The sequence below is a fragment of the Phodopus roborovskii genome, unplaced genomic scaffold (assembly GCF_943737965.1).
Source record: "Phodopus roborovskii unplaced genomic scaffold, PHOROB, whole genome shotgun sequence".
NCBI classification, from domain to species: Eukaryota; Metazoa; Chordata; class Mammalia; order Rodentia; family Cricetidae; genus Phodopus; species Phodopus roborovskii.
Genome location: NW_026126599.1, coordinates 13,348,731 through 13,420,819, shown reverse-complemented (window position 1 = coordinate 13,420,819; position 72,089 = coordinate 13,348,731). Strand labels below are relative to the sequence as shown.

General features: G+C 42.2%; 1 protein-coding gene across 1 annotated transcript; it reads left to right on the top strand.

The window, feature by feature from the left end:
- Positions 1-45,090: 45,090 nt before the first annotated feature.
- Positions 45,091-53,289, top strand: LOC127237209 (CD209 antigen-like protein C). The gene is made up of 5 exons (XM_051205320.1): positions 45,091-45,147; positions 50,210-50,299; positions 51,432-51,503; positions 51,910-52,061; positions 53,151-53,289. Exons 3-5 carry the CDS (start codon positions 51,482-51,484, stop codon positions 53,262-53,264), a joined length of 288 nt encoding a protein of 95 aa, XP_051061277.1. The 5' UTR covers positions 45,091-45,147; positions 50,210-50,299; positions 51,432-51,481; the 3' UTR covers positions 53,265-53,289.
- Positions 53,290-72,089: the final 18,800 nt, after the last annotated feature.

Sequence of the window (72,089 nt, the reverse complement as noted above, 5' to 3'; positions counted from 1 at the left end):
GCTTCAAAACACCCAAACTAAGAGCACCGCATGATTTAGCAATATGACTGGAGATACAACTCTGAAGGGATAGAACTGAGTGCATGCTGGAGACCTGCACATACTTTATGAGGCACTCATAACTAGGGTCTGATTATATCTATTAATAGATTAAAAGAGGCCAGGCATTGGTGGCGCATACCTTTAACCCCAGCACTTGGAAGGCAGAGGCAGAGGCAGGCAGAACTCTGTGAGTTCAAGGCCAGGCTGGTCTACAGAGCTAGTTCCAGGACAGGCTCCAAAGCAATACAGAGAAACCCTGTCTTGAAAAACAAAACACAAAACAAACAAATAAAAATATATTCAAAGACTTTAAAATAGATTGTCATGTGTGTGCACATGTATGTTTATGTATGTATGTGTGTGAGCATCACTTCATCATCAAGAAGAATGAAATCGTGTCCTTTTCAGAAAAATAAGTTGGAGGTTGCTATCATCATGTTAAAGAGATCATTGCATAATAGTGGAGAAATAGAAAAAAACAGAAATGACACAGCCCATGCAGGGTGAAGCTATCCATAGCCCCACACAGCTCCATAGGCCATTATATGGTGGAGAAATGGAGAGGAAGAGAGGATGAAAGTCGGTTCTGCATAAGTGAGGGAAGTGAGGAATGGACTGAGGTGGGCCCTCTGCTTGCCATCTGGGACCAGGGTGATGTCAGGGCCTGTGCTGCCGCCTAGGGCCATGTCTGAGTTCATGATCTGACTGCATCCAGGATCTGTGTTAATATTCATAACCCATGTTGCCACCAAGAGCACAAGTATACCTGGAGTATCAATACATACATGCAGAAAGAAACACATTTTTTCCCCTCTACTATAGAACACATAATATAAAGTTGTCTCAATAAAGTAAGCATAAACCAGCAAGATTGGCTATATTAAATGGCATAAATTAAGTCGATACATTTAAGACCATAAAATATCTTCTACTTAAATGGACCAACCAGAAATCAATAATGGAGGCATGATGGTGAGTCTCTACCACTTGCAAATTAAACACTGTACTTCTTTTAAAATTTTCCTTAGTTTTTCTTTAGCGCGCGCGCTCACGCATGTGTGTGTATTCTGTCCTTCCCCTGTGTAGATCCTGAAAATGGAAATCAGATTGTGAGGCCTGAGGGAAGATATCTTTACCTGCTATACTGCTTTTTGTTGTCAACTTAACACAAACTAGACTCACCTGGGAAGAAGAAAACTCAGTTAAGGAACTGCCTGCATCAGATTGACCAGCGAGGAACTGTTTTGACTGGTGATGGATGAGGCAGAGCCCAGCCCACTGTGAGTGATGCCATTCCTAGGCAGGTGGGTCTGGGATGTGAAGAAAGCAAGCTAAGCATGAGCCTTGAAGCAAGCCCATAAGCAGAGATCCTCAATGCTTCAAGCTCCTGCCTTGAGTTCCTGCCTTGGCTTCACTGGATGATGGGAACCTGTGAGAGGAAAGAAACCTCTCTTCCCAAGCAGTTTTGATCAAGCTGTCTATCTCAGCAACATGAATGCTAATTAGAACACCTGCTGAGCCATTCTGCTACCCTAAACAACACTTCTGATTACTAAGTAATCAGAAGTAAGCCTTCAGGAAATACTTGCAAATAGTACATCAAAGAAAAGGCCTCCCATCCAGTGTTGATAGAACTCCACAAGCAGGAAATGAGGATTCTAATTTTATGAGTTTTCAGAGTCTCAAGTTGATCCAACCTCAACTCAAAAAGGTCATTGTATGCAATGAAAACAGATTATCTACTTCCACATAACAGGTCCATCTGCAGCCACTCAAACACTATCCTCAAGAGATAAAGTTGGAAGGAAGGAAGGACTTGTTTAATCCAAGAGAATATCATTCCGAAGAGATGGGAAGGAATTATTGTCCTGGGTGTCACTCAGCTTCCTGTTGTTGTGACAGAACACCTGCAAAATCAACTTAAAGGAGATAAATATGTCTGGGATTGGGCTTTTCAGATGTTCAGTCTTCGGTGACTCGGGCCTATTGCTTCTGGGTTCTGGTAAAGCAGACAGACCATCATGGCAGAGAGCTTGCTGATGCTCTCACAGGAGCCAGAATGGAGAATGTATTACTCAGGCCTCTCTAGAGGACCAGAAGCAACAGGTTTCTGGATTTCGAATGATTGGATTCTAAAATCCAATGACTTCTTGGGTTTGGCTTACATGGTAGGCATGGGCCCTGACCACCTCACACCAGAGTGACCAGCAACCAGGTAGTTACTCAGTTTATGAGGCTGGGTATCTCACCTGTCCCTGCCTGGCACCAAAGGCCTGGAAGATCCTTGGAAAGTTGCTAGTTCTTATTTCACTTTGGAAAACTGAAAAAAAAAAAGGGCTCAGTAAGAAGTTAACAGAAGCAGCAACAGGGTTGTATGATGGGAGATGTCATTCTGTAAACATGTTTCTCTTATTGGTTAATGGATAAAACACTGTTGGCCAATAGGAAAGCAAGATAGGTGGGACTAGGAGACTAGGAGGAAAGATGAAGTAGTTGGGAGGAGATTGAAGATGGAGGACGGAGAGAGAAGAACACCAGACCCTCTCTCCAGTGAGGTAAGACTACGTGGAAGTACTTACATTAATAGAAATGGGTTAATATTTAAGACAGAGCTAGCCGATAAGAAACTAGTCACTGGCCAACAGCTTTATATCTAATATAGAGTCTCTGTGTGTTATTTGGGGCTGGTGTGGTGATGGGACCAGACTGGCAGGAAAAACCAACTCATAACAGTTGTATATGCCAATTGAGAAAAAGGGGGGGGAAGGAAAGAATTTCCTTCTTCCATGTCCTTTTACCTACTGTGGTTTGGAGGGAAGGAGATAGAGATATCCAAAACCTATGTATGTCCCCAGGGACCTACTTCCTCCAAATGGATCTAACTTCCAAATAATACATTCAAGTATCATCATGACCTAATGAAGTTAAAACTCTCATGATCCCATCACTTCTCAAGGCCCCACCTGAGCACTGTGCTGCTCTGAGGATTGTGAAGGATAGTTTCAATAGTCAACTTGACTCAGTCTGGAATTCAAGATCAGATTATTGTGTAAGTCTGGGGGGGTATTTTCTTAATTACCTCTGAAGGGGGTAGACCCAGTCCATAGTGGTGGCACCATTCCTTAGGCAGGGGGTCCTGGAGAGTGTAAGACTGCAGAAGGAGAGCTGAACACAGACATGCATGCACAAATCCATTCCTCTCTGCTCCTGGTATGGGTGCAATGTGGCCAGCTGTCTCTATCTGTCACTGTGGCTTTCCTGACCAGATGGACTGTAGCATTTTCTCATCTAAGTTGCTTTTGTCAGAGTATTTACAGCAGCAACAGAAAAAGAAGCTCAACAAAGACCAAGCCCTCCATGTATGAGAAACCTATGTCTGTCTGACCTCCTTTCTGCTGCCAAGACTCCTGACACACCCAGAAGAGGGGAGGGGTGAGTGTAAGAGCTGAAGGAGGAGAGGAGAGCTGTGAAGTGTGGTCCTCTGGACATGACAAGGCTGCTGCACTCCTGAATTCATGGTGACTGTGGTTACATGTCTAAGACATGTGTGAGATGAAACCAGTTAATAACTCTACCAGGAGAGGAAAAGCTCTCCCTGTGACCTACCACCAGCTGAGGAGCTACTGACAGGTGATGGCTGTGGGAGGAAGAGGAGTCATTTTTCCTTGGGTGAGGCCACAGTAGGTTGTCCTTGCCCTGGTGGATGACCAGACACTTGTGTGCATATAGAAAGCATTAATTGGATTCAGTGCCTTACAAATAAGCAAACAAATGAGTAAGATTCACAAAGTGTTTGTAAAGGAAGGAAAAGAAGCGGGGGGGGGGGGACACGGGGGAGAGGCTTTAGCCAGGAAGGTTAATGATTAAAGGAGTATTTGTCATTAATTCTGGGATTATCCTTTCTCCTGCTGGAACATCCTTGAAAACACAGTCATCTTCATCTACTAGGTCAGACCCTGCAGCCCCTCAGACGAACTCACTATTTCTCTAGAGTCAAATCCTAGTCCATGTGCTGGTTAGTTGTGTCAAGTTGACACAAACTAGAGTCACCCACTGTCTCCCCTGTGGTGTCTGCTGCTGTGGTAAAATACAGTGGCCAAAAGCATCTTGGGAGGAAGGGGTTTACTTCATCTTAAAGCTTATTACCCATCATCCAGGGAATTCAGGGCAGGAACTGATACTCAATCCTTGAGATGCCCCAACTCCTGGCCAAACAGAATTGGATGAGGTTTCCCTTTCAGCTCTGGACAACAAATTGGTAAATCCCAGCAGCACTCATGTGGAAATGACCCTGCCAGTGCACAGGATTCCAGAGCTGTGGAGTCACAGACCTCCACTGAAGTTTCACTTCACACTGCAGATAACACAGGAGCCCAGAAGGAAACATCCACTTGGAAAAGCTGGGACAGAGCCTGGGCCCCAACAACAGGATCAGCCACCATCCTCAACAGTGCAATTAAAGACTATTAATAGTGGAAAGTAGAAATGGAGATGCATCCAATATAGCCACATTGGGAAGAGGAACAGAGAGGCAGTGAGTGCATCCTCACTCCTAAGTCCATCTCCTAAGCTGGATCGGGTTTAAGCAGAGGGCCAGAGGTGTGTAGAGCTGAGCAGTCTCAGTCAAGATGTGGCCTGAGCCCTTCATCATCGTCTAAACCCCAGCCTCTCATGAGATGGTCTGACAAGATATAAGAATAGTGTGAAATGTCTTCCTGGGGACATCACCTCCAACTGGCAACAGGATTTCAGTCTTAGTCTCTTCCCAGGATAGCACTTCTTCAGAAAATTGAAATGTCTTGGGGTCCATTCTTTCGAAAGTTTGATAGCCAGGGAGGGCATAAGTGTCTCTTTTCATATTTCCATTCCTCTGAAGATTCATTGCACACATTAGCTTTGCTTCAGGTGACTGACACATTTCACCAAAATGTCCAACATTTATTTTACTCAGGCAGTTTGTGCACCTGGAAACGGGTGGCTTTAACACGGACTCAGGGCTTCCACTGTTGGAGGGTTTCCATGAAACTCGGGTAATGAAAAGCTCTGCAAGACCCTGGACTTCTGGTTTATGACACTGAGGTTGTTCTCACTTCCCAATCTACAGAATTCTCCAGGTTTGCTCTGCTAGAGTTCAGAGAGGAGGTCTGAGATGGGCCTGGATAAAGATTTTATTTTTTAAAACATGCACTTGTACATACCTATAATCACACACATATAAGGCAGTATGCACAAACACACTCATATGTCTCCATGTGTACACATGCATTTGTCTGTAAGTACACACACACACACACACCCCTGCATTTAGGCACACACATGCACCTGTCAGCACACACACTGTATGTATGCATGTACCTCCATACAACACATACGCACCAGCATCTATACACACACCTGCATCTACACACACACTTGCATTCATGCATATGTGCATGCACACACACACTGACACACACACATCTGCATGTGCCCACACTCATGCAAAGTGATAAATAATGGCAGGTACTAAATAAGCATAAGCACAGATGATTCAACCCTGTCGTTCATTGGAAATTACTGAGTGAGGAGACCAACAAACCTGAAGCAGAAAACCATGGGAACAGTGTTTGGTGGAGACTGTGGTTCCCTAGAGCTAGGTGACCCCCTTTAGTTCATGGTGTATTATGAAGCAGCTTCATAACAAGTTATTGTTTTTGCTCACAGCACCCCTACAGTATAATCACATCATATTGGGGTGACCAAACTCTCTTGACTGCTCATCCCATACCTTCTGAGATGATGCAGCAGCTTTCTTCTCCTTTGCTTCCTATGGTTGCAACATGAGCCATGTCCTCAAGTTCTGGTCACTCTCACTTCCACACCTAGATGGATTGTAAGCTCAACTGGATGCCAGCCAATACTAAAGCCCAAATCCCTCATGTTTCTTTGAGTAACTTTTCGTTAAGTATTTTGTCGCAGCCCTGAAGGAAGCACCTACCACACTCCACAGCCCTCCCCTACATTCATGGAAAGTCCTGCTGGGTCAGATGCTCACCACCTCCCTCCAGCCTCTTCTGGTGCTGATACCCACTTCCCTTTTTCTCTTTCTGAGTTTAGATTCAGAGAGCAAGGAACAGATGTGTGGGAAATAAAAGCTGATGTCGCTGACAGTCAAGAGCACTGAAGGACAGTAGCAATGATGAGTGATTCCATGGAAGCAAATAAGAAACAGCAGCCAGGCCTCCTAGGTGAGGTGGATAAGGGGAGGGTGGCAGCTTGGGTCTCAGAGAGTCTACCTCTGGCCTTTACACACAGTTACATAAGTGTGTACACACACACATACATATATACACATACACTGGAGTGTGTGTGTGTGTGTGTGTGTGTGTGTATTAGCTGTAAAGACAAGCCTGGGTCAGGAGCCAAGAAGAGGTACAAGTCTTTTGGAAGAGTCTTGGATTCTGGAGAATTAGAAGTTTCTCTAGGTTCCTGAAATCTAAAGGCCTAGAGACTTGACCCTGGGCTCCAGAGCTCCAGAAAGGTGAAGTCTGGAACCAGAATTGCTGTTTGCTGGGGCAGAGGTGAGTGGCAGCCTTGTTGTGAGATCTCCCCTCCCCCACAGGGTGGCTGAGCCATAGCCATGGCCTCCTGGTGCTGCATCTCTTCTCCATCGTTCTCCTGACTGGGCTGCTGGTAGCTGTTCTTGTTCAAGGTCAGGCAGGAATGGGGATCTGGGAGTGAAGTGGTGGTGGTGGGGTTGGGAGGTTGGGGGGTTGTTGAGAGAGTGGCTCATACTGCTGCCTCTAGGGGCTTGCCCACACAGCAGCAGAAGAGGGGGTGGGTAAGAGACAGGGTCAGCGAGGTCCTGGGTTCATTTCTTGTGATTCTGTCATCTCTATGTGTTAATTTGTTTCTCTTTAAATGTGATAAAAGATATTCTAGATGTACGTCCAGTAACGGATGGAAGCAGACACAGTAACTCACAGCCAGGCACTGGGCTGAGCTCCTGGAGTTCAGTTGAAGAGAGGGAGGAGGGATCATATGAACAAGGGGGTTCAAGACCATGATGGGGAAAACCACAGACAGCTGACCCAAGATAGTAGGAGCTCAAAGACTATGTATGGACTGATATCTGGGACTGAACTTGGCCCTTTGATTGGGGGTGACAGTCATGTGGCTTGATAGTTGGGAGACCCCTGGCAGTGGGACCAGGACCTGTCCTGGTTGCATGAACTGGCTTTTTGGAGCACATTCCCTATGGTGGGATACCTTGCTCAGTCTCGGAGGGTGGGTGGGGCTTGGTCTTGCCTGAACTTGGCATGCCAGACTTTGTTGACACCCAAAAGAAAGCCTTGCTCCTTCTGAGGAGCAGAGGGGAGTGGGAAGGCAGACAGGTTGGGGAGAGGGTAGGGAGGAGGAACTGAAGTTAGTATGTAAAATGAAAACAAATTAAATAAGAAAAGAAAAGAAAAGATATTCTGTTGCAGGAATCCAGTGCAGGTCATAGCATGCAATAAGTATTTTCACAATTTTAGTTTCTGATTCTTCTTGTGTAGGTTTCAAGGGCCCCAGTTCCCTAAGGAATGAGAAAATCTACAAACAACTGATACAGTTGAAGAGTGGAGTGGGTAAGTGACCAGAAATAAGACCTCCAAGAATATGATAAGGTCTCCTTGTGAACACACTATGTTTGAGGCCTCACTTTCCATTTCTGTGGGGACTTGATGGCTCAGGGGATAAAGTGCTTGCCATTCAGAATCTGAGTTTGAGCCACGTAGCCTATGTTTTTAAATAAGAAGGCATGGGGATGCTTGATTCTACTTCTAGCCCTGGGGAAATGGAGACTGGTGGATCCCTCAGACTTGCTGCCAGCCCGCTTAGTGCACTTACACACCTTTGCACACACAAATGCATATGTGCACAAATAAGCAAATGAATTAATTAAATGGAACACAGGGCAACAGCCAGGGAATGATTTTGTGGTCTCAGTGGGTGACACACACAACAGGCACTCAGTAGTCACAGAGGTGGCCCACATCAGCAACCCTCAATGTTCCCAGGGCTGTGCACATAGTAGGTACTTACTGTTCACATTGGCCATGGTCATAGTAGTCGAGATAGTCTCCTGGCCTCGGTTTTGAACTCTTAAGTTCCTACTTCCCCCAGGATGCAGTGTTGGTGAGGGAGGGCCCTGTCTCTGGAAGGCTGCAGCAGATGCAGAATCATGCACATCCAAGTGTGGGTCCCTCCTGATCCATCTCCCCCCAATAGACAGCCTTTGCCGTCCTTGCCCCTGGGAATGGACACTCTTCCATGGAAAGTGTTACTTCTTCTCCAAGTCCCAGCGTAACTGGAACGATTCCTACACTGCCTGCCAGGAAGTGGAGGCCCAACTAGTCATCATCGACAGTGACGAAGAACAGGTAAACCCTATGGGCTTCCTTATCCCAGGACAGGGCACTGTCTGCGTGTGCAGGCCATGGTTGGCCACAAAGTGCTTCTGTTAGGGTCTGTTTACTGCACTTGGAAAGGGAGGGAAGAGGTGGAAATGAGGGTTCCCAGCACCAGCTGAGTGGATACACCAAGTCTGAACATACTCTAATGCTTCAGAAAACCTAAACTCTAAGTCATGGGTCACGGTTTCTCCTACTACAGCTGTGCTAATGGAGCTAGAGGGGTTGCCCAATGCTTAAGAGTACTTGATACTCTTATGGGGTGTCAGTTTCTAACACCCATGTGGTTCACCCACAACCACCTGAAATGGGTCTTCCCACTTCAGTTTATCCACATAACACCTGACAGTGTGCTAGGAGGCCTTTCTCCTAGGAGAATCTCTGCTCTATCAAGCTGACAATTAAAACTAATCACATTGTTCCAGCTGGCATGCTAGCCAGGAGATAGCAAATTGTTCCCTGGGTGGAAAAAATATCCAAGTGTATACTTTCCGTCAGTTTCTCTGGTGTCAATTATGCAAGTGTGTACTCATGGGACACCATTGACAGTGATGAAAGTGGCTGCACACGGCTAAACCCTCATGGGTGAGTTTCTTTGGGCATACTCATCACTGATAATGGCAATGCGTTCAGAAACATGTGTGCAGACTCCAGCTGTGCACAAACTGTGCGTCAGTCTTCATTTGGCCGTAAGATGCAGGTGTGGGAGGGACTCAGACTCTAGAGCATATGTCAGGGGATGCTCTCAGGTGTGAGTCAATGCTGGTGAACCTCGAGGAACACATGGGGGAATAAAGTAGATACCCTCTCGACCTCTCTCCTTCCCTTTCAGTCATTCCTGAGTGTGATTTCTAAGAATAAAGGATCCGCCTGGCTGGGCCCCTCCAACCTGAAAGGCACGTGGCAGTGGGTAGACGGCTCACATATGAAAGACAGGTAGCCCTGGGAACATGGAGCATCACAGAGAGTGGGATGAGACTGTGAACCTGACCCCAGCTCTCCTCTGAGTGCCTTGCCACTCCCTCTCTCCCTTAGCTTTAAGTGTCCATGACATTCATTGAGTAGAGAGAGGGGGGGGCTTCTTCATATCCACGTTGGTGTGTCCCTTAAAATCCCCAGAGTGGTAGGAGTAGTTTGCAATTTGTTATTAAATATAGTGGGTCAAATAATTGGGGAGGGAGAAACCTCAGCCAATAAAGTGATGACTTTGCAAGAATGAGAACCTGAGTTTTATCCCCCAGAACCTTAAAAAACAAAAGCCGGTGTCATGTAACACCAGCAGGGTTACTTGAGAATGAGGATGGTTGGTCATGATGCAAAAAGTGAAGGAGATGTTATCAAGAGACTCTGGGAAAACTGCTCACCACACAATTATGAATATCTGAGTTCAGATCTCCAACACCACATTAAAATAATTGGTATGGTGACATGTACCCTGGTATTAGTACTAGGGAGGTCAAGACAGAGCAGTTTCTAGGGCTTATTGGCCAGTGAGTTTAGCTTCATTGGTGACCTTCAGGTTCAGTGAGAGACCCTTTCTTTAAAAATATAAGGTGGAGACTGATGAGGTGCTTGATCAATAAAGTGCCTGACAAGCAAGCATGAGGGCCTGAGTGTGATTCCCTTCACCCACAAACAAAACAAAACAAAAATCCCTGAGGTGATAGCAAGCATCTGTTACCCTAGCACTGAAGAACAGTGACAGCCAGATCCCTGGAGCTCACTGACTAGCTCACCAGCAATCAGTGACCTCAAGAGACCATGTGCATCTAGATGTGGTGGCTCACGCCTTTAATTCCTGCACTCACGACACAGACGCAGGAAGATCTGTGAGTTTGGGGTCAGCCTGATCTACACAGAGAGTTCCAGGACAGCCAGGGCTACACAGAGAAACCCTATTTCAAAATAAAGATAGACAAGAAGTAAAGTGAGGAATAACCAAGGACCACAGCCTGTGTAACTTCTGGCCTCCACATGTACACTTACATGTGTGTGTTCACACAATCACACACACACAAACTCACACACTCACACACACACATATACACATGCACCAATCACTTTAAAATTAAATACAATTGATGAAGACACCATGCATTGACCTGCGCGCACGCACACACACACACACACACACACACACATGCACACACGCACATGCACAGATAAAGCTATACACAAACATGTACTCATGTGTCATACACAGCAAACACATACTTATTCTCTCACACAGAGAAAGGAAGGAGGGAGGGAAAGAGAGAGAGATCTTGCTGAGGTCTTACCTCAGGAAGAAATAAGTAATGCAGAGATAAAAAGATAAGAAGAATTATCTCTTTTAAGCTAGTTTGATAGGGGACCAGGCAGGACAGAAACTTCCATCCACACCATTTAGTGGGGTCTGTGTAAGGGATGTCTATAATGAATGTCACAGAATGTAGCTGAAGGACAGGTTCACATTATCATGGGTGTGAGTTTGTGAAATATGTGGACATATTCATGTGTGTGTGCATGGGTATGTGAAGATGCATGTGCATGTGTGTGTACATACAGGGGTCCAGAGATTGATGTTTGGTATCTTCCTCTATCACTGTTCACGTTATGTCTCATTACACTTTAAAATGTGTGTGTGTGTGTGTGCACATACACACACACATACAAGTGCTATGTGCCTAGATGCCAAAAGATGGAATTGGGACCCCTAGAGCTGAAGTTATATGTTGATTGAGCCACTCTACATGAGTTCTGGAAACCTAGCTTAAGTCCCCTAGAAGACCAGCAAGTGATCTTAAACTCTTAGTTATCTCTCCAGACATATCTCATCCTTTCTCTCTCTCTCCCCCTCCCTCTCTCTCTCTCTCTGTGTGAGAGAGTGTATGTTTGTGTGATGTGTGTGGTGTGTGGTATATGTGCGTGTATGTTTGTGTGTACATCTTCATGTGTGTGAGTGGGGGCATGTGTGTGCTATGCTGGTCAGAGAACAGCAGGGTCACTTGCTGTTCACTTCTGTGTACTCTAGGTTAGCTGGCTCACTGGCTTTCATAGGTTCTCCTCCTCTGCCTCCCATCTCACTTGGATTACAGATGAGCACTCTTATGCCATGCTTTACTTGGGTAGTAGAGATTTGAACTCAGGTCCTCACACTTGCACAGTGAGCACTTAACCCCCTGAGCCATCTCCCCAGCTCCTCTCATGGGTTTTACAGCTTCATGAAGTATCAGAAGGAAACGCAAGGTGACAAAGTGGAAGCAGAAGTCTGTGCAGAAGTTACAGATGGACTCTGGACCATTGACAGATGTGAACTTAAGAAATTTTGGATCTGTGAGAAGCCTGAAGCCCCCTGTCCAGCAAGTAAAGTCTGATCTTCCCACAGTCCCTGAAGCTGGATATCCCTGGTAGATGGCAGCAATTTACCTACATAGTGAGATTTGAACAGTAGCTCTGGGACTCCTGTGTGTCAGAGACCTTATACCCTATGGCAGTGATTCTCAACCTTTCTAATGCTGTAACCTTTTAATACAGTTCCTCATGCGGTGATCTGCAAAACAAAGCTATTTCATTGCAATTTCATAACTGTAATTTCTGAATCATAATGTAAATCTCTAATATGCAGGACATATGGTATGCAGTCCCCTACAGGGGTCATGACACACACACAGGCTGAGAACCATGGCCCCATAGAATTAAATAATTCATATTCTCCCTCCAATGTTTCTGTATGTTGTGCCACAATTTTCTCCACTTGAAACATTCTACCCTAGAAGGTAGCTCATTGAGACACAGGGGGTCTTTGGGTAGATAAATTACTCAGCAGTTAGGTGCACTTGCTGCTCTGGCAGAAGACAGGGGCTTATGGAGAAATGGATCAATAGTGCAGAGTTCTTGTGGCTCTTGCAGAGGACAGGAGTTTGGTTTTCTACACCCAAATTAAATGCTTCACAACCACCTGTAACTCTAGCTCCAGGGCATCTGGCATCCTCTTTTGGGCTCGATAGGTACCTGCACTCAGGTGCACTTGTTTTACACAGACACATATATACACATAATTAAAAATAAACATAAAGTATTTTTTTTTTAAAAAAAGAGACACAAGAAGTTCTATAGGGAGTCTCATTTAGACTCAGGAAGAAAATGCACAAGACTCAAGAAGTTCCTGAAACTTACCAGATTCACAAGGGGCCTTCCTCCCTAAAGTTACATATAAAGAACAGTAAGGAGAGCCTAGAAGAGGAGACTCTCTGATCTGTGCAGCTGTCTACATGTCACAGATTTCATGAGTCATCATTTACGTGATAGCACAGCAGTCTCTGAGTTATCCCTGTTCATGTATGTAACTCTTCATACCACTTACTGTGAGTAACCCCAATAAAGTCTTTGGTTCTCAAACTGGACTTTGGTCTGTTGTCTGTTTTGTTTTCTTGGGTGAGGACACATCTTTTTATGTCTCCCCAGGGGTAATGACACATAGCATAAAGTTCTCCTTGGCTCTGAGGTTATGGTTGTGAGACACATGTGCTGATGTATGTATGTATGTATGTATGTATGTATGTATGTATGTATGTATGTGTATGTATAGATATCCTTAACAAAAAAAAAAGCTAGCCACTAATTAGCCACAGAGACCAGGCCAGGCAGTGGTGGCACATACCTTTAACCCCAGCATTTGTGAAGCTGAGGCTGGCGGATCTCTGTGAGTTCAAGGTCACCCTAGTTCTACACGAGACTGATCCAGTCTAAAAGAGAAACAGATCCCGATGGTGGCTCACACCTTTAATCTCAGTACTTGGAGGTCACATGCCTTTAATCCCAGCACTAGGGAGGTGGAGACAGGAGTGATATGGCTGGGCAGAGAGAGGAATATAAGGTGGGAGGAGGCAGGAGCTCATGGCATTCAGTCTGAGGATTCATAGGGACAGAATAACCCCTTTGGTCTGAGGATTCAATAGGTGTAAGAACTAGTGGCTGGGCTGTTCTGTTTCTTTGATCTTTCAGAATTGACCCTATATCTGGCTCCAGGTTTTTATTATTAAGGCCAATTAGGATCCATGTTAAACCAACACTCATGATAAACATTTGGTTCACATAGTTGAACTTTGGTGGTATCTTTATTTTGGTCTGTCATCAGTTCCTCGTCTGAGATGAATAGACATTGGTTCATGTCTCCCCAGAAATAGTGTCACACAACAGATATATTCTGATTTGCACAAGAGATTGTGCATAACACCCACTTGGTAACACTACATGTTTATTAGTTTTATGAGTTCTGGGTATGATCTCACTAACTCACTTCTGACTGTGTTTATTGCATCCAGCATGTGGTTGCAAATCACACATCACTTCTTCTCAGCTCTGTATTGGATGCCATCCTCTTGGTGGCTTGCCCTCAACCACAGCAGCAGCAGTACATGCATGAGGGAAGTCAACAAATGCTACACCGCAACTATGATTTCCACCACAATGCAACTTTTTTATACATTGGCCAGAACCCCAGTGGGGATTCACTTTGGCAGTGCTAAAAGCAAGTTGCTTACTTGTGATTTTTCTCCATGTAAGGTGTTTGAGACCCACTCGTTTATATTTTATACTCTCCTGTTCCATTTTAGTCCTGAAAATTCTATCAAACCATTCTGCTACCAAACACTATCCAGATACATTCTCCAGAGCAGCAGTGGGTTCCCACTAAACGTACCAGCTCTTTATCACTTTTAGTGACCAGGAGTTGGGCCTCAGCCCCCTGGCAAGTCATGAAAGAGTCACTGGGTGGTATCTTGAGCATATTTGAGATCTCAAAGCCCACTTCCACAGTGACACACTTCCTCCAACAAGGCCATACCTACTCCAACAAAGCCACGCCTCTTAATAGTGCCACTCCCTCTGGGCTTATGGGGGTCAATTACATTCAAACGACCACAGTGCCTATTGTGTGCATGGCTTCTGTGAACGCCTAGTGCATAGTATGTGCACCCCATGTGAACACTGAGTTCTGAATGTGTACATGATTCCTGTTGACACTGAATGCCCATTGTATGTGTATGGCTCCTGTGAGCATGGAATCTCTGCTGTGTCACAGTCCCTCTGAACTCTAAGTACTTGTGCTCACAACCCTATGAACACTGAATGTCTGCTGTGTCACAGTCCCTATGAATAATGAATGTCTGCCGTATGCATGGCCCTCATAGACATTGACTGTCCACTGTGTGCATCGCTCCTGTGAACAGTAAATGCCTACTGTGTACAAAACCACTGTGAACATTAATGCCTACTGTATGCACAGGGCCCTATAAGCCCTGAGTGCCCACTCTATGCACTCCCCTGTGAACACTGAGTGTTCTGTGGCTGATGCCTGTGAGCACCAAGTACCTACTGTGCACTCCTTAGGATCAGCTAACAGTTTGTTGGCTGTTATCTTGTATGCCCGTCTTGTAAATGAGGAAACAGTGTATCAGACAGGGATGATGGTTTATGATCAGTGAACCACCAGAGACCTTCAGGCCCTTGGAGACCTGTGTTCTGGTTACTCACCTACTGCAGACTTGAGCTGGGTCTGGTCCTGATAGATCTTTTCTAGCTTTGATTCTTCCTTCCACTGGCACTGAGGAACCCTGGAGATCAATAATTAACCACATGGTATGTGCTGTGCCTGAACAGGCTTTCAGAGACACCATGTCAGAGTTCTAATGTCAAATGTAGTCCTATAAGAAGTGGACTAGCCCCCAAACCCACAAGAGTCTGCATTGCAAATACAAATAGAGAAGGGACCCTCCCCTACCCCTCATTCCTCTTCTTCCTACATCACAGGTGAGGGGGACCCTAAGGAGTAAACAGATGTCACAGAAGGACCCAATCCCAGCTTTATCCCACCTTCCACAACAATTGTACTATCCCAGACGAAGGGACATCCCTTGTGCAACCCAAACCTCAATCCTGCCCTGACCTTGAAGAGGGCGAGGGAGAGAAGCTTTAACAGCAGAGAATGAAGCCATGACCCAAATGCTCTATGGGAGAGAGGATGATGAGAATTCTTGCCTCAGATTGACCCAAGGATAGGTTCCTTTCCAGAACACGGTTCTTCTTAGACCCTGATCTATCTCCAATGCTATTGAATCCACTGGAGCACAGTTGGGATCCAGAGCCATTAATGCAGTGTCTGGTACTATGAGTCATTAGCTTCTCTCTGAGTGGATAAAACATTATCAATCAGAGCCCCAATGGCCACCTCCTCCAGAGCTCACAGAGTTCCAGCCCAGCCTCACCCAGAGCATCCACATGCCCCAAGTACCTACATGCCCAGGGCATCCACATGCTACATCCTCCATCTCTTGGAGCCCTTCATGATCACCATTGTCAACCAGTGTCAGTGATTAGTGATTGTGACTGCTGGAGATCATAATGTCTACTTACCATGCCTTATTCTCATTCCCCCAAAATGACTATGAAGGAAGAGAAACAAGGAAGTTGGTACCACATCAGAAGAAGGGGGACTAAACCTTCCACACAGCTATCACTGCCATACATTCCATAAATTTGAGTGAGGGGGAGGAAGGCTTGAGGTTAATAACAAAGAACTGGTCATAATGTAGCCAAGATGTATTGTCACTAATGGTATTGGGAATTAGTCTTCATTGTTCACATTGATTTAGTGTCTAATAGACATTTTTAGTTATTATTCATTTTGTGGGGTTGTATTATGCACATAATGGACAATTTTGAAGTCAGCGCCCTTCGTTTTTTTAATTTTTTTATTAATTTACTTTTTACATTCCAATCCCAGTTCCTCCTCCCTCCTTCCCTTCCACTCCCTCCACGTTCTCCTCCTCTCATCTGCTTCATGGAGAGGGTAAGACCTCCCCTAGGAAGTCTACTAAGTCTGTCCCATCATCACGTTGAGGCAGGACCAATGCACCTCTCCACTCCCCATACCCTAGGATGGGCAAGGTGTCTCGCCATATAGAATGGACTCCATTAAGTCAGTTGTGCATTAGTGTTAGATCTTGAACCCACTGTCAGTGGCCTCATATATTGTCCCAGTCACATCATTGTCACCTATATTAAGGGAGTCTAGTTAGGTCTTATGCGGGTTCCTCATTTGTCAGACTTCATTTGTCAGATCTCTCACTAGCTTGGGTCAGCTGATTCTGTGGGTTTCCCCAAAATAGTCTTGACTCATTTGTTCATATTTTCATATTTTCACTCCTCCCTCACTTCAATTGTACTCCAGGAGCTTGGCCCATTGATTAGTTGTGGATTTCTGCATCTTCTTCCATCTGTTTCTGGAGGAGGGTTCAAGCTTCTCTGGGGTTATGGATTGTAGGCTGAGCATCTTTTCTTTTATATCTGGTATCCATTTATAAGTGAGTAAATACTATATTTGTCTTTCTGGTTTTGTGTTACCTCACATAGGATTTTTTTCTAGTTCTGTCTGTTTGCCTGAGAATTTTAGGATGTCATTGTTTCTTACCACTGAGTAGTACTCCATTATGTAAATATATCACATTTTCTCTACCCATTCTTTAGTTGAGAGGCATCTAGGCTATTTCCAAGATCTGGCTATTACAAATAATGTTGCTACGAACATAATTGAGCAAATGTCCTTATGGTGTGAATGTGCCTCCTTTGGGTATATGCCCAACAGTGGTATTGCAGAGTCTTGAAGTAGATTGATCCCCAATTTTCTGAGAAATCACCATACTGATTTCCACAGCAGCTGTACCAGTTTGCATTCCCACAAGAAATGAAGGAGTGTTCTCCTTTCTCCACATCCTCTCCAGCATAAGCTGTCATTGGTGTTTTTGGTTTTAGCCATTCTGACTGGTGTAAAACAGAATCTCAGAGTGGTTTTGATTTGAATTTCTCTGATGTCTAAGGATACTGAGCATTTCCTTAAGTGTCTTTCTGACATTTTCGATTGTTCTGTTCAGAATTTTCTGTTTAGATCTGTACTCCATTTTTTAAATTTATTTTATTATTTTACATGTCGATCCAAGTTCCCTCTCCCTCTCTCCCTCCCTCCCTCTTATCCTCTCTGACCCCTTTCAAGCACCCTGACCACCCTCCCCTCTCATACCCCCACCCCAATTCCACATGTAGGGCAATGGTATCCAGGTGGGGTCATGTAAATCTGTCAAGTCATTTGAAGTAGGGACTGTCTCTAGGTTAAGGCAGTATCCCTCCATGGGGGATGTGTCCCCAAGGTCCTTTTGTGCACCAGGAATACATCCTGGTTCAACTGTCTGAGGTCCCTTAGACTGCTCATTCCTTCTGGCTGAGACCTATATTCAGGGGGGCCTGAGTCAGTCCCATGCTGGATTCCCAGCTATCAGTCTGGGGGCCTGTAAGCTCGTCCATGTTCAGGTCAGCTGTCTCTATGTGTTTCTGCAACCTGGTCTTGTCCTCTCCCTCTGCATCTGGATTCTAGTTTGACTCAGTGTTTAGGTACGGGTGTTTGCTTATGTTTCCAACAAGTACTAGATGAGGGCTCCATGATGGTGGATAAGTTAGTTGTTGATCTCACTATCCGGGAAGGGCATTTATGGTAGCCTTTCCATGGATGCTCAAATTGTTAGTTGGTGACAGCCTTGTAGGTCTTTCTTTAGGTTCAGTTTTCTCTTCAAACTAATAATGGTTCCCTCTTTCATGTTCTCTCTCTCTCTGTCTCTCTCTCACTCTCTCTCTCTTTCCCTCTTCTGTCTTCTATTCCTACCCTGACTCAATCTTCCTAGTGGCACATGCTTTCCTCTCTTCCCCCTCTCTTTCTCCTACTTCTTTCTCCATTCACTGCCCCCCCCCCCACTTCCCATGTGCTCTGGGGGACTTGTCCCTTCCCCCTTCTGTGAGGGACTTTATATGAATATTTTAGAATACACCTTGCATCCTAGTTCTCTGGTGGTGTAAATTATAGGCTGGTGATCCATTGCTCTAGCTCTAAAATCCATATATGAGAGAGTACATACCATGTTCCTCTTTTTTTTTGTTCTAAGGGTTTCAGGTGTGCTGTTAATTCTCTAATGTAACTATCCTCTGTTTTCTTCACATGGACACTTAGTGCAATGAACCTTCCTTGTAACACTACTTTCAAGGTGTTCCATAAGTTCTAGTATGTTGTGTCATCATTCTCAGTGAATTTTAGGAAGTCCTTAATTTCTTTCTTTGTTTCTTCTTTGACCCAGGAATGGTGCAATTGCTCATTGTTCAGTTTCTATGAGTTTGTAGGGTTTCTGAGATTTGTGTTGTTGTTGAATTCCAATTTTAAAGCATGGTGGTCTGATAAGATACAGGGGACTCTTCCACATTTTTTGTATCTGTTGAGGTTTGTTATGTTGCCCAGTATGTGGTCAATTTTAGAGAAAGTTACCTATAGAACTGAGAAGACGTTATACTCTTTTGTGTTTGGATGGAATGTTCTATAGATGTATGTTAAACCCAATTAGGACATAATTTCTGTTTTTTCTTTTGTTTCTTTGTTAAGTTTCTGTCTGGTGGTCCTGTCTAGTGGTGAGAGTGGCATGTTGAAGTCTTCCACTATGAATGTGTGAGGTTTTATGTGAGGTTTGAGTTTTAGTAGCGTTTCTTTTCTGAATGTGGGTGCCTTTGTATTTGGAGCATACATGTTCAGAATTCAGACTTTGTGTTGATGGATTTCTCCTGAGATGAAAACAAAATGACTGTCTTTATCTCTTTTTATTAATTTTGGTTTGAAGTCTAACTTGTTAGATATTAGGATAACCACACCTGCTTGCTTCTTGGGCCCATTTGATTAGAAGATCTTTTCTCAGCCTTTTACCCTGAGGTGATGTCTATCTTTGAAGCTTAGATGTGTTTCTTGTATGTAGCAGGAGGATGGATTCTGTCTTCGTATCCATTCTGTTAGCCTGTGTCTTTTTACCAGAATGTTAAGACCATTAATGTTTAGGGAAAGTAAGGATCATTGATTGTTAATGCTTGTTTGTTTTAGATTTGTTGTTGGCAGTGGTATTGTGAGTATATTTGTCCTGCTTTACCCTTGCATCCTGGTGAAGTGGGATTATCTGTTGCCTATGTCTTTGTGTGTGTAATAAACTTCCTTGGGTTGGAGTTTTCCTTCAAAAACTTTCTGTAGGGCTGGATTTGTAGATATGTATTGTGAAAATCTGGCTCTGTCATTAAATATCTTGTTTTCTCCAATTACAGTGATTGAGAGTTTTGCTGGGTATAGTAGCCTGGGCTGGCATCTGTGAACTCTTAGTACTTGTAGAACATCTATCCAGGACCTTCTGGCCTTGAGAGCTTCCATGGAAAATCAGGTGTAATTTTGATAGGTTTGCCTTTATATGTTACCTGGCCTTTTCCCTTTGCTGCTCTTAATATTCTTTCTTTATTCTGTATGCTAGGTGTTTTCATTGTCATGTGTCAAGGTGTCTATTTTCTTTGGTCAGTCTATTTGGTGTTCGGTATGCTTCTTGTAGTTTCATGGGCATGTCCTTCTTCAGATTGGGAAAGTTTTCCTCAATGATTTTGTTGATATGTTTTCTGCACCTTTGAGCTGGGCTTTCTTACATTCCTCTATGCCTATTATTCTTAGGTTTGGCCTTTTCATGGTGTTCCATATTTCCTGGATGTTTTGTGTTAAGGATTTGTTGTATTTACGATTTTCTTTCGTCGATGAATCTATTTCCTCTAGTTTATCTTCCACGCCTGAGATTCTCTCTTCCATGTCTTATATTCTGTTGGTTATTCTTGCATTTGTAGTTCCCGATCATTTGCCTGGTTTTTCTATTTTTAGCATTCCTTTGGTTTGTGTTTTCTTTATTGTCTCTATTTCAGTTTTCAAGTCTTTAACCATTTCCTTTACCTGTTTAATTTTTTTTTCTTGGCTTTCTGTACTTTCTTTAAGAAATTTGTTCATTTCTTCCAATTTTTTGTTTTTTTCTTCCATTTATTTAAGGGATTTTCTCTTCTGCTTCATCTGCTTTGGGGTGTACAGGTCTAGTTGGTGTAGATTCCCTAGATTCTGGTGGTGTTATGCTTCTCTTTCTATTGTTAGGTATTTTCTTGTATTGCCATCTTCCCATAGCTTCTTCCAGTAGGTGTTGGTGGGATCTCTCCTTCTCTCTATGGTACTCCACAGGTGGGCTTAGGTATGTCAGAGGTTCGATGTCTGTAGCTCTGGGTGGTTCAAGCTCTCTAGTAGGTCTTTCCACAGGCAGGGGCCCAGCGATGGGGGTTAAAGATCAGGCTCCAGCAGAAGACTGGCGATAGGAGTCAAAGATCCTGAAAGCTGGGACTCAGGATATTCCCTAAGCTGATAGGCAGATCTAGCCTGGGCCTGGCACTCTTCAGGTGAGGCCTCTTTGGCAGAGGCCCCACGATTGGGGGTCAAGGATCTAGTCTGCAGGAACTCAGAGTGGCCCCGTGGGGATTGGTGGATCTCTGGGAGGGGCCGGGAACTCCAGTAGAGGACTGGCAGTGGGGGTCAGAGACTGGGCAGGTGGAAATTATGGGTGGTCCCGTGTGGATAGGCAGGTATAGTGTGCTCAGAGCAGCTCCAGGAAGTTCCCAGAATGTAGCAGGCACTGGTTCTGTTTCTATCATTTAGGCCTCGTAGATTAAATTCAGATCTCTGGGCTTGGTAAGCAGCAGTTTTGCCCACTGAGTCATCTCACAGGCCCCAGATCAGGACTTTGAACACCAATAGAAGTAATTGTTAAACTGTCCAGCCCTCAACAAGTGTCTCCTTCATATTAAGTATTCCCTAATTCATGCATCCAGGGTACCATTTTGTATTTATCTGAGTGCATTCTTGGACCAGCCCCTCTCTATCCACAGCTGTGTTATCTCCCCTTTTCATGTGCAGTAAAGAATACTTGTCTGGAAAATTCTGTCTAGCCAGGACCATATCCACACAAATTCAAAGCTCCAACTCAACATACCTGTTCCTCATCACTCTTCAAAATGAGTTGGGCCCTTACTTCCTTGCAGGCAGTGACAAGTTCTTCCAGGCCTGTTGGAATGTGGACAAGAAGTAATAGTTTCCTTGGAAGAGGGTCCAGTCCCAGGGGCAGGGGCAATACAGGTGGTCTGTTGGGGGAGTGGTTCAATTTAGGCACATAAATGTATCCATGTATCAGCCTTCAGGTTCTGGAGAGCTGGCAACCTTCCTTGAAATAGCATATAGGGATCCATGTTCCTCTATCTTTTGTTATGTGTGTTGTATTTAAGTGTGTGGCATTGTACAGTATGTGTGCAAGTGGAGGCCAGAAGTGGATGTTGGAAATCTTCCATTACTCTATTTTTTTAAAAAGAATATATATATATATATATATATATATATATATATATATATCAATAAAAATGAAAGAAAAAGACCATCAGTTTCAGAGAGAAGCATTGGAGGTGTTACAAACAAGGGATGGAAATTATGTAACTGTAGCTTGGCTAAAATTTTTAATTAAAATATTATTATTTATTTATTTTTGCACATGAAATATATATAGACATTATCTTTTTGTATTGCTTCTGTTTCATCTCTCCAAACCCTCTGATGAGTCACTCTCCTCTCTTCTTGGAATTTATGACCTTTTAAAACTGTTATTGCATGCATATCTGTTTGCAGTCAAAATCCTTTTTTAATCAAACCCACACATTCCCTCCTTTCAAGATCCTATCAGAACCACCCAACCACATACCCCTGCTGACTTCAAGAACTGTTGTTTTAGTGTACTGAGTTCAGCTGATGCTGCCAGCCAATGGGTCTCTCCTCCCTCTTTCTTTCTTTCTTTCTTTCTTTCTTTCTTTCTTTCTTTCCTTCCTTCTTGCTTTCTTGCATTCATCTCTCTGTCTTTTTCTCTCTCTTTCTCTTTTTCTTTCTTTCTTTCTTTTCTTTTCTTTTTCTTTTTTTCTTTTTGTCTTACTTTTAGGACTGGTTCTCTCACTGAACATGGAGAATATGGAGCTCCCTGTTTTGGCCAGACTATCAAGTGAGCCTGGGAATCTTCCTGTCTCCCCCAAACCCCCGAGTCATAGGCATGTGTGGCTATGCTCAGTTTCTATGTGGGTATGTGGGATCTGAACTTGAGTCCTCATGCTTGTTAGGTAAGCACTTATACAGCCATTCCCCTCTTAACTCCCCGAGTCTGTTCCCTCCAGGGTAACCCACAAGGCTGTCACCACATCACATAACAACAGAGAATAGCAGGGACCTGAAATGTCAGAGCAGAGATAGGAGTCTGGTTTAACTGAATGTCTTCACTGTGCATGGCCTCTGTGTCTCGTGAGTGCCAACTTTAAGGTTACTCTGTGTTCCCATTCAATAGGTAGAGAAACTGAGAGACTGGAGACCCAGTCTCTGAAGTCACCCCCATCACTTCTGTGTGCTGTGAATACATGTTTCCCTTATTGGTTGATACATAAAGCTGTTTTAGCCCATGAACAGGCAGGATTTAATCAGGTGGAATATCAAAACAGGGATAGAGAAAGGTGTAGAGAGCCACTGGTGCCATTCCCAAAGATGGTGCCGGTTTCCTGACCATAAGCCAACAAGGCGCGGATGTGCGATCCACGTCATGGGGTGACCGTTACGACCGTTGCGGGCTGCACCTGTCAGTAATGGACACGACTCCTCTGAGCATATATAAGCAGAGCCCTTTTTCCTCCTTGGGGTCTTTCCTCAACTTGCTGTAATGAGCTGTGCAATAAACATAGCTGCAGAAGAATCCTGTTGTTGAGCGTCGTTCTTGCAGGCAAGGCGATAGCGCTTGACAAGTGGTGCCGAAACCCGGGAACCTGACATCAGCGGCACACGGGGGACCCTTCAGGAGACTGGAGAGGATTCAGAACTGTGGCAGACAGGTAACAAAATAAGGTAAGTTCTGATAGACATGCTATCAGGAAAGCATGTCAGAAGCAGAACGTGACTAAAAGTTGGGTACGCGCAAAAAGAAAAAGGCTAGCAAAGAGAAAGTGAAAGAGCCCCGAGAGACTGATCAAAAAAATAAAAATAAAAAAATAAAAAAAAAAAAATAGAAAAGAAACAGAATAATAAAAAAGCCACAGATGGAGAGAATCTGGATACTGTACGGTATTATATTGTCTTTGTATTGTTTGACTGCTGAGGAAACAACTGTTAAAGGAAATGTTGCTGGATTAATTCAATTTATATATTTTAAAAATGTTTTGACTCCAAAATTTAAGTTCAAGGACAAGTTACTGGGGGAAAGGATTTCTATTTTTGTTTCCACAGAAAATAAAAAGCTGTGGATTCCTTCCAAACTAATGTGGTTTGAGCAAGACAGACCCCCTGAAATAACTACTGCTTTTGCAATAGCACAGGTGAAAGCTCTTAATCACCACATGGTGAAACCATTTTGAAGAGTAATGACACCTGGATTAGAGATTGATGTCCTAGAGCCTGGGAGAGAGGTAACTCCACTATTCCCCAGAAACCCAGGTGGGCTCCTTATTGTAATCAAAACCCAGCTCAACGCGGAGCCTCTAATCCTTTTGTGTTTGTGATTAAGGAATAGGACCTTTGCAAACTCTAGTGAGAGAATGCTATATTGTACACCTCAAGTATGCTTCTATTCTTTATGTTGGGATGGAGGAAAATTTCCTTTGGCCCTTGTGACCAGAATGCCCAGGTACGTTCCCGTTCCGGTAGAGAGCCAAGCACCATGACCCTCTTTAGACAGAGGAGAGATTTTGGAATCACTGCTGCTATCATGGTTGCCATTACAGCTGGAGAAGTGGGAGCCACCAAGGATGCCATTGCCATGCATTCCACTGTTGACTGCAGCTGCCTTAAATAACCTGTCAGCAAAAGTAGCCACTGCTTAATTAAAAGGTGGTATTATGGTCTTAAATCAATGAATTGATCTAGTTCAGGAACAGATTGACACTTTGTGGCAGCACAAATAGGATGGGAATGGAAGATGACAGGGCTATGTGTGACCTCTGTACCATATCAAAAGTCAAAAGTATGCCTCAATATGGGGCAATATTTGGAATGGAAAGCCATATGGCATGATCTTAGCCAATCACAGGCCTCCATTGATTCACGATTAAAAGGAGGATTGATGGTAGTCAGAGAATTGATTTGGTGCAGGACCAAATTGACACACTCTGGTAGCTAGCCCAACTGGGCTGTCAATGGAAATATTCCAGTTTAATGTGTCACCAGTGTACAATATGAAAATTATACAAGAGCTGCAAACCTTTCTAAACAACTTTTTCAGTATCTTTTAGGTGAATGGACAGGAGAATTTGATAGCCTGATGGACCAACTCCGAATGGCCATCGTCCATGTGAATTCCACCCGTGTGGACGCCTCTCTATCAGAAGGATCGTTCTCCTGGATCTCCACGGCTTTTTCCCACTTTAAGGAGTGGGTGGGTGTAATGGGGTTTGGCCTGCTGTTATGTGGTGGGGTGGTGCTCCTGCTCTGGTTGGTGTGTAAGCTACGTGCTCAACAGACACATGACAAAGTGGTTATCGCTCAAGCCCTAGCTGCTATGGAGATAGGCTCCTCTCCCACTGTGTGGCTAAGCATGTTTAAAAATGAACATTAATTGTCCAATAGGACAGCCCTTGCACCCTGAGTCTTCTATGACATTGCACCAGGTTAGGGTGTCCATTTTTTACCAGAAACAGTCCATTTTTAACAGAAACAGAAATAGCTGCAGAAGAATCCTGTCGTTCTTGCAGGCAAGGCGATAGCGCTTGACAGAAAGGTTGTAGGCAGAGTCAGGGAGATAGCATGTAGCTGTCAAGGAAGAAAGAAGTCTGGGCATCACTGGTAAGCTAAGACCATGTGGAGATAACAGAGATTAAAAGGAATTGGTTAATAAGAGAGAGCTAGCCATTAAGAAGCCTGAGCAATAGGTCAAGCAGTTTATAATCAATATAAGCTTCTGCGTGTTTATTTGAGTCTGAACAGCTGCAGGACTGGATGAGACAGAAGCTTCCATCAACAGTCAAGAATTGAAAGAGAATGAGCACATGTGTGATTACTCAGCCATATAAGGAATGGTGACACAGTGGACTGGGTATTCCCTTGTTGGTTAATACTTCTAATCAAGACAATTCACGTGGTTATACACTGGCTAATCTGGTCAAGATATCCTTAAGACTGTCTCCTCAGGTGATTGTAGATTGGCTCAAGTTGACAATTAAAAGTGGTCATTCCTGTGTCATTGCTTACTGGGAGATATAGAGAGCATGTATAAGCTTCTTTGATTGTTTGATGGCAACAAGAATCACATGTTAGTTAACAAACTGTGTGTGATAACTCACATTCTTTCTAATAAATTGATGTTATATTCAATAATTAATTTGAGGCAAGCATCAGTTTGGATAGCTTTACTTCCAATTTCCAAAATTATGTTATTTTTAAAATACCCTTTTACTATAGTTCCCAGAGATCTTATCTAGAGGAAAGCAAAGTGCTGTTTTGCCACAGATAATCCTGGCTATTGAATTCAGAAAGCGATTCATTATCCTATATCTTGTGAAAATAAATGCCCTTTCCAACTGGGGGAAAAAACATAGCCATTTCAGAGTCTCTCTGAATTTTACCAGATAATCAAAGATATAAGGAAGGATGTTTATGTATTTGGGAAGAATATATATGGGCAACCCCTACAGTAGGACAATTTAGTCAATTAGCTGTTCTTTGTTGGAAACAAAGAAATCATTCCTTTATCAATTGTAGAAATTTCATTTAAGCTAGGAATATAGCTCAATATGTAAGAGTGCTTGATGTCCAAGAATAGGAACCTGAGTAAGGATCCCTAGCGTCCACATACAAAGCCAGGAACGACTATATGCACCTGTGACCACAACAAGATAGAGGGAGGCAGAGACAGAAGAATCATGAAAGCCTGATGGCTAGGCAGACCAGCTCAAATGGTGTGCTTTCAGTTCAGTGAGAGACCCTGCCTCAGGTCAGTAAGGCAGAAAGCAATACCAGAGAAGACATGAGGTTTTCCTCTGACGCCTGGGTGTGCATGTAGTGCATACACCTGAACATTCATGTGCATGCATCACTCAGTCAAACATAAATACCTTAATTAATGATTTTATCCAATCCATCTGCCACTCTTCTCTCAAAATCCTGACAGTTTTCTCTACCCTTTCACCATGCTACAATTCTCTATCCTCTTTTATTTATTGTGTTTGAGACAAGGTCTTACTATGTAGCTCTTGATGGCCTGGAACTTGGTATGTTGTCCAGGCTAGCCTCTAACTGACAAATCAGACTGCCCCTCCCTCCCAAGTTCTGGGATTAAAGTTGTATCCTACCATACCCTTACTCTTGCTATTAAAATGTTTTTTTTTTTTAAAATACAATATATCCTGATTACAAGTTTCTGCTCCCTTCTCATATGGATCCACACCCTCTTTCTCTCATTGGAAAACAAACAGGATTCTAAGGGATAATAATAAAGTAAAACATAAATTATAACAAGGCAAAAAACAAAACCTAACACACCAGAGTTGGACAACTAACTTGTGTCTGTCACCTGTATAGCTCGGACGACAGCAATGCCATCATGCATTACACTATTCTACTTTAGATCTTTTTGCAATTTTTGCAAATTGACCTTTGAAAACAATTCCTTGTCTCTCCCTTTCACCAAGATTGTATATTCTAAAGAAAGTTGCCTATGAGGGGCAGACATTCTAACCTCTGGTGTGCAGCATTACAGGAAAGGGAAATAGATAAGCTATGGTCACAAGATTGCTTAGTCAGATCTCAGAACCAGTAATGGACTTCAGATCACATCAGAGAGCAGGCCAGGGGCCTTCTGATCTTGATCTTTTCAAGTCCTGTAATAGGGGTCAGGGAGTTACCTCAGGAGGTAAGAGCGGATCTGAGTTTCCATGAAGGGTGGAGCCATATCTGTAATCCATCACTGTGTGTGTGTGTGTGTGTGTGTGTGTGTGTGTGTGTGTGTGTGTGGTGAAAGGAGGATGACTGGGTCTTGTTTGATGCCAACACATCTTAAAGTTTAGTTGGAGACCAAATCTCAAGAGAAAAAGGTGGAAAATGTGGGACATCCTCTGTGTGTCTCCCTGAGCAAGCACTGGTACATGTGTGCATACATTGAACTGCACACACATAGAGTAGAATAATATTTAACTTACAGAGAAATAACAAATGTGTCTGGAGAATTGTAGAGGAAGATCAATTGTGTTAGTCTTAACTATCAACTTGACATAATCTAGAATCACCAGAGAATAGACTCAACAAAGGAGAGTTTAGATCAGGTTGGCTTGTGTCTTGGTTCTTGACTGTCTTGATTGCCTTACTTGATGTGTGAAGACCCACCCACTATGAGTGACACCATTCCCTAAGCAGAGGGTTCTGATCTGTGAAAGAGTAGAAAAATAAGCTGACTATTACCATTTATGTGCTCATGATTCAGTTCCTGATTATGGAACAGATGTAATGAAGCCAATCTCTGAAAGCTCATGCCACTGTGACTTCCTTGCTCTGATGGACTGTGACATGGAACTGTGATCCAAAAGGACCCCTTTCCCCAGCAAGTTGCTTTTGGGTGACATTTTACCATAGCAACAGGAAGCCAAACTAGGACAAGTTGTCCCAAAAATATTGAAATAGAAAGGGAAACTAATACAGAAAAATGATGACAAAGACATTGAGCAGCAGGTGGCCATCATACACACTGTCCTCTGAAGCTCTATTTCTTCCTTTATGACTCATCTGTCAACCTTAGCTCCCTTAGAAAACTTTTGCTTGAGGTTTTATTTTTCAGATATACAACATCCTCCAAAGAAGCCTGTATTGAAGGCTGGTATTGATTTGCCATGTGTGATAAGAGGTGCTTCTTATATCAGTGATTAGATAATAGGGACTTTAATTTGATAAATATGTTACTGCATTGATTCATTTTTTTTGATGAATGGGTTGCTATGAGGTGGGACCTCCTTGGAGGAAGTGTGTCATTGGGCACATACACAGAAATAATTTGTCACTCCCTTTTCTCTTAATTTGTCTCTTCCTCTTTCTTCTTTTCATCTTCCTCTGTTTTTACTCTTTATTCTTCTTCTCCCTTTAATGAAACAATGCATATACTGTGTTTTAATCAAGTCCACCATTCCTTCCCTTACAATTCCCCTCTTTCTCCTCCCACCACTCTTCACTTCCTGCTTCATTTGCTATCTTTGCTTTTCAAAAGCCATTGACTCCATTTAGTGCTTAGCCGTATATGCATGGGTTTAGGACTGTCTACCAGAACCTGGGTAGCTTCTCAGGGACCACATCCCTGAAGAAAAAAAAACTCTCCTGTTGAGAGAATTCTTTCAGACAACAGTCTTTGAGGGACCTGTCCCTTTGGGGCAGGGCTTGGAAGTTGCATGTGGGCTTGGAACAGATACTGGGTCTCTTTGGTTATGGTCGGAAGGACTCCCTAAATACATCTTCACTCTCCTTCCCTTGGCAGCCATCAATTGCACATACATTCTCAGACAGCTTTGGGACTTCATGATACACTCCTCTGTCTAAGATGGGATTTTAGCAGACTCAGTCCTTGCATGCAGTCATAGTTGTTCAAGTTCATATGTGCGACAGTTCTCTCGTGTTGAGCAAAGGATGTTTGCTGCAGACATTCACTACCTGTGACTGCTACAATCTTTCTGCCCCTTCCTTGCTGATGATCCCTGAGCCTTCAGTGGGGGTATGATATAGATCTGAGAACAACAGACTCTTATTCTTTGCATGTTTACCTGTTGTATTTCTCTGTGTTAACACTATCTATAAAAGAAGCTTCTCCAATAAGTATTGAAAGATGCACTAATCTATAAATATAATACTATGTCCATTTAGCAGAATCAGACTATTAGGTTCTCCTCTAGGTCTATGATGTATCTAGTCATAGGTGATTGTTCCCAATAATGGTGCCACTTTGGTCCAGATGCCTACTTGTGGAGTAGGCATGAAATCTACTCAGGAAATCATTGGTGACTCCTATGATATTTGTGCTATTATGCCAGTGGACATGTCTTTTTAGGACATCCATAACTGAAGCGCTCAGAATTCACAGCTGGGTGAGGTAGATGACTACTTTTCTCCCCTGCTAGCATTCATTTATAGCACCTTCTTATGCAATCAAACCTGATCCCTAGAAGGTGAATCTTCCAGGGAGTATAAGTTTGATTTCTCCAAGTTGTATGTCTCACAAATAGGGTCTTATCATCAAGTTCTTGGCAGGTGGTGGTGATAACTCTAGGCATTACAGCTTAGGTGGAAAGGGATCCTGGCATCTTAGAGCCGAGGAATACCACAAAGTCACACTTTGCAGCTAACCTCACACAGAGATTTATTGGGAAAGAAAAAACCAGAAGGGTGGCTGCCTCTACTTGGGCAAGAAACAGCAGAGAGGGCTTATATAGAGTACAGGAGAGATGGCTTATGTAGATTTTCTAGGGAAGAGGGTGGAACTTTTCAGGGTGTATATTGGTGGGATTTCACATCCTGAGATTGGGCTTTCTATTCTGTAGAGTTGGGGCCAGGGCCTAGCAGTTAGGGCAGTTACAGTATTCTGTGGGGGAAAACCTGGCAGTTAGAGGTTCTCAGGGGAGGGGTCTGGTCATCAGTGTGGCTCAAGGGGGGTCACAGTAATCAAGAACATTGCAAATAGCCTGTGATATTTAGGGGCTCTATGAGATTGCACTGACCAACAGCTCCAGGAAAGTTAGCCCATTACTGGTACTTAGCTTTTTATTTGTTAACATGTAGGGCTAGTAGGGCTCCATTAACCCATTATAGAGTAGCTCCATTTAAACTTGTTTTGGATGTTCATATGAATATATTTTAGAATGTTTCTACAGCAGTAGTTTTCCATTCTAAGAAGAATTGCAACAGAATTTTGATGGGGATTACACTGAATTTATCATACCAATCCAGGAGCATTAGAGGTCTTTCCCTCTCCTGGCATCTTCTCCAATTCCTTTTTACAGCATTAAAGTTTTCATTGTACATGTATTTTGCTTCTTTGGTTAGATGTATTCTAAGATTTTTTTGAGGTGATTGTGAATTAGGTTGATGTCTTGATTTGTTTTTCTGTACACCTGTATAAAAGAAGGTACTGACTTTTGTGTTAAGTCTGTATATTGTGGCATCCTTAACATGTTATCTGATTTTAGTGGAGATGTTTTAAATTTTTTATCCATTAGGGTTCTATTTACTCTGGGTTTGTTGTATACTGCCTAATTATGTTTAGGTATATTGCCTCCATCCCTAGTGTCTCCAGGGTTTTTTTTTTTATCATGGAAGGATGTTGAATTTTGTCAAAGGTGTTTTCTGCATCTAATGAGGTGATTTGTGGTGCCTATCCTTGATAATATCTATGTGGTAGATTATGTTTAATGATTTTTCATTCAGCTGCCATTTATTAGTCTTCAAATATTAAAAATTTTTATTAAATTTCATTACTTTAAAAGTTATTATGTAACATATTCCGATTGTATTCTTTCTCCTTCTCCACGTACCCAACTTCATCTTTCTATTTCTTCTATTCAGTTAATAACTTCTTTATTCTGGAAGAGCAAATCAAGTTCATACTCATATGAACACTGAGATTACAAAGCACAGCGACAAAGGGAAGGGGAAGGAAGAAATGCTATGTAAACCTGCTATCACCACAACATGCCCTGCATTCAATTACTTATACAACAAACTACAAATAAAATACCCTCTGGATAATACACTGCTATTTTTGATGGCAGAGAAAAGACCAGCATTTGGTATAGGAGGCTTTATTCTTTTGGGAGATCCTCTCAGTCATTATAGATATTTCTTCACTATTAATATAAGCAGTTAAGTTCCTCTGTAAAGCATTTTTAAAGAAGAAGAAGAACAAGAAGAAGAAGAAGAAGAAGAAGAAGAAGAAGAAGAAGAAGAAGAAGAAGACCAAGAACAAGAACAAGAACAAGAACAAGAACAAGAAGAACAACAAGAAGAAGAAGAATCTAGGACGGGATAGTTGAGAATTCAGATCAAGTATCTCATCCACCCCCTAATCATTCCCTGTATTATTTCTTGATGTTTTTTGGATTGATGCTATTCACTGTGGACAAAACAAAACACGACTTTAACAAAACAAAATCAAAGAAGACAAAAGTCACAAAATAATCAAAAACAGCAACAAAACCACACACAGAGTCTGTTCTATGTTGCCATCTACTCCTGATGCAGGAGCATGTCTTGGAATGTGGTTGGTATACCCAGTGTCACTCCATTGGAGAAAACTGGTTTTTCCTTCTCCCAGTGACTATCTACTAGAAATAGATTCTTAGTGAGGGTGGGATTTTGTGTCCACTTCCCATCCTCAGCACATGCTATGATAATCCCTGTGAGTTCATATGGACATCTCTCCTGTTGTATCTGGAAGATGCCTCTTCCTGGAGATATCCATCAGCTTTGACTCTTATAACCTTTCCACCTCCTCTTCCATGTGGATCCCATGTTTTGAATGTGATAAAGACCTTCCATTTAAGACTGGGTGTCCCAGGACTCTCAGTGTCTATACACTGTGCATCTGTGGGTCTGTGTTAATTATCATATACTGAATGAGGGTTGCCTGATGCAGCTGTCTATGACTACATAGTAGCACAAATATTATGAGTAACCACCCCACTTTTATTGGATTTAAGGTATGATCCATGTTATGGATCATGCATTTGACAGTGTTAGTGAGGTCAAGAACCTGAGACTAGATAGCTTATGGGCCCTTTGGGAAAAGCTACTACAATTCTTCTAAATAGATGCAGCAATGACTGTAAGGAGTATGATTTTTCCGCCCGCCGCCAAGTCTTTCCCGCCGCTGTGCCAGCCCCAAATAACACACAGAGATATGATATATATGATATAATTCTGTTGGCCAGTTACTAGTTTCTAATCAGCTAGCTCTGTGTTAATTATTAACCCATTTCTATGTATTTCCACGTGGCCTTACCAGCGAGAGGCGGTTCTAGTCTCTCCAGACTCTCCATGTTGACCCCTCTTTCCTCCTTCCTATTTCCTCCTTGTCTCCTAGTCCCTCCTATCTTCCTTTCCTATTGGCCAACAGTGCTTTATTCATTAACCAGTATGAGAAACATATACAGAATGACATCTCCTATCAAATGACATTATTCCTATGTTTTTGGTTGTGAGACTAGCCTTTAACAGCTGAGCCATCTCTCCAGCCCAATGACATTATTCCTAATGACATATTTTTGTCTCTCTGGAATAAAACTGACTTGATCATGGTGGATGATCATTTTGATACATTGTTGAGTTAGGTTTGCAAACATTTTTTTTTTGAGAAATTCTGCATCTATGTTCATCACAGAGATCAGCTGATAATTCTCTCTCTCCCCTCTGTGTGTGTGTGTGTGTGTGTGTCCATCTTTGTCTAGTTTTGTATCAAATTAATACCAGCTTTGTAAAAATAATTTGGAGTTGTTCCTTCCTTTCTTATTTTAAGGAGTAATTTGAGGAGTTTTCATGTTAGTCCTTCATGTGTGAGACTTTTTAATTGCTGTTTCTAATTAGAATTATGGGTTTGTTTAGATTATTTTCTTCATCTTGATTTAAATTTAGTGAGTTGTATGCATCAAGACATCCATTTGTTTCATTTAGAGTTTCCAATTTAGTGGAACAGAATTTTCACACTATGTCCTAAAGATTCTTGTCATTTACTCAGTGTCTTCTGTAACAGTTCCTATTTAATTTTATTAATCTGGATCCTTTTCTTCTTTCTTTTGGTTAATTTGACTAAAGGTTTGTCAGTCTTGTTAATCTCCAAAGAACCTATTCATCATTTCATTGATTATCTGTAATTGTTCATTTCTTTTATATTTTTTCTTATTTAACATATTAATCCCAGTTCCCTTTCCCTCCTATCCTCCCATGCCCCCTCTCTGCCCCATTCTGCATCCACTCTCCAGGGAGGGTGAGGCCTTCCAGGAGGGATCATCAAAATCAGTGAAGTCATTTGGGGTAGGGCCTAGGACCTCCCTAGTGTCTCTAGGGAGTATCCCTCCATGGGGAATGTGATCCCAAAGTCCTTTTGTGCACAAGGGATACATCCTAGTTTCACTGTCAGAGGTTCCATAGACTGTCCAGGCCTTCTAACTAAGACCCATGTTCAGGGAGTCTGGGTCAGTCCTATGCTGGTTTCCCAGCTATCAGTCTGGGGTCATGAACTCCCCCTTGTTCAGGTCATCTGTCTCTGTGGGTTTCTGCAGCCTGGTCTTGACCCCTTTGTCCATCACTTCTCCCTCTCTGCAACTGGATTTTAGGAGTTCAGCTCAGTGTTTAGCTGTGGGTATCTGTTTCTATTTCCATCAGCTAGTAAATGAGGGTTCTAGGATGGCATATAAGGTAGTCATCAATCTCATTATCAGGGAAGGGCATTTTAGGTAGACTCTCCATTATTGCTCAGATTGTTAGTTGGGATCATCCTCGTAGGTCCCTGGACATTTCCCTAGTGCCAGATTTCTCTTCAAACCTATAATGGTTCCCTCTATTATGGTCTTTCTTTTCTTGCTCGCCTCTATTTCTCCCCTGACTCAATATTTCTGCTCCTTCATGTTCTCCTCTCCATTCTTCTCCCCTTCTCTTTCTCCTACCTCCCTCTCTTCTCACTGCCCCACCCATCTCCCAATATGCTCAGGAGATCTTGTCCTTCTGTGGGGGACCATGTATGTCTCTTTTAGGGTCCTCCTTTTTTCCTAGTTTCTCTTGTGGTGTGAATTGTATGCTGGTGTTCCTTTGCTCTATGTCTAAAACCCATATATGAGTGAATACCTACCTACCATGTTCATTTGTGTGTGGTGGTGGTGGTGGTGGTGGTGTGTGTGTGTGTGTGTGTGTGTGTGTGTGTGTGTGTGTGTGAGACTGGGTTACCTCATTCAGTATGGTTTCTTCTAATTCCATCCATTTGCCTTTGAATTTCAAGATTCCATTGTTTTTTGTTTTTTTGTTAGTTTGTTTTTTCCACTGAGTTGTATTCCATTGTGTAAATGTATCACATCTTCTTTATCCATTCTTCCATTGAGGGACATCTAGGTTGCTTACAGGTTCTAGCTATTATAAATAATGCTGCTAGAAACAGTTGAACAGATGTCTTTGTTGCATGGATGTGCATCTTTTGGGTATATGCCCAAGAGGGGAATTGCTGGATCCTCCCATTTTCCTGAGGAACCAACATACTGATCTCCAAAATGGCTGTACAAGTTTGCACTCACACCAGCAATGGAGGAGTGTTCCCCTCTCTCCATATCCTTTCCACTATAAACTGTCATCATTGTTTTTTGTTTTGGCCATTCTGATAGGAGTAAGATGGTATCTTAGAGCTGCCTTGATTTTCATTTCCCTAATGGCTAAGGATGTTGAGCACTTTCTTAAGTGTCTTTCAGCCATTTTGGATTCCTCTATTAAAAATACTCTATTCAATTCTGTATCCCACTTTTCAATAGGGTTATTTGGCGTTTTGGTGACTAGTTTCTTGAGTTCCTTGTATATTTTGGAGATCAGCCCTCTGTCAGATGTGGGGTTGGTGAAGATCTTATTTCATCCCTGAATTTGGTTATTTCTTTCTGTCTACTGACTTGGAGTATTGTTTGTTCCTAGTTTTACAAAGCTTTATGGCACATCATTAAGTGATTAATTAGAGAACTCTCAGTTCTCTGATGTAGGCATTTAGTGCTATAAAAGTACATCTTGGAATTGCCTTCAATGGTTACGTGGATTCCAGTTTCTTTGTTCTTTTTTTTTACACTTTCACTCAATTATAGGAATTTTAAATTTTATTTTACTTCTTCTTTGATTGAATTATCATTTAGCAGTATAATTTTTAGTTTTCCTGTGTTTTTTTTTATTTTCTGTAATGTTGACATTCACCTTTATTCCGTTGTGATCAGAGGATGTGATTTCAATTTTCATAATTTTTTGAGACTTGCTTTGTATCTTAACACATGTTCAGTTGGACAAAACTCCATGAGCTGCTGAAAAGAATGTGTGTTCTTAGGTTGGGCATGGTGATGCATGCTTTTAATCCCAGCACTTGGGAGGCAAGGTTGGTGGATCTCAGGGAGTTCCAACTTGGTATAAATATCCAATTCCAAGACATCCAGGACTACTACATAGAAAGACCCCATCTCAATAATAAAAAGAAAAAAAAAAAAAACCAAACGTGTATTCTTGTGTTGGCTAATTTTATGTCAACTTGACATAAGCTAGAGTTATCTGAAAGGAGGGACCATTGATTGAGAAAATGCCTCCCTAAGAAAGTGGGCATTTTCTTAATTAGTGGTTGATGGGAAGAACTCAGCCCATTGTGGATGCTGCCTTCCTTGGACTGATGGTCCTGGGTTCTGGCTCTCCGACCTTCTTCCACAGGTCACTTCCGCCCATGGCTCCACCCCCAATGGGCGTGGTCAGTGCAGAAGGACTATCTCACTACAGGGTTCTTTAAGAAAGAAGGATGAGCAAGCCACTTCTCCATGGCCTCGATATCAGCTCCTGCCTCCAGGTTCCTGTACTACATGTGTTCCTACCTTCACTACTTCTCATGATGAACTGTGATAAAATAAACACTTTCTTCTCCAAGTATCTTTTGGTCATGGTATTTTATTACAGCAATATTAACCATAACTAAGACTGCTTTTGGTGTTTGGGTGGAATGCTATGTAGGTATCTATTATGTCCATTTGATTTATGATATCATTAAATTCTAAGTTTCTATTTCATTTAAGCTCTATCTTGAGTGTTCCTGTGAGATATTTTCCTATGCCAATTTGTGCCTTTTTTCCTGGGTCACAGCTTTTCCATGTGCTGTGGAACACCAGCCACCACTCTCCACACACTGGTGGTTCTCACTCATAATGAGATCCTGTTCCCACCACATGTCTGAAGCTTAGGTTGAAGATGCTACAGAATGTGGAACTTTCTACACATCAGTGAGACTAACCCAAAGTCAAATCTGATCCCCTTCTGGATCCACAGCTTTTGGTGAAGCTTCAGGAAGATGTAGGACTTCTTAAGCTTTTATGAATTTAACTTGGAATCAGATCTGGGCCTCATTTGAGACTGCACCTTTCCCTGAAGTTGTAGAGACAGGTGGCCCTTCCTGAGTGTATTGGGTCTATTTTGATGTAAAATCCAGTCTTCACCTTGTGTCTATAGCTCCTCTTTCTCTTCCTTCTCCTCATCATCGGCGTTGTGGTCATCATCATCGTCATCATCATCAGCAGCAGCAGCAGAAACATCATTATCGTTATTATTACCAGCAGCACCAGCACCAGCAGCACTACCATCATCCCCATCAGCACCAGCATCATCAACACCATCACCATCAACAGCAGCAGCACCAGCATTATTTTCTTCCTTGTAGGCTGACATGAGTTGAGCAGCTGTGCTCCACCCCATGTACCCAGTCATGGTGTTCTCCTTCATCACAAGCCAGAAACCATGGTATCATGGAATCATGGACTGAAACTCAAACAATGAGCCAAAATAAATGATTTTCTCAGACTGTTGGTCCTAATAACAGAAAGCTAACAAACACAGAGAACAAATACTTCTCTGATTATTATCCATTGAACAAATCTGATTTTTTAAAAACAAATTCTCATCTTCCAAGTATTTCTCTGAGGGGAGGGGGACATCAAACAGGTAGATTTAGATATAATAGCATCACCATTAAAATTGGGAATTTTTGTTTTCATTTTATAGGCTCACAGTTGGCCACTGGGGCTTTTGAGTTGGGGCTGGAACAAGTCTTTGTGGATCCTTGGCATAGAATGATTGCATTTGTGGAAAGGACATGAATTTAAGGGGGTGGATTAGGAAGGTGCTATGGTTTGAAAATGGCTTATGTGCCTCCCTGAAATTCATATTGAAATTTGATTTCCACTTTGGCAGCATTGAAGGCAGGTCTTTTAAGGAAAATGCTATAATACTGTTCTTGTCTCTTGGTGTTAATCACATTATCCATGTACATCACAATACTTGTGATATTTTGTCACTAGTGCATTAGTGTCAGAAGGTTGCAGGAGTAATCAACTATTTTCTAGTTGGATCCGAGACCATCTCTACAGTAGATAATTCACCCAGATATTGTAAACCTGGTCAAAAGCCCATGTCCCAAGAGGTCATATTCCCAAGCAGGGGAACCTAGTACCATTGCTTTGCTAAGGCACCTTTTAAATATTCATGTTTATACACATGGGTTAGGGCTATTCTCTTCCTTGAATAAAAAGTGTCTTTCTGTGGTGGGCAGCAATACCAAGACTTGTAACTGGTCAATTTGCTGGGAATAAGTAACTGCTGAGAATTCAGTCCTAAATGGAACATCTATATCAACTATCCCACAGCTCAAGGAATGTCATATGAGGAATAGGGGGAGGAGTAAATGTAAGAGCCAGAATCTGGCGGGGGGGCACTCTGTGAATGTCATCTTCTGGACACAGCATGGCCATGGCACTCAGATACTATAGCTGCATGCATAAGCTGTCGGGGCCCAATAGAAATGGCTTCCCTTCATCTTGATTTGAAGTCAGAGAGTTCAGACCTACTATTGTTCTCTCAAGGTTAAATAACAGGATATCTGGCCTAAGAAGTAACTTATAGATATGTTAGTTTAACAGCATGATATTTAGCCTAAGGTCTGACTATTGTCTATCTTGCTTGACAACAGGATACTTAGTTTAGCATGTGGTTACCTGATATTTTGTGTATTGAGAAGGTAATTACTCTTTCTTGCTCTCTGTATCTTGGTAAGGAAGTCTCTTTGCCTTCCCCACTTTTGAATGGGGTGCATAAAAATGGTATTTAATAAACTGGGGCTTGTCCACCCAGTATTCACTGGAGCGCCCTCCCCAGATTCTATTCTGTGTCTCTGTCTTTTCTTTCATAGGTATAATTTTTCAACCTGCCAATTCTTAATCCACATTCCCCATCCCAGGTACAAACACTGACAATAACAATAAATCTTGAACAAGTTCAAGCCAGCAGAATCAGCCATTTCAACAGGTTATAAGAAAGAAAGAAAAGAACATATGAAAGTTGGAGGGTGATGTCTTGGGGGTATATATTGGGAAAGTAAAAGGGGAAGTTGAGGTGGATAGAAAAAGATACATTGTATACATGTATGAAATTGTCAAGGAATGAATAAAAGTTTTCTTTTTTTAAAGGAAAAGAACAAATAAATGCTAGATTTCCCATGAAGGAGGTGTAGAGCTGAGATCCTGAATTCTAACATTCTGTGCATTGATTTTCCTTACCTGACAAGTAGACAGTGGATTAACTATCAGTGTGGGGAAATTGTCTATAAACAAGGCTGAAGATGGAATGCACTAAGTAACTATCAGCAACAATGGTCTATCAAGCAGAAATCACTGTGAATGAGCACAATGGCAAACCAAGGAAGCAAAGTGTGGTTTGGACTAGATGGCATTTATGGACGACTCAGGGAATTGCTCAGCTCCCTGCAACGAAGACTCTTATTTCAGAAGTTACTGAAAATATTATAAGCAACTCACCGCTTGGTCACACCATAAGTGCAGTAGTTCCTTCTGTTAGAGATGTGAATTTTTCTCAAACCAATTTTCTAAAACATTTGTAAGTACCGTGCTATGTTAGAAGCACAACTTCCGTTCTATCTCTTTCAGTGTAGAACCCACTTCCTTATTCGTCTTCCTGAAAGTAGATCTGTGGGCTGAGCAACAGGGTGTGACAATTGAAAGCTGTTGTTCAGGAGTGGCCATAAAAAACTCCAAGAAAGTCAGGGTGAGGGAGCTGGTCCCACTGGGTGAGGGTGGGATGAAATGATGGGAACCCCACCGGGCCAGTTAAGATCTCGTCATGGCTCTTACTAATGCTTCTTTCCAATCAGAGCAGGGGCTGAAGACCAGCAGCTTCAGAGCTTCCTCTAAAGGCTCTGAGCTCCAGCCAGCGTCTGGACTGTACTTTCAGGTACAGCAGGGATAAGAGGCTGAGGAGTGGGAAGTTTCTCCCATATGTTTGTTTACTGTAGGAGTTTTTGTGGGATTGTTCCTCTGAATCCCCGGGTCTAAGGAGATAGCATTTAAAACCGAGCTTCTAGGTCCTGGATGGTGAAAGCTTAGATCACCTGACTGAGATTGACTCTGGGTGGAAAAATGATAGATGGGAGGTTGGCCTTTGAATTTTATGACATAGAAGTGTGTGTGTGTGTGTGTGTGTGTGTGTGTGTGTGTGTGTGCGCGCACGTGCATACACATGGGTGTTATGGTGTGTTTATGCAAGGGCAGGTACAAACAGGCTACAGTGCGATAGTGGAAGTCACAGGATAACGTTTGCCAGTGCTCACCTTCCCACTTTGAGACAGGATCTCATTCCTTGCTGCATATGACAGGCTAGCAGGCTCAGGAGCTTTTGAGGATTCTCATGTCTTTACTTCCTCCTTCATTCATGGAGCGCTTGCATAGCAGATGTGCATTTCAGGATTGACAGGAACTCTGGGGATCTAGACCCAAGCCCCAATGGTTTCTCAGCATCCCATGAATCCACGAGGAAAAGCCTAGTGCCCGGGTCATCCCTGGCGATAACTCGGGTGAACTAGAATGTCTAATCCTTCTCTCCCAAAGGTTAAGTGTTCTGAGGCTGCTCTCCTTTGCTGTAGCTGCTTGGTGTATTTTTGCTGGACTTCCTTCTTCAAGGTCAGAGTTAACCCACCACATCTGTGGCATCTAGTTCAGGAGGAAGGTGGTTCTGAAACTGGAATTTAGTTTTAAAGTAGATATTAGGGGCTAATCATGGTCTCTAACATGACTGATGTAGAAGACCAGAGGAAGAAGCTATACAGAGTGAGAGCTTAATTTAGCATATGTTAAAGCTTTTTGTAAAATTAGGGTTTCTCCTGTTTAAATGGTATTAAACAGGTGTTATGTCAGAAGTCAGGTTCTGGGGGACTCAGTACAGATATGGCACACACTCGGTGTTTCATAATGATAATTTCTTCAAACGTTAATGTACAAGGTATTGGATATCATTGTGGCATTTTCTGAACAAACTATGTTCTAGCTTAATTTCTGTGGCTGTGATAACCACCCTGACAAAACGCACCTGAGGCAGGAAAGATTTAATCCAGGCTTTAGTCCACTGCTGCATCAAGTCACGAAGGCAGAACTTGAGATGGCTGATCAAGAGCAGGAAGAAATCGACACCCCACGCTGCTGTCCTGCTTATGCTCCAAGAGCTTTCTTCACTCTTACATGCTCAGGGGCGCAGCGGCGGAGTGCTGCAGCCCACCATAGGCGGGGCCCTCCATGACCATTTAATGATCACATTGATTCCCTGTAGACATGGTCATAGGCCAACCCAATCTAGAAAACTCCCCACTGAGACTCTTCCCAGGCAGCTATAGTTGTGTCAGGCTGTCAGCTAAACACTAACATCACACCATGTGATAGATCCTGCTCTTCCATCTTCTCCCTGGCCCTTATTCCCTCTGGGCCCCTCCCCGTCTTCTTTCTTCTTTCCTAGCATTGCCATATTAATACAGGCTAGGGTCCACATCTGCAGGTTTTGTCTTTCTGAATCTGGATTACCTCATTAAATATTATATTTTCTAGAATCATTAATTTCTTACGAACTTCATCTTTCTCTTCTGTTTTTTATTTATTTTTATTATTTTTAAAACAATCTTATTTTATGTAACAACCCCAGTAAGCTCCGCTCTCCCTCCCTTGCTCCCAGTCCCCCTTCCATCTCCCCACACTACCACTAGCCACTCCTCAGAGAGGGTGAGGCCTCCCAAGGGGAATCATCAAAGTCTGTCACATAACTTGAGGCATGACCAAGGCTCTCCCCACTGTATCCCTCCTTAGGGAATGGGCTCCAAAATGCCAGTTCATGCACTAGGGATAATTACAGGTTCTATTACCAGTGGCCCCATAAACTGCCAAGCCCCCCGACTGTCATCCACATTCAGGGACCTAGTTCAGTCTTGTCCAGGATCCCCAGCTGTCAGTCTGGAGTCTGTGAGCTCCCACTTGCTTGGGTCAGCTGTTTCTGTGGGTTTCCCCAACATGGTCTTGACCCCTTGACTTCTCTCTCTACAACTTGACTCCAAGAGTTCAGTCCAGTGTTTAGCTGTGAATCTCTGCATCTGCTTCCATCAGTTACTGGATGAAGGCTCTAGGATGGCATTTAAGGTAGTCAGTATTCTCATTATAAGGGAAGGACATTTAAGGCAGCCTATTGCTACCTTAGGTCCACTATTGCTTAGATTCTTAGCTGGGGTCATCCTTGTGGATTACTGGAAATTTCCCTAGCGCCAGATTTCTCCATAAGCACATAAAGGCTCTCTCTTTCAAAGTATCTCTTTCCTTGCTCTCAACTCTCTGTCCTTCCCTGAACTCCACCTTCCTGATCCCTCATCTTTTCCTCCCCACTTCTCTCTCTCCTACCACCCTTCCACTTTCCACACGCTACCAATTTACTTAGAAGATCTGGCCCATTGCCCCTTCATGGGGGAGGGGATCCATGTATGTCTCTCTTAGGGTCCTCCTTGTTTCCTAGCTTCTCTGAGCTCATGAAATGTAGCCTGGTTATCCTTTCCTTTATGTCTACTATCCACTTATGAGTGAGTACATACTGTATTTGTCTTTCTGGGTCTGGGTTACCTCACTCAGGATGGTTTCTTCTAGTTCCATCCATTTGCCTGCCTTGTGGTATGAGTGTGCATCCTTTAGCTATACAAGAGTGAAATTGCTAGGTCTTGAGGTAGATTGATTCCCAGTTTTCTGAGAAACCACCATACGGATTTCCAAAGAGGCTGTATGAGTTTGCATACATCCACCAGCAATGGATGAGTGTACCCCTTTCTCCACATCCTCTCTAGCATAAGCTTTCATTAGTGTTTTTGATTTTAGCTATTCTGACAGGTGTGAGATAGTATCTCAAAGTTGTTTTGATTTGCATTTCCCTGATGGCTAAGATGTTAAGCAATTCCATAAGTGCCTTTCAACCATTTGAGAATCCTCTGTTGAGAATTCTCTGTTTAGATCTGTATTGTATTTTTTAAATTGGATCATTTGATATTTTGGTATCTAGTTTTTTTGGGTTCTTTATATATTTTGGAGATCAGCCCTCTGTCAGATGAGGGGTTGGTGAAGATCTCTTCCCATTCTGTGGGCTGCCATTTTGTTTATTGACAGTGTCCTTTGCCTTACAGAAGTTTCAGGAGGTCCCATTTATTAATTGTCAACCTTAGTCTCTGTGATACTGGAGTTATGTTCAGGAGTTGCTCTCCTGTGCCAATGCGTTCAAGGCTACTTCCCACTTTCTCTTCTAAGAGATTCCCTGTGGCTGGATTTATGTTGAGGTCTTTGATCCATTTGAATTTAGGTTTTGCACATGGCAATAGATATGGATCTGTTTGCATTCTTCTACATGTCAACATTCAGTTTATGAGGGCACAATTTGTTGAAGATGCTTTCTTTTTCCATTATATAATTTAAGTTTCTTTGTGAAAAAAAAAGTAGGTGTTCATAGGTGTGTGAATTACTATCAGGGTCTTTAATTCAATTCCATTGGTCCCGTCTGTTTTTATACCAATACCAAGCTGCTTTCATTACTATTACTCTATAGTAAGGCTTGAAGTCAGGGATGGTGATGCCTCAGGAGGTTCCTTTATTGTAAAGGATTGTTTTGTCTATACTGGGTTTTTTATTTTTCCATATGAAGTTGAGCATTGTCCTTTTGAGGTCTGTGAAGAGTTTTGCTGGGATTTTGATGAGGATTGCATTGAATCTGTAGATTTCTTTTGGTAAGATTACTATGTTGTTGATCCTACCTATCCAAGAGCATGGGAGATATTTCCATTTTCTGGTATCTTCTTAATTTCTTTCTTTAAAGATGTGAAGTTCTTGTCATACAGGTCTTTCACTTGTTTGAGCAGAGTTACTCCAAGCTATTTTATATTGTTTGTGGCTATTGTGCAGGGTGATGTTTCTCTGATTTCTTTCTCAGCTCATTATTCATTTATATATAGGAGGGTTACTGATCTTTTTTTAGTTAATCTTGTATCTTGTCACATTACTGAAGGTGTTTGTCAGCTGTAGGAGTTCCCTAGTAGAATTTTTCAGGTCATTTATGTAAACTATCACATCATCTGCATATAATGAAAGTTTGACTTCTTCCTTTGCTTTGTATCCCCTTGATCTCCTTTTGTTGTCTTACTGCTCTAGCTAGAACTTCAAGTACTATATAGAAGAGATATGGGCATAGTGGACAGCCTTGTCTTGTTCCTGATTCAAGTGTAATTGCTTTGAGTTTCTCTCCATTAAGTTTGATGTTGGCTGTTGGTTTGCTGTACATTTCCTTTATTATGTATGTATTAGGTATGTTCCTTGAATCCCTGCTCTTTCCAAGACTTTTATCATGAGATGATCATGTGTTTTTTTTTTTTTCAGTTTGTTTAAGTGGTGGATTACACTGACAGATTTTCTTATGTTGAACCATTCCTGCATCTCTGGGATGAAACCTCCTTGATCATGGTGGATGATTTTTCTAATGTGTTCTTGGATTTCATTTGCTAGTATTTTATTGAGTAATTTTTCATCAGTGTTCATGAGGGAGATTGGTGTGTAATTTGCTTTCTTAGTTGAGCCTGTGTGGTTTGGGTACCAGGGTAACTCATAAAAAGAGTCTGGCAATGTCCCTTCTGTTTCTATTGTGTGGAACAATTTGAGGATTATTGGTATTAGCTCTTCTTTGAATATCTACACTGAAACCATCTGACTCTGGGCTTTTCCCCCCTTTTGATTGGGAGACTTTTGATGACTGTTTCTATTTCTTTAGGGATTATAGGTCTACTTAAACTGTTTTTCTGTTCTTGATTTAATTTTGGTATGTGATACTTACCCAGAAAATTGTCCATTGTCTTTAAATTTTCCAATTTTGTGGAGTACAGGTTTTTGAAGTATGACCTGATGATTCTCTGATTCTCTGGATTTCCTCAGTGTCTGTTGTTATGTCCCCCTTTTCATTTCCAAGTTTGTTAATTTGGATGTTCTCGCCCTCTGCCTTTTGGTTAGTTCGGATAAGGGTTTATCTATCTTGTTGCTTTTTTTTTTTTTTTTTTTTTTTTTGAAAAACCAACTACTTTCATTAATTCTTTGTATTGTTCTCTTTGTTTCTATTTTTATCAATTTCAGCCCTCAATTTGATTATTTCCTGGGCTCTACTCCTCCTGGGTGAGTTTGCTTCTTTTTGTTCTAGAGATTTCAGGTAAGCTGTTAAGCTACTAGTGTGGGAGTTCTCCGGTTTCTTCCTGCAGGCACTTAGTGATATGACTTTCCTCTAAGCACTGCTTTCAAAGTGTCCTATAAATGTGGGTTTGCTGTGCATTCATTTTCATTGAATTCTACAAAGACTCTAATTTCTTTCTTTATTTCTTCCTTGACCCAGAGGAGTAGATAAAGAAATGAATCAACCTTCACTCAGGGGTGATTCAATTGAGTATCATTCAATTTCCCTGAGTTTGTAGGCTTTCTGTAATTTGCATTGCTGTTGAATTTCACTATGTATGCATCGTGTTTTCACTACCAGTTCTCCAGAGATAAACATTAACTTCTTAATTTCTTGCCACAGATATGTCCTGTTCCCAGCAGCCAATCTATAGTGAAATAACAGAGGTGAAAGCTGAAATCAGTAAGTGACTGAAAACCAACTCCCCAAGTGCCTGTTGATGTCCCTGGCCTCCAGTGCAGACACCTCTGTGGTGTGCTCACATGTGTCCCTGGCCTCCAATGTGCTTTACTTGTTTCAATTGTGAGATAGAGACATGGGGTAACATTGTCAATGACACATGTTTACAGGTATCCATACATAGAGACAATCTGGATTTCTTCAGAGTTATAAAGTCTTTACAGTCCTCATTTTGGAATAGATGGGACAAAGATTCCTGAATTCTCCTTGAGGCGGGGAGTGTCTGGTGGTACTGCAGTTTTCTATGGGTTCCCTGGCAAGGGAGGATCTTAACTCTGAAGTTCTTTTCAGTTTTTATAAATTGTTTTAGAAAATGTAAAATATAGTGAATTTCTTTATGACTTTTTCTGCATGTATAGTATTGGATTTTTCTAATATTTGCCACCTTGTCACTCTCTCTGTTTCACTACATACTAAAGAATGTATACCCCACAACACTTTCATTTCTGTTTTATAGTATATACATATATGTGTTCCATGAAGAAGAGCATATCATGTGATATTTTCCTTTCTTGTGTTTTTTGTTGTTGTTTCTATCATCCTTTCATATATATATATATATATATATATACATATATATATAATTTTTCTTATTTTTCATATCAATCCCAGTTCCCTCTCCCTCTCTCCCTCCCAGCCCATTCCCCCCTTCCACAGGGAGGGTGATGCCTTCCAGGAGGGATCATCAAAATCAATCAAGTCATTTGGAATAGGGACTACTCCCTTCTATCTCTATGCTAAGGGAGTATCCCTCCATGGGGAATGTGCCCCCAAAGTCCTTTTGTGCACCAGGGATACATCTTGGTTCCACTGTCAGAGGTCCCTTAGACTGCCCAGGCCTTCTAACTGAGATCCATGTTCAGGGGTTCAGGGGTACAATGCTGGTTTTCCAACTATCAGTCTGGGGGTTCTCCCCCTTGTTCAGGTCAACTGCCTCTGTGAGTTTCTGTAGTCTGGTCTTGACACCTTTTCTTATCACTCCTCCCTCTCTGCAACTGGATGCCAGGAGTTCAGCTCAGTATTTAGTTGTGGGTATCTGCGTCTGTTTCCATCAACTACTAGATGAGAGCTCTATGATGGCATATAAGTTAGTTATCAATCTCATTATCAGGGAAGGGCATTTAAGGTAGCTTTTTCACTATTGCTCAGATTGTTAGTTGGAATCATCCTTGTATCTATCATCCTTTTTTGTCATCCTCTTCCTCCAACATTTTTTTTGTGACAGGATTTTTATGTGTATTACTGACTGTCTTGGAACTTGCTTTGTAGACCAGGCTATCTTTGAACTCAGAGATCTCCCTGCTTCTGCCTCCTGAATGATGGGACTAAAGGCATCACACTCAATTCCCTTCCTCCATTTTATATATAATTTCCCTCCTACTATCAGATTTTCAGGTAGATAGCTAATATACAGGCAGGTGATAGATTATATAGACAGACAGACAGACAGACAGACAGATAGATAGATAGCACACAGATGGATAGATAATATGAGAGAAAACCTGTAATACTTGTTTCTCTCAATCTGGGTTATTTTGCTTAATATAATAATTTCATACATTTTCCTGAAAATGACATACATTCATTCCTCTGCATTGTTGAATAAAACCCAGTGTCCATATATGTCAATTTTTTCATTTAAATATAAATCAAAATTTATATGTAAATATTTCAAAATATTTCACTAGAAATCCCCAAACATCTACTACGTAGCTTTCTAAAGCTTATTTCTGAAATCTTGGATTATTTGGAATCTTTTAGTAGTTATTGTGCTTACACACATTTAATTTTTTGGGTTTTTTTGGGGGGGAAACAAAATGGTTACCTAGATCTCTTTTTTTAATATGTCCACCATCGTACACATTATTTAATGTAACTGCTTTATTTTAGGAATTTATATTTATTACTTGAACAAGTACAAAAATAGTAAATTGCAAGTATAATTTTGAACACACAAAAATCAAATCTTTTGGGGGGTTCAAATTTTTTTAATTTAATTTTTTTATTTAATTTATTATTTTACATGTCGATCCCAGTTCCTTTTCCCTCCCTTCTTCCATCTCTCCCTCCCTCCCTCCCTCCCTTTTACCCTCTCTGCCCTCTCACATGCACCCTGACCACCCTCCCCTCCCATCCCCCAACCCCAATTCCACATGTAGGGGAATGCCATCCAGTTGGGGTCATGTAGATCTGTCAGGTCATTTGAAGTAGGGACTAGGGTTTCTCTCCTGTCTCTAGGTTAAGGCAGTATCCCTCCATGGGGGATGTGTCCCCAAGGTCCTTTTGTGCACCAGGAATACATCCTGGTTCCACTGTCTGAGGTCCCTTAGACTGTTCAGTCCTTCTGGCTGAGACCCATATTCAGGGGGGCCTGAGTCAATCCCATGCTGGATTCCCAGTATCAGTCTGGGGGCCTGTTAGTTCCTCCTTGTTTAGATCAGCTGTCTGTATGTGTTTCTGCCGCATGGTCTTGTCCTCTCCCTCTGCATCTGGATTCTAGTTCGACTCAGTGTTTAGGTATGGGTGTTTGCTTCTGTTTCCAACAGGTATTAGATGAGGGCAGTCTCTTTTATAACATTGGTCCAGTATATTACCTGTATCTGTATTTTTCTTTTCTGCTTTGTTTTTGCTCTGTTTTTCAAGACAATGTTTCTTTGTATGGCCCTGGCTGTCCTGGAACTCACTCTGTAGTCTAGGCCAGCCTTGAACTCACAGAGACCCACCTGCCTCTGCCTTTGCCTGTTGAGTGTTGGGATAAAGGTGTATGCCACCATCACTGGACTTAGACTAGATCTAACCTAGGTTCTAGACATCTTGTTCAAAGTATTGGAGAATAGTGTGCAAAAATTAGTAAAAGAAAACATTCAGAAGGAGAAGTACAAGGAAATTACAATGCAAAGCATCGGTGAGCTTCAGGGAGATTACTCAAAAGCCCAGGGTTACATCTCTGGGTTTCCATTTATGTGTCCTGGATGAGAAGGAGATAGACCCCAAGGTGTTGTGAGAATCCCTCTCCTGGGAGACAAAAACACCCTCCTCATAAGGTCACAACCAAAACTCAAAGAACTGTTCCACTGCAATTTCCCCCTTGGAATCCAATGATCTTGTTGGATTTACTTACAGAGCATGGGTAACATGGGTGACAGCAGCCAGATGCACTGAAAGTCTTCATATAGCTTGGTTGACAGCTTTTCCATAACATCACAGGTGGAAACCTTTACAATTAACCCCACTCAACCTACACACTCAAGAAAGTCCTGAGAGCCCCCAAGGCAGTGTGAAATTGGGTTATAATTTCATGGCTGGCTAGGAGGAGTTAGCTGCTGGAATCTTGGATGAGACATATCTTATCTCCCACGAGAGAATGCCAATGGTCAACAACCCCCATCTTGATAGAATCTTATAATAGGTACAACTGATTTGATGAAGATGGTGACAGTTTTGTTTTTTGGGTTTTTTTTTTTTTGTGGATGTGTTTTGTTTTGTTTTGTTTTTAACAGGGTCTCTCTATGTTGTCCTGGTTATCCTGGAACTAAATATTCAGACCAGGTTGGTCTTGAAGTCACAGAGCTCTACCTGTCTCTGCCTCCTGAGTGCTGTGACTACTAGCATAGTTGCTTTTTTGCCCAGCAGACTGTGTTCTACAACATGGGAACAGAGTTTGGATTTGTTTCTCATCTGTGAAACTCCCAATTGACAGATTGAAATGGATCTTCTGCACAGGCTTGGGTCATACATGCCATGATTCTAGATTCATAGATGATATTATCTATGCCCTCTCATGCCTAGGAATAAAGTGAAAAATAGAATTTTCTTCTAAAAGTGTGCTCAGAGAGCAGAGGTTGCCTTAATGGACATGCATCTAAAATTGAATCAGGCTGAACTGTCTTACTTCCTTCTAGTTCCAATATGTATTCTAGAACATGCTTGACCACTAGCTAACCACAAGTGGGCAGCTGCTAAGACAGAGAAAAGTTCTGCTTTGTATGAAAACGGGTGTGTGTAGCTCAAACCATCCAGGGTCCAGGATCGGTAAACTAGCCCTATACTTGCCCACCCCGGCTATGCCACATCCCCATTACCCTTTCTGAGTGGGAGTGCATTCAGGAAGTGAGGGATACAGCAAGGCAAATAAACACATTGCTCTAACAGGAATTAGGATCATGATATCACAATGAGGAGCTCCAAGGAAGTAAGGTTGAAACAGCTAGGTCCCTAGGTGAAGCTTCACCGGACCTTTCAAAGCTCAAGAGGCAAATGTCTCTGTTTTATCATGCCAAGGCTCTTTTTAAAAACATATTTTCATTAATTCTTGGATAATTTCATACATGTATAGAATTTTGATCATATTTATCCCTCTATCCCCCTCCACTTCTTCTGGACCCCCCACTGCCCCCTTCCACTTTCATGTCCTTTTTTAAAAACACCCACAGGGACCAATTAGTGTTGCCTATATGCACATGGTTTGAGGCCATCCACTGGACCCTGAAGTCTACCCCAGAAGTCTGCACAGCACCTTCCAGGATTATATAAGCTAGTCAGCAGGAAGAGATTTTCAGACCAGTGTCAATTTGATTTTTCCATGTCCTGTGTGGTCTCTTCAGCCATTGTTCTTACCATCAGTTCCTAGCAAGCAACCAAAAGCAACCTGACCAGGCTCTTAATTTTTCTCCAGTGATGTAAGCAGATGAGAAGATGATGATGAGAGCATGAACCCAGTGCCATGCTATAGGTTCCAATAATTTCTGGATCAAATAGTTCTGCAGTCACTGCACAGAGAGGAGCTCAGGAGGCCTGGATGCTTCCTGGGTATTTTTTCCTATGAAATGGAAGATGAAATTCTGTGCTCATGGGTCCTGGGAGTTTGAAACCTAGACTCATGGCTGTGGGAACCTAGAAGCTTGAGTCCTAAAGTCTGAGCAGGAGTATGCTGGTGGCCTGTGTGTCCCTGGGCGGAGCTGGTGCAGGGCATGTGTGTGCTGAACCACATTCTTCTCTTTCACAGGATGTGCAAGACATGGCCTGGTCCCCCTAGTGCTACAGCTGCTTTTCCTCATCCTCTGCTCCGGGGTCCTTGTGGCATTCCTTCTCCAAGGTCAGATGGCTTTGAGTACTTGGGATCTTAATGCTGATCTCTTTGCAGGAGCAACCAGATCTAGGAGGGAGGCAAGAACCTGGTCCTTCTGTGACTTCTAAGCATGTCTCAGGACTCCTCCAACCTACACAGCAGGGAAAATGGAGGAGAAACAAGAGAGGGTCTTCACTCCACTTGCCCTTGTAATTCAGTCTTTTCTGAGTGGCAAGACACTCTCCCTCTCTCTGTGATGTGTGTGGGTGTATGTGTGTGTGTGTGTGTATGTGTGTATGCACATGCACCTCCTGGATGAACATACAGGTGTGTGCATGTATGTAGTTGCTGAGGAACAGCCTCCGTGGTCATTCTTCAGATTCTTCCCATCTTGAGAAATGGCCTCTTATTTGTTCTAAGGTCATCAAATAAGCTAGTCTGGTTGGTCAGTGAACCCAAGGGATCCACCTATTCTTGAATCTTCAGAACTGTTTATTACCACTGTATACCAGCAGACATGCCTGAACTTTAGAATGCATGTTCTGAACAATTGGGGAGCCTGCATAGGACTGACCTAGGCCCTCTCCATGTATGTGACAGTTGTGTAGCTTGGTCTGTAAGGTTCCTAGTAATGAGATCAGTACTTGTCCATGGCACTTAGCTGGATTTTGAGAACCTGTTCCCCATGTTAGATTACCTTGCCCAGGCTTAATGCAAGGAGAGGGAGCTGAGATTTGATGAGCCATGCTTTGTTCAGATCCATGGGAGACCTGCCCCTCTCTGAATGGAGATAGAGGAGGAGTGGATAGGGAGGGGGTAGATGGGAGTCAGGGAGGAGGGAATGGGAAGAGAGGAGAGAGGGGAAACTGTGGTCAGTATCAAAAATAAACAAATAAAACATTAATTAACCAAAATAAATTTTTAAAAAAGAACATGGGTTTTGAGAGATTGAATTCGGGTCCTTGTGCTTACAGGGCAAGCATGTTATCAACTAAGCCATCTCTCCAGCCCAGCATTACTCATCCTCAGGTGTTACATAACAACAGATGGCTCTTAAACACTGGTCCTACATAAGCAGTATAGACCATGGTACACTGTAGGTGTTTTATGGTTGTAGTTTCCTTTCTTTCTTTTTTCTTTTTTCTTTTTCTTGGCACAGCTCCAAAGGTTCCCTGCACCCAGGATCAGGAGGAGATCTACCAGAAGCTCATGCAGCTGAAGCCTAGAGTCGGTGTGTGATCAGAAGCTGGCTGTCCAAGGGTCTTAATGGGTGTTCATGTTGAACACTTTGGCTGAGTTTGACCTTTTTAAGTCTTAATGTTATTCCTTGTCAATTGGGAACACAGGATAACAGTGTTTTTAGTGTACACAAGAAAGTATATATAATAAGGATCCAATTATGCCCGTTTCCTGGAGTCTGTTCTGAGATCTTAGCTCCTACTTCTCCTAGTGTGAATGAGATGGGGCCAGGACTTCTGGGTTCTTTTAGGATGAGGAAGAACCTGGGAAGTGGAGAAGACAAAGTCTCTCCACTGTGATGCTTGGGAGTTCCTGACTCCGGAGGGCTGGAAGGCTAAGCAGATATGGGAATACAAACAATAAAGTGTGTGTGTATTCTAACTAGCCTTCCCCAACAGACAGCCTATGCCGTCCCTGCTCTTGGGACTGGATCGTCTTCCATGGAAACTGCTACTTCTTCTCCATAACTAAACGTAACTGGACTGATTCCCTCATTGCTTGCCAAGAAGTAGGGGCCCAACTAGTCATCATTGAAAGTTACGAGGAACAGGTATGCCTGATTCTGGAGTGGGACATACATCTTTTTGTTGTTACAGACTTCATTCATCATATCATGTTTCTTGACTAAACCTACTCCTATTATCCCTGTTCCAATTCTTTTCTTATTGTCCCAATAACTTTTCCTTCCAATTCCATGGACTTCCCTTTTCTAAACTCATGGAGTCCCTTTAGTATAGGCTACATGTGCATGGGTATAAGACTGCAGCCTCTCAGGAGCTACATGTCTGAAAACACTGGCTTTCTCTCCTTAAAAGCCATCAGTTGCCAATATCCTTTAGCTAAGGGTGGGACTCTATGAGCCTCTCTCCTGTCTAGGCTGAAAGTTTGGCTGGCTTGATCTTGTGCAGCCACTGTGAGTTTAAGTGTGCAATTGCCCTGTCTATTTCACCTCAGATGTCCACTACCTCTGGCTTTTACAATCTTTTCCTCTTTTCCTTGATAATTCCTGAGCCTTGGAGGGAGGGTATATAATACAGATGGGGGGCTGCATTTTATTAAATGATAAACAGTTGAAGGTAGATGGCCATATAGACTTTCAAGGGGAAATGGAAGAGAAGAGGGTTATGAATTGGGACACCACAAATACCACACACACACACACACACTCACACACACACACACACACACACACACACAAACACACACACCAAACAAGTCTTGACCATGTGTGTAAGATTTGGGGCAAGAGTTGAAAATATAATGTCTAGTGATGGGTTGGTTAGTGCTTAATAACTTGCTTTCTAAAGGGAAAAGTCTGCTTTGTGCCATTAACCAATTGCTAGAACACAGTTCACACATTCAGTCAGTCATGAGTAAATGCCCAGAACTCACAAGCCGGGGAAACATGCAGTAAAAATAAATGTGACAAGAGGCCATCTGTGCACTTCTCTGTGCAAGAGATTTGCTTATAGAGCACTGAGATGGAAGTATTCAGATCTCCTGATCACATGTTGGAGAACATGGTGTAGTGCCCTAGAGGGTCTGATTGCAAACAGGACTTCCCATCTAGACTTTATAGGGACACTGGGTGGAAAATCAAATACTCAGCTGTATCTCAACTACTCTTCTCCTCTTTCAGGAGTTCCTACAGAAGATGTATAAGATTAAAGGCTGTCTCTGGATTGGGCTGTCAGACATGAAACATAAAGGTTCATGGCAGTGGGTTAATGGTTCCTCTTTGTCTCCCAGGTAGATCAAAAAACAAGGGCAAAATGAGGGGGGATGGGCTGGTGTCTGAAATGCTAATATGAAATACCCTTGCCTGGGGTTTTTATCACCTAGCCATTAAAAAAAAATGTCACTTACTGAGTGGAAGGGGGGGGGGATCCATGCCCAAGTTCAGGTAAGATAGTAAATGCTTTGAAATTCCAGTGGTAGAGATGTAGGAGGAGCTTGGAGTCTGAGAAACTGAGATATAGTAAATAGTTATAAAGAATCTAAAGTGTTGGGGAGATGATTCAGTAATTAAGAGCATGCATAGTTTTTGCAAAGAACTCGAGTTATGTTCACAGTAGCCATGTCAGACAGTTCACTGCCACCTGTCACTCCAACTACAGGGGATTCAAATAATGCCCTCTCTCTCTCAGACAAGAATCTGCTATATGGTTAAACCAAAATAGCTTTAGAGATGTTTGCTATTGAAAAGATTAGATGCCCAGTTTCCCAGGAAAGGGTACACACCACTCTGAGTGACCATGTGCCAGGCTCAGCCATGACATGAATAGAAGGAGGGGAGATGTAGCCAAGAGACTTTATCATTATTTGTGCTGGAAGTATTAGATTGATACAGTAAAAAAAGATTTGGGGTTAGCCAGTGTAATCATTTCAGCAGGTTCTATTGCTAGCTACCTACTGCCTTCCTGGTATGGTTAGAGTGGATGCACAGCAGCCAGGCTGTAAAAGCCTGATAATCTAGTTGGGAGGTGAAGTCTCAACTAACTAGAGTCTAAATATCACACCTTCAGCTGGATTTCTCTCTAGGAAGAAGGCTCTGGGGTCAAGGACAAGACACTAGGCAAGTTACCAGGCTAAAACAAAATATGTCTGCCATAGGAGCTCAGGGAAAATATGAAGATATCTAGTTTCCAGGAACTTGAAACTTTTTATAGATGAGGGGAGGGACACAGGTTCACAGTATGCATGGGCTTTGCAGCTTTAAAAATTACTGGACCTTATGGAAAAATGGCGACCATTCAGAGGACTGTGTGGAATTGACCGATCATGGCTGGAATAAAGACAACTGCAAAATGGAGAAATTCTGGGTCTGCAAGAAGTCCTCAGCATCCTGTCCCAACAACTGATACTCAGGTCCCCCCATTAGCCCTCAAAGCTCTAACACCGCCCCCCATAGGTGACCAGGCTTTGTCTACACTTAGGCTGATTCCTGACTCCTTCTCCTCCTTGTTAGCAATAGCTCTGCTATTGTCTTCTGTCAGGTCCCTCATCTCCTTAGAGGCTGGTCCACTGCTGCCTTCCCTCCCTATCTCCAGATCCCACTTGGCTTAGTGGCTGTTGTTCTGGCCTTTGTTTGCAATTTAATACAATGACTAATCATGAGATATCCTCAGGGGCTGTGTGTTTATCTTTGCTGAGGTTGGGGGGGGGTCTGCATCGCCATGTTTAGCTCCACAGTACCAGAGGCTCTACACTATCTCATCCCTGCATCTTTTCCTTCCATCCTTTCATCTTCCATCTATCTCCCCTGCAAAACTTGCTAGTGATTGTTCCCAATCACTTCAGCTTTGAATGCAGCCTGATAACATCAGGGAATTAATCTAATCCACTAATCCATCGATGGTTTGGGGATGGACTTTCTCTTCCATTGGTAGTAGCATGGCAGATGTGTCTCCCACATCTCTTCAAGGAAGGGCATGTTGCCATCACAGAGTACTTACACAAGTCTATTTCCTGCACTGTTCATAATAGTGGAATCCACACTGGTGGTCAACAAAGGAAGAATAAAGAAGGGTTTCTATTGCTGTAATAAACACCATGACCAAAGGTAACTTGGGGAGGTCGGGGTTTATTTAATCTTGCAGCTTCAAAGGAAGTAAGGGCAAGAACTCAAGATGGGAATTGATACAAAGGCCATGGGAAGAATGTTCTTTACTGGATTGCTCCCCATGGCTTGCTCACCCTGCTTTCCTATCCATCCAAAGACTGCCTGCCCAAGTATAGCACCACCCATTGTGGCATGGGCCCTCCCACATCAACCACCAATAAGACTTGCATACAGGCCTACCCTATGGAAGCATTTTCTCAGTTAACATTCTCTCTACCCAAATTACCCTAGCTTGTGTCAATGAAAAAAATAAAGCAACTAACAAAAACAACAGAATAGAATTTTTCTCAGTCACAATAAAGAATAAAGTCAACATAATTTGAAAGAAAATGGATACAACTGGAGATAATCACATTAAATGAATCTAGCCAGTCTCAGAAAGGCAAATGCCATGTATGTTATTCTATCTGTGGTTCCTAGATAGTCACATAAGTCATGTTTGCATATGTTAAATCAAAGTAGAAATGAAGTTGTCTAGGGAACAAAGGGAGAAAATGGGGGAATAGGGGTAGGGTGGGAAGGACACATGCAACCTATGATATAATACCAGTAATAAATTTAAAGCTTTTATTAAATTTATTTATTTGCGTGTGGGTATGTGCATCACAGCATTTGTATATAGATCAGAGAACAACTTACCAAGTCAGTATCTCCTTCAATCATCTAAGTCCCAGGGATCAAATGCAGGTCATCAGGTTTAACAATGAATGCCTTTACCCACTAAGCAATCTCATTAAAAGATTCCTCTATTTGGGGTAAGAATGTCAATTCCATGACATTTTATCTTTGGAGTGTGCAAACTTTTAAATTTTGTTTTACACGGGCTAAAAGATTTCCTTGAGTCTAAAGAGACTTTGAATTTTGACCTTTGGAGAGTGTGAACTCTTGGTAGACATTAAATATATTTTGCATTACAAAATGACCATAAAACATTTGGGGGAGCTGAGATGGGATGCTGTGATTTTACTATGCAACTCCCCTCTCCTACAGTATCTTACATTGTGGAATAATCTTTTTATACACTGTGAAGATGTGTCTTTGCCAAGGTGCCTTCTGATGGGTTTGATAAAGAGCTGGATGGCCAATAGCTAGGCAAGAAGAGGCTAGATGGGATTTCTTGGCAGAGAGAAAAGAACAGGAGATATACTATGTGGCAGAGGGAGACACCAGAGAAGACAGAGAGGATGCAGGACACACAGGAGGAGAGGTAAAAGCCATGACTCATGTGACAGCATGTGAATTAATAGAAATGGGTTGATCTAAGTTATAAAAGCTAGTTAGAAACAAGCCTAAGGATAAGGTTTTCATAATTAATAAAAAGTCTCCATCTCATTATTTAGAAGCTGGTGGTACAAAAAAAGACTTGATACACTCATGTATTGCATAGTTGGTCTCCAGACAGTGGCAGTATTTTTGAAGGGTCTATAAAGTAAGATGTGGAGCAAAATTAGAAAATAAAAGCAACTGGTCAAGTGCCTTTGAAGGTTCTAACTGATTCCCACTCAGTTCCTTCCTTGCTGTCTGATTTCTGCCCATTATTAAAGTATTTCCCTGTACTTAGTTTAGACCCCATGATATCATGAATCACCATTGGACCGGCGACACAGATCCAAGTGTCCTTGTACTGATCCATCTGAAACAATGAGGCAAAATAAATATTGCCTCCTTTTAAGTTGTTCTCTCGGATATTGTTCACAGTGACAAAAAATATCTGAATAACTTACTTCATTACCATAAATGCAAATAGGATGAAAGAGCTCATGATAAATATGATGAATAATAAAAGACATTACCAACACTAAGAAACCCCCAAAAGACCGAATACATGTATTTTTTAATTAAAATAAAACTATTTTGTGTGTGCGTGTGAGTGTGCATGTGTGTTTGCATATGTATGCAAGTACCAGAAAAGGGTGTTGGATCTCCTGCAGCTAGAGTTACAAGTTGTTGTCAGGTGCTTGAAGTGGGTGCAGGGACAGAATTCAGGTCCTCTGTAAGAGCAACGAGAGTTCTTAGTTTCTGAGCCACCTCTCCAGTCCAAATACATGTATTTCTAAAGATATTTTTATCTTCTGTTTTCCCATTCAACCCTTCCCATGTACCCACACCTTGTTGAGTCTCAAAGTCTTAGAATCTAATTCCTAGGTTATTGTGTGTGTGTGTGTGTGTGTGTGTGTGTGTGTGTGTGTGTGTGTGTACAATCTGTTCTGCCCATAAAAAGTTATTTATGAGTATGTCTTTTCAGTAATGACCAGTTTGGTTAAACAATTTGGGATCTTCCCTGGGAAAGATTGTCTCTCTCACCTCAGTATTCCTTAGTTGCCTGTAGTTCTGTCTAGTCAAGACCTGAACAAGGATGATGTCAATAGATGTGCTGAAATGAAAGGGGGGAAATCCCAGGTGTCCTCAACCCCAAACAAAGAATAAATGTATTTTTAACATCACAATGTGGAAACACAAATGGAAAGAGTGATAAGAATAGCACAGAAGTCTGACAGTGGCCATCACTGACTTCACAGAATGATCACAAGCTAAGACAAATCATCACAGCCTGTCCAGCCGAAATAGGACATGTGACAAATTGGACAAGTGTCCTGGATGTAGTACATGACTGTAGCAGAGTCTTAACTCTGAGGGTCTGGTCCTGGAGGTAGGATAATGACTCTAGAGTCTTAACTCTGGGAGGTCTGGTCCTGGAGGTAGGATAATGACTCTAGAGTCTTAACTCTGAGGGTCTGGTCCTGGAGAAGGACTCTAGAGTCTTAACTCTGGGAGGTCTGGTCCTGGAGGTGGTACATGAGTGGAGAGTTAATTCTGGAGATCTGAAATATTGCCTCTTGAACTTTCTTTCAGACTGTAAGTTTGTGAAAAAAATCTTTGAAAACATCATACATGTGTGCAATATATCTTTAACATTTTTATTATTATTTTAACTTATGTGTATGTGTGCAGGGGCTTGTGTGTATGAGTACAGTGCCTATGAAATCCAGAAGATGGCTTGTGATCTCCTGGAGTTGGCAGTGACAGGTAATGAGTCACCAGGTGTGGATGAAGCAAGCACTCTAAACCCCAGAGCCAGCTCTCCAGCCACCTGGCTCCATTTTGGAGTGGGGGTGTCTATCTTGTGCCTGTCTCACTGTAATGTGGATAATGGTGTGGTATTCCCAATACCACCTACCCATCCATTCTAATACAGTTTTGCTTTAAAATTTTGCCCCTTTGTAAAAATTTTCTTTGCTTTGGCAGCATTGCAAATTTGAAAGCAAACTACTTTGAATAATTGGCATACTATTGTTAGTATATCAGGAAAAAGTAAGTAGACAACACTGGTTCCATGACACCATACCAGCTCCACTAGCTTATAGAGCTCAAAATATGTGGTCTTCAGATAACAACATCAGTACTGATGAGTTCTGAGCTCAAAGTATGTGATGCTGTACATGTGATGGTCCATACATGATGGAATAGATGTGGATGTCTATGTATGATTACTTATGTGTTACTATCTATATGCGACAGTCTGTATGTGGCTGTCCATGTGTGACAGCCTACATGTGACTGTCTATATGTGACAGGATATGTGTGACAGTCTACATGTGACAGTCTATATTTTACAGTCTATGTGTGACTGTCTAAATGTGATGGTCTCGGATAACCCGGTACCAAAAGGCTTACTAATCTTGTTCTGTAAAAACAGGAAATGGCTAAGCATTTCGTTAATTTGCCTTTGACAGGTTATTTTGCCATAGCAATGACACAAGTTTGGGAAATGGCTTGGTTGGTATAAGGTTTAACAATGTGAGGACCTGAGTTTAGCTCCCCAGAACCCATGTGAAAAACAGAGTAAAATGTCCTGTGTCTGTAATTCCTGTGATAATGAGATGGGAGCAAAGACAAGTGGTTTCTTGGAAAATCGCTGGCCAGCTAGTCTGGCCTAGTAGGCAAAGCTCCAGGCCAGTGAGAGACCATGCCTCAAATGAAAGGCTGAAGGCAACTGAGAGCTGTCACCCAAAGTTATCATCTGACCACTACTTGCACATGTACAACTGGACACAGACAAACATAAACTCATACACACACACACACACACACACACACACACACACACATAAATAAATAAAAATGAAAGAGGAATAATGCGTAATTTGAAGGGAATAATGTTTGAATTGTTACAAGGAGACCTAGAAGGTGAAGTTTGCTTATTATCACAGCTAGCATAAGAGAAAAGTAACAGATGCCCTTATGCCCTGCGTCTCCTTTCCTCCTCTTAAGATTCCATATCTTAGTTCCCTAAGACTGTCTCTCTTTGGGACATGATATTTTATTTATTTTTTGTTTTTTCTCATCTTTCTCTTGTTTTTCAAACTAAATATAATAATATTATTAAAAGACCTCTGACAGCGGGACCAGGATGTATCCCTGGCAGACAAAAGTACTTTGGGAGCACATTCCCTATGGAGGGATACTCCCTTAGCCTAGACAGGAGGGAGGGCCTAGACCCTACTCCAAATGACTTGACAGATTTTGATGATCCTGGAAGGCATCACCCTCCCTGTGGAGTGGGATGGATGGGATGGGAGGGGAGTTGGGGGGCATGAGAGGGAGGGAGAGGGAAATGGTATTGATATGTAAAATAAGAAAAATGATATATATATTATTAAGATAAAAATATTACTATTATTTTAGAGATTTTCATATGTGCATGCAATGTATTCTGAGCATATTCTTCCCTACTCATTTCAAATCCTCCAAAACCCAACCTACCCTGCCCCCACTCCTAACTTCCTGTCTTCCCTTTTGTTTTTATAACCTAGTCAGTCCCATTTGTGTTCCCATGTACTCACAAGTGTGGAGCTATTCATCCACTTGAGTATAATCAGTTCTCCAGGGATCACACCCTTCAAGCAGCCATCAACTGTCAATAGCTCCTTGGCTAGGAGTGGACCATTTGTGCATTTGTGCAGCTATTGTACCCATGAGCATTTCTTGTTTTCGTGTACCAGTAGGATGGGCTGTAAAAGTGAAGGCAGGAGGATCACAACTCCTGTTTTTCTTTTCTTGTTAATACAGGATCTCATGTGCCCAAGCTGGTCTTGAACTCACTGTGTAGCTAGGAATGACAATGAACTTCTGATCCTCCTGCCTCCAACTCCTACATGCTGGGATTATAGGCTGGTGCCACCATGTCTTGTTCATGTACTCCAGAGTATTGAATCCAGGACCTCCTGCATAATAAATTCTAACAACTGAGCTATATCTCCATTCTTACTTTGAACCATGTACTGAAGGTCAGGAAATATGAGGCCTCTACTAGCTGCATGGAAGGGTTAGTCCATTAATGAATTCATAGCTGAATATTAGCTTGAGAGCCTATTGAGGGACATAGGTCACTGGAGATTCTCTCTCTCTACACACACACACACACAAGCAGACTTGGCTCTGGAAGCACCAACAGTGTATGTAGAAGTGAGTTTTCATTTCACATGATCAGCGTTAGACTTTGGGCTTTGAATTGGGTACTAACGATTTAAGAATGTAAGATTCTTTGGGATGTGGTAATTTTTAAAATTTGAATTGTGAGAAGGACATGAGATTTTGGTAATAGGACAGGCAGAAGAGGAAAATGCCTTGGTTTGCATAAGGTTTGTCCCATTTGAAATTCTTATTGACATTCAGTTCCTACCATGAGATTGATAGAAGGTTGGTGAAGCATTAAAAGGAAAATGCTTTTGATGTTCCTTGTGTCTTATACCTTGACATTCATCAAAATTGTCCTGTGCCCTGTGATAAGGAAATGTCGGTGCCTAATGAGTTATTAGGCTGCCTGTCTCCCAGCATCCCTCCCCTGAACAGTAAAAGTAAGAAGAGAAAACAAACAACCCAACACATAGTCATCATCTTCAACTGAACTGATAGGATGAATAAATATTACAAAGGAGATTAATTTATTGGTTGACATGATATAAATCAGGCAGTCCAATAATGGTAGTCTATGCTCAGGTGATGGGAGATGCCATTATGTATATATGTTTCTCATACTGGTTAATGAATAAAGCACTGTTGGCCAATAGGAAAGGAAGATAGGAGGGACTAGGAGACAAGGAGGAAAGAGAAATAGGAAGGAGGAGTCAAAATGGACAGTCTGGAGAGAACAGAACCGCCATTCCTCCACTCTCGGTAAGACCACATGGAAATACATAGAAATGGGTTAATACTTAAGACAGAGCTAGCTGATAAGAAACAAGTAACTGGCCAACAGCATAATATCAAATACAGAGTCTCTGTGCGTTATTTGGGGCTGGTGCGGAGGCAGGACAAGACCAGGAGGTGGGCAGGAAAACTTACTCCTTACATATGGCGCCCACATGGCTAATAAGAACTTCCACTTAAAATTTAACAAAAGCTTAAAAAAGGGTTTTAGAAACAAAAGAACAAAGACGAACAAGGTTTCTTAGTAACAGCATTTTTCTCGGTTAGACTCTAATTTGCAAGAGACAAGCAGATATTTGGGCAGCTTTAAGGGAAGATTCCTGACTCAGCATAAGTGGGAAAAAAAACCCACAAGGCTTTAAAAAAGCACTGCTAACAATTTATTGGTGTGTATGAGAGCTGGCAATGGCAGTGACCACATCTTCAAGCCAGCAGCATGCTTGCTGGATGGCAGCACAGACCAAGGCAGTGACCACAGCTCTCAGTGCTGGCAGTAAAAGTACCCGCCACCATCTTTGATAAACCATGGCAGAAACAACTATGACTTTCATTTTAGCAATGTTGTTGCTTACCAGATAAAAGACTCGTGGCAAAAAAAAAAAAAAGATAAATATTTACAGTAAAGACAGATTCACATTAAGAAAAGCACTAAAGGTTTACAGTGTGGTCTAAAATATATGTAGGCTTGGGAGAGAAAAGAAATAAAATGGTTTTAAAAACACAGAGAATAGCTGGATGTGGTGGCACACGCCTTTAATCCCAGCACTCAGGAGACAGAGGCAAGCAGATCTCTGTGATTTCAAAGTTAACCTGGTAAGCAGAGTAAATTCCAGGACAGATAAGAGGTACACAGACAAACCCTGTCTCAAAAAATAGAAAAGAAACAAAATAATAAAAAAGCCACAAATGGGAAAAAATCTGGACACTGTACGGTATTATATTGTCTTTGTATTGTTTGACTGCTGAGGAAACAACTGTTAAAGGAAATGCTGCTGGATTAATTCAATTTATATATTTTAAAAATGCTTTGACTCCAAAATTTAAATCTAAGGACAAGTTACTGGGGAAAAGGATTTCTATTTTTGTTTCCACAGAAAATAAAAAGATATGTAGGTTGTTTTGTTCTCATCTTCCTTTTCTTAGAGCACACTTGTTATTCACTGTTTTGTATATAGTTTTGTATCAATCTTTTCTTTAGACTAAAAAGGGAATTGTAGAGGGATATTCACTTTGTTTCCTTCTGTGGCACTGACCACACCCATTGGGGGGTGGATCCAGGGGTGGAAGTGACCTGGGGAACTAAGTCGGAGGAGGAGCTGGGAGGAGAGCATCCAGTAGAGCCTGCTGGTGTTAATCTGTGTAGGTTGTAACTTATTTCTCCCTGAATAAACATCTATTCGGCCTATTTGTTTATCCTGATCCTTATTTAACCGCAATATCGAAGGCAGATAATCTAATCCATAAGACTGGATGCCTAAATGTTCCAATCTGAAGGGCTGGCTGTTGGTCTTTAGTCTGTGTGGAAAGGCTAAAGAAATGAGTTGTGTCAGTGAAGGCTGCCAGCAGCAGTAACAGTCAACAGTGTGGATGCACTCACCAGCAGGAACAAAGACAGAGCCCCAGTTACACTCCTGTGATAAAATACCCTGTCCCAAAACAACTTGGGAGAAAGAGCTTATGTGGCTTACAGTTTCAGGTTGGAGTCTGTAACTGTAGGGACTTTATCAAGGCAGGAGCCTGAGGCAGCTGGTCTCATATTGATGATACAGAGTAGAAATGAATGCCTACCTTTTGCCTACTTGTTCACCTGCTCTCAGCCAACTCCCTTCACTCTTCTCCTGCCTAGGGAATGTTTTCACCCATACAACTGGGTCCTCTCACATTGGTCAACACACAAAACAATCCCTCACAGAATGCCCATAGGCCAACCTGATCTAGGTAATTCCTCACTGAAACACTCTTCCCTGCTGACTCTAAGTATGTCATATCGGCAGCTAAAACTAATCAGCATGGGCAAGCAGGCAAGGGTTCCAGCTTGCACCCTCATTCCTCCTTATATCTAAGCTGTTCCTCACTCAGAGGCAGGGTCTGTCCTCAGGTTTTCCTTCCAGGGAACACCCTCAAAGACACACCCACCAACATGCTAGTTGTTCCCAAACCCAATAAAGTTTACAACAGGATTAACCACCACACGTGAGTTCCATCACCAGCTTGGAAAACATGTAATGGGACTTGTAGCAGATCTGTCTTTAAACCTCCAGCTTCCACAAAGACTTTTTATTAATTATGAAAGCTTGTCCTTAGGTTAGGCTTGTCCCCAACTAGCTCATAAAACTTAAATTAATCCGTTTACATTAATCTATGTTCTGCTATGTGGCTGGTTACCTCTCTTCAGTACCAGCCATCCAACTTTATATCTGGCTAGCAAATTTCCTATGCCTCTCCCAGAGTTTCTATCTCTCCCTGGAAGTCATTCCTATCCTTTTCTGCCTAGCTATTGGCTGTTCAGCTCTTTATTAAACCAATCAGAAGGTGCCACAGGCAGGTGAAGTAAAACAGAGAGAAATTTTCACACACTGTACAAAATATCCCAAGAGAGGTGAAATATGACCACACCCAGCCCCCCTTTGCCTGTTATGTAGTGTTAATCACTATGTGAAAAGCTTTTTAAAAAAGAATCTACTTTAGGAAATAATCTACTACCATGCTACTTAGCAACATTCTAAATCATATCCTTGCATGCACAGATAAGTGTAGCCATCACTCCTTGTCAGAGAATCTTCTCTTTACAGCAAGTGGAGATCACCATAGAAAAACACAACTGGACACAATAGAATCAACTCATCACAGGGAACCCAACCAACAGATACAGTACAGTACAGCTCCTGCACCTGTGGCTGAGGGAACATCTCAGGAGAGGAGAAAGAAGGATTACAAATGCCAGAATACCAGGAGCTCTGCTGTGCAACAGTCTCTTCTATAGATGTATGCACTGAACAAGACAGGAACAATAGCAATACCATAGACATGATAACATGTGTGGGGAAGAGGTTTAAGTGGGTCTCATCCCTAGACAAAGAACTACAGGCAACCATTGACCCCTAGGAGAGGAAGAACTGGCCTCTCACGGGCATGATCCCCTTGTATTGATTGTTCAGTGCAGAGTGGTCAGCCCTGAAACCACATACACACAACAAAAATGTGCTCATCAGGTTATATTTATATATTTGTGCACATATATACATATTTATGTATATAACAATAATAATCAAAGGAAAAGAGGCTATGAATTTATTTGCCAATAGGAGAGCATTGAGGGGTTGGAGGAAGGGTACTCAGATGGGGCTGTAGAGAGGAAAGTGGGGAAAGAAATGTAATTTTATTTTGACATATAGGTATACACACGTGTGTGTGTGTGTGTGTGTGTGTGTGTGTAAAGAGTTTGCACAAATGGTTAATGTGCACATAATAAGAGACTGCAAACTGATCAGTTCTAAATGGGACATCTAGATCACACATACCCCCCAAGACTCATGGAAGAGGGGAAAGAAATATTGTAACAACCAGAGTGTTTTCTGGACATTATAGGGCTGTTACACATAAAAGAAATCATTATGGCCGTGACTGCCTGGCTAAGGTGTGCACAAGATCAAGCCAGACATCATCTCATCAAGGATTAGGGAGGAGCTCACAAAGTTCCACTATAGCTGAGGAACTGTTAGCAGTTGATAGATGATGGGAAAAAGAAATTCCATTTTGTTTTCAGATGGTATCCCTGATAATCCGCTACTCAAGTAGATAGCCTTATACCTGTGCATGTGCTGCCAGCACTAACTGTACTCAGTGGGTTTACATGAAAAGCATGTGAACTTGGGAGGGAAAAATTGGGAGGATAGGGAAGGAATTTAAGGGGAGGGGGTGTGGCAGACTTGATTAAAGAAATGTTATATGAAGTTCTCAAGCAATTAAAAAAACAAAACAAAGAGTTTATTCATAAGATATCCAGGTATGAAAGTCTCTAATCTCAAATCCACTGCCCTGAAGATGGATGTTTGTGATGCTAGTATGATCTGAAATGGAGAGAAATATGATTGGAGGTTGAGAAGTAATAGTAGCTAGTAAATGCATGATCAACTTATACCAGTGTTTGCCACCCTGATCCAAGAGACAAAAGTGTTATCTTCACCTCTAAAAGCAGTGATTTCTGAAGTCAAGAAGAAACAAATAACATCAGGTGAAGTGTTTGGTTGGGGAGATGCCTCGTGTACCAAAGTGCTTGCTGCATGAGCTTGAGTATCTAAGTTTACACTGCCAGCACTCATATAAAAGCTGGGCATCAGTGCAACCTAAAATCCAAATTTACAGAGACTGACAGCTCTGGTGATAGCTAATTTCGCTGAATTACAGAGCACCAGGTTTAGAGAAAGATCCTGTTGTAAAAACATAAGGTAGAAAGTTACTGAGCTATGTAACTGGAACCCATCTCTGGCCTCCATAGGAACATACATATACACATACCTACACACACATGTGCATATGTACAATAAATATATATTATATAATAAACATCATGTATTTCTATATACACTAAACATATTTTGTATGTAGCTATATATTTCTATATATTGAGATAATTTATATGCATATATATATAGAGAGAGAGAGGAAGGGAGGAAGGAAGAGAGAGATGTTGGGAAGTTTAGCAGATAAGGGAGCCTGAAGCCAGGCCTGATAACCTAAGTTTGATCTCTGACCTACACATATCTGTTGCGCATGTGTGAGCATGTGTGCACACACAATAGAACACAATTTGAGTTAAGTGAAATGAAATGAAGTACAATCTGGTGAAGTGAGCTAAGTCCAGAGGGGTTATTTCAGCTTCTCTTTGCTTGGATAAATGACACCAATGGGAAGTGAGATGATTTTCTTGGGTACAGGTTCTCTGTTTTGTGAGACTGGATTCATTATAGAGCAACCACCATAAAAAGAAACAAACAAACCTTGTGCTGAGCCTTTAAACACATCTGCTTTTCTCTCATGTTATAAAGCCCCGCAAAGCCCTGATTGGACTTCTAGTCTATATTATGGGATGCTGATCTCTGCCCATAGCATAGCGTTTGCCCCCTTGACATCAGAAAAGCTGTGATTATCTACACAAGGTTGGGCCCATTAATGTTCCATCATAGGAGGGTGGGGATTATGAGTCTCTGCCTCCATCTTAAGAATTTGTATAGGCAATGGATTCTGGGAGAAAAGGCTCAGGAGGCCCTGCCCATACCTGAGGATTGGTTGACAGTTGCTAGGGGAGAGGCTTATGAGACGCTACCCTAACTGAGGATTTATAGAGTTAATAGTGGCAAAGGTAAAGGAAGTGATGGGCCGCCACTCACCATGAGGATTTATACATAGTTAACAGTTGCTGGGAGAGAGACATTTTCTGGCTTAGCCACTTGTAAGTTTCCATACTTATGTAAGTTACCCCTTAACTTAACTCATTGCTTCAATGAGCTAGATATGAGTGGAATCGTTCCTTTTTGCTTTCCTATCTGGGGTGAATAGATACTTGTTCATTTCCCTAGGGGAATATTCATACAACATTCTCTAAAAACACAAATAACTTTCTTTTTATATTTATTTTTATTTTACATGCATTGGTGTTTTACCTACATGCATGTCTGTGTGAGGGTGTTGGATCTTGGAGTTACTGACAGTTGTGAGCTGCCATGTAAGTGCTGGGAATTGAACCTGGGTCTTCTGGAAGAGCAGCCACTGCTCTTAACCAGTGAGCCATCTCTCCAGCCACCACAATTAACTTTCTAAATAAAAGAACTACATAAACTGCTTTCCTTTATGTAATACCCAGTCTAAAATACTTTAATATTGTTATAGAAAATGAACTATGGGAAAGTCATCAAAATGTATGGCTTCTGGAGAGGGAGGAAAGGAGGAAGGGATGGAGGGAGAATAAGAGAGTAGCAAAGAAGATAAATTCAGTTTCCTTTAAAATGAAAGCGAAGCATACATCTGGAGGTTCCTCATCACTTAGCAAATCCACTGAAGTAACTCCATGTTGCTATGTTGACAGAAGAGGGCGACATTAAACCAGGTATTTGGTACAACAGCCTATGTAGGTTTTGTTTTTAAGGACACCAGCAAAGGAGCAGAGTACTAGGACTGAACTGTTAAGGTAAAAATGGCAATCTTGCCAAAAGCAATCTACACATTCAATGGAATCCCCATCAAAATCCCAGCACAATTTTTCACTGACATTGAAAGAATAATCTCAACCTTATATGGAAAAACAAAATACCCAGGATAGCCAAAACAACCCAGACTTCAAGCTCTATATAGAGCTATAGTCCTGAAAACAGCTTGATATTGGCATAAAAATAGACAAGTAGACCAATGGAATCAAATAAAAAATCCTGATATTGACCCACACACCTATGAACACCTGATTTTTTGACAAAACAGCTAAAAGTATACAATGGGAGGAAGAAAACATCTTCAACAAATGGTGCTGGCTCCACTGGATGATGGTGTATAGAAGACCGCAGACAAACCCATGTCTATTGCCATGCACAAAACTCAAGTCCAAATGGATCAAAGACCTCAACATCAATCCAGCCACACTGAATCTTTTAGAAGAGAAAGTAGGAGGTGACCTTGAACAAATTGGTACAGGAGACTGTACCAATAATATGAGTAGCACTAACACTAAGATCGACAATTAATAAATGGAACCACCTCAAACTGAGAAGCTTCTGTAAGGCAAAGGACACAGTCAACAAGACCAAACAGTGGCAGCAACACAGACTGGGAAAATATCTTCACCAACCCAACATCTGATAGAGGGCTCATCTCCAAAATATACAAAGAACTAAATAAACTATTCAACAAAACATAAAATAACCCTATTAAAAAGTGGGATACAGAACTGAATAGAGAATTCTCAATAGAGGAATCCAAAATAGCTGAAAGACACTTAAGAAAGTGCTCAACATCCTTAGCTATCAGGGAAATGCAAATCAAAACAACTCTGAGATACCATCTACTCCTGCCAGAATGGCTAAAATTAGAAATACCAATGACAACTCATGCTGGAGAGGTTGTGGAAAAAGGGGAACACTCCTCCACTGCTGGTGGGAGTACAAAATTGTACAGCCATTTTGGAGATCAGTATGGCGGTTCCTCAGGAAAATGGGAATCTCAGTCTACCACAGGACCTGGCAATTCCACTCTTAGGCATATACCCAAATGATCCACATCCATGAAACAAGGTTATCTGTTTAACTATGTTCATAGCAGCATTATTTTAATAGTAAGACCCTGGAAGCAACCTAGATGCCCCTCAACTGAAGAATGGCAAAAGAAGATGTGGCAGCAGAAAAAAAAATCAGTGGAATTTTGAAATTTACAGGCAAATGGATGGAATTTGAAGAAACCATTCATAGTGAGGTAACCCAGTCACAAAAAGAGGAACATGGTATGTACTCACTCATATATGATTTTAGCCATAGAGCAAAGGATCACCAGCCTATAATTCACACAGTCAGAGAAACTAGGATACAGGGAGGAACCTAAGAGATTCATACAAGGTCCTTCACAGAAGAGGAAAGGAACAAGATCTCCTGAGCATATTGGGAGTGGGGAGGGGCAGTGAGTGGAGAGAGAGGAGAAAGAGAAGGGGAGAAGAGGAGAGCATGTTGGACTAGGAAGATTGAGTCAGGGGAGGAATAGACGAGAGAGAGAGAGAGAGAGGAAGAGAGAGAAAGACAGAGAGAAATAATAGAGGGAGCCATTATAGTTTGAAGAGAAAACTGACTATAGAGAAATGTCCAGAGACCTACAAGACTTACCCCAACTAACAATCTGAGCAACAATGGAAAGGCTACCATAAATGCCCTTCCCTGATAATGAGATTGATGACTAACTTATCTGCCATCACAGGGCCCTCATCTAGTAGCTGATGGAAACAGAAGCAGACACCTACAGCTAAACATTGGGCCGAACTCCTGGAATCCAGTTTCTCTGACAGGGAGGAGTGATAAGAAAATGGGGTCAAGACCAGGCTACAGAAACCCACAGAGACAGCTGACCTGAACAATGGGGGAGCTAATGGACTCCCCCAGACTGATAGCTGGAAAACCAGCATTGGACTGACTCAGAACCCCTGAACAGCTGTCTCAGTTAGAAGGCCTGGGCAGTCTAAGGGACCTCTGACAGTAGAACCAGGATGTGTCCCTAGTGCACGAAAGGACTTTGGGGTCATATTCCCCATGGAGGGATACCAGCAAAATGGTAGGCCTGGGAAGCTCAGCACAATAATGTTTGCCTACCATGCAAAAAGTTGTGGGTTCAAGTCCCCAGCATTTGAGAAAAATTAACAAGGTAAATGAATCAGGGGTTATTTTTATAAATTTAATAAATGAAAATCCACCTCAAATAAGGAAAAGTATCCCTTCCCATATACTCTACCATAAAATGAATTAATAGGTAAGAAATAGAAACAATTTAGATGCCACAACTGATGAATGGATAATGTTATATGTACACAGTGGAGTATTATTCACCTATTAAGAAAAATAAATTTTGCAGGTGAATAGGTGTAAGTAGAAACAGTCACTGTGAATGAGGTAACCCGTGTGTAAAGACATGTGTTACACATTTTCTCTTATTTGTGGATGTCAGCTTTGATTTGGAATACTCATAGACTCCAGAAAGTTATTAAGGGGTCATGAAAGGGTTTTTAAGGAAGGGGGAATGGGAGGGCAGGATAATGGAGGAAGTATGAATGGGGATAAGCAACACCAAAGGCTTTTAAAAGTGTCATATGGGAACCTAATACTATAGAAGTTTCAAAACGAGTTCAAATGGAATCATTCTATAATGAGTGAATAAACAAATGAACAAAAATCCCCGTGTCAGGAATGGATTTCCTCTTTGGGGGTTGTTGGCCAGTTCTATAGGCTGTCACATCTCTTTTCAAGGTTTTTATTTTTAAATAACATTTTTCACTTATTTTGCATACCAACTGGTTTCCCCTCCCTCTTCTCCTCCCATCCCCTTCCCTTTTCCCATTTATCCCTCCCCATCCACCCCTTCTCCATCTCCATCCAGAAAGAGGCAGGCCTCCCATGGGCTTGCACATCAAATTGAGGCAGGACCAAGCTGCATGGAGAACCAGTTACCAAAGCCTGCTAGGTGCCAGGGAGAGGTTCTGCTGTCACTGTTAGAAGCCTCACACACATGCAGACGGCCTAGGTCTGTATCATGCAGGCTCCCTGACTGTTGGTCCAGCATCCATATGCTCCTGAGAGCTCCGGTCAGGGGTGTCTGCAGGTTCCTCCATCACGACTCCCCTGGCTTGTACAATCTCTCCTCCCTTTCCTCTGGTAGACTCTCAGAGCTTAGGGCAGTGCTTGTCAGTGGATTTCTACCTCTGCTTCCATCAGTTACTGGATAGACTATCTCTGATGGCAATTAGGAAAGTCACCAATCTGCTTACAGTAAATGGCTAATTCAGGCATGCGAGAGAATATAAATTAATATAAACAGGTTAATTTAAGTTTTAAGAGCTAGTTGGGAGCAAGCCTAAGTTAAGGCCAAGCTTTAATTTGTGTCATTATTCTGGAGCTGGCGGTCCAAAGAAAGATCCATAACATTTGGTGTCCAACATGGAGACACATATATCTAAGCATAGGACCTATGAGCAGCTGGGTACTACTCTACAGAGGACTAGGAATGCCTGCTGCAGTCAGCCCAACAACTTTCCAGAGCAGGGGTGGGGGAGCATGGCTCTGGCTGGTGCCTACAGAGTTTGGCTCTCTGGACCCAAGGTGGTCAGAGCCAGCCACCAGTACCCTGTGCTAAGTAGAGCCATAGAATCAACCTACAGATGCACAGAAGGGCTTTGTAACATTCCCAGAGCCACAGTGTGCAGAAAGCCAGATCCAGACTGGGGAAACCTCTGAATGGGTACAGTATGCTTGAAAATATGCTTAGGTTCTGTGAAAAAAATTTAAAACCCAGAGACAGATACTGGGGTTCAAGCTGAAGATCAGAAAGGCGAAGCAGCCTGTCTGTAGCTCTTACCTCTGCCAAGGCTGAAATGGAGATCTTGTCTTCCCAGTGACTGGAAACTGAATCTCTCAGGAGACCTTTGGCCTCTCTAGTGCTAGGATTAAAGGTGTGAGCTCTGTTACTCTTTTAGACTGATTCACTCTTGTGTAGTCCTGGTTGCCCTTGAACTCACAGAGATCCATCTGCTTCTGTACTCTACGCCTAAGTAGTGGTTTAGGTGTGTGGGTATCAGTGGCTTAGTGCGTGTGGCTAACTAGTGACTCAGCTCTGCACTCTGATCTTCGGGCAGCTTTATTTGTTAGGTTACAAACAAAGTATCACCACAGGGAAGTGTTTCCAAGGTTGTACCTCACAGTAGCAGCTGAGGCAAGTGACACTGGTTTTGAAGGCACAAAAGGGTTATGGAAAGTAGTGGATGCTTGGCATTGTGACAGGCCAGGAGAGGCCATTGGTGAAGGGGTAGCCTTGGTTGAAGATCCAAGACTGGAGAATCATGTATAGAAATGGAGAGTTGGCACCATGAAGAGAGAGCGAGAGCCTTGAGAGGCAACTTGTGGAAGCCCAGTCCATGTGCAGCAGAAGACCCCAGCATTCTGGAAATACCAGTACCATGGGAAGACTGCCAAGAATAGCAGCAGCCCTAGAAGACAACGTGTGTGTGTG

Excerpts from the sequence above, each read along its gene's own strand:
- LOC127237209 (XM_051205320.1), top strand. The coding sequence starts at position 51,482 with ATGCAGCTGAAGCCTAGAGTCG. Across the intron at positions 51,504-51,909 it reads GCAGCTGAAGCCTAGAGTCG|ACAGCCTATGCCGTCCCTGC; the intron begins GTGTGTGATCAG and ends CTTCCCCAACAG. Across the intron at positions 52,062-53,150 it reads TTGAAAGTTACGAGGAACAG|GAGTTCCTACAGAAGATGTA; the intron begins GTATGCCTGATT and ends CTCCTCTTTCAG.